The sequence below is a fragment of the Camellia sinensis genome, chromosome 2, assembly GCF_055761805.1.
Source record: "Camellia sinensis isolate YWXY chromosome 2, ASM5576180v1, whole genome shotgun sequence".
Lineage (NCBI taxonomy): Eukaryota > Viridiplantae > Streptophyta > Magnoliopsida > Ericales > Theaceae > Camellia > Camellia sinensis.
The window spans coordinates 129,294,891-129,366,226 of record NC_138962.1 but is presented as its reverse complement, the minus strand read 5'-3'; the positions used below and the strand labels follow the sequence as shown (position 1 = coordinate 129,366,226).

The following is a 71,336-nucleotide window of genomic DNA, read 5'->3' as shown; positions in this document are numbered from 1 at the left end:
TGTTTTTATTGTTTCTTTTTGTGGCTATATTGATTAGGGTAATGATGTACATACAGGATTTAACACAAAAAAATTTATGCAAAATGATGTGTCGCATTTATATCCTTCCATTGATAGTCAAATGCCCATCACTATGGTTCACAATTGCGAGAGTGTCATTGCCACATTATTTTTGTCTTAAATTCTGTACGAAAATTGTGTGAGAATATCATTTTCCTATTAATACAACCTCTTCCGAGTTACTGTCTAATTTGAACTACTCTCTAAAATGGCAGGGAGTGGGTGGAATTATTGAAGTGGCCCCAGGTTACTTCCTTGCCGTATACAGCAGTATTAAGAAAGCAGGAGGGCTTCGTATTGCCGATGAGGTTCAATCTGGGTTTGCTCACACTGGGAGCCATTTTTGGGGATTTGAGACCAAGGCATTGTGCCTGACATAGTGACAATGGCAAAGGTAAATCTATATAATATGGCAGGATGATTTTTAAAAATGTCCAAAATGATTTTTAATGGTCTAAATTAATTCTAAGTGTATATCAATGGTTAAGATCAATCCTTTCAAATGTACCAAACACTTGATTCCCGCCCAAATACTCTTTGCTCTCTCTCACGTCTCAAACACTTAATATGGCAGGATTATTTTTTTGGCCTTTATAGATTTGGCCTCTTCTTCTTGGGGTAGCAAAGTGTGTTTTGAGGGGAGAGAGAGAGAGTGAGTGTGTTTTAAAATTTGAAATTTGAAAGAGTGAGATGAGCGAGAAAGGATGGATGGGTGGGTGAGGGTGAAGAGTTTTTTTTGTTTTTTGTTTTTTTGGGCTGTTGTGGCTCTTGGACACAAAGTGTGTTTTGTTGTCCGTCGCGGCCACCGCCACCGTTGCCTCACTCTCTTGGGAACAAATTATGTTTTTGTTTTTGTTAGTATTTATTTTATACAAAATATAAAAAAATAATTAAAATGCATTATTTACTATAATTTGAGTTCAAATACTTAAAATACATAAATCATGCAAAATTATAAAATTTTATTTTAAATTGTAAAATTTATTTTAAAAATTTTTCAGTGTAAATTTTATAACATTACTCTAAATTTTATAATTTTTAAGTGTATTTAGATTGAATGGATCTGAAAAAGTAAAAAATGTTGATTAAAATATTTAAAAAGTTTACTAAAAGTAACAAAATACAGATTGAAAATTTTAAAAATTATTTTTGAAAGCTGTGAACCAAATAAGTTTTGAATTTCAAATTTGTAAAAATTATTTTCAAAATATACAACCAAACTCTAATTATAAAATTATTTGAAAATCCAAACCAAACAGACCATCTATTTATATTTTGACCTCAAAAATTTTTTTTGCGCAACAAATTAGATAAATTATATTTTAATCCATAAGATGAATATTTCTTTATATTTTTTTAGTATTTTTATCAAAAGAAGTTATAGATTTTACAAATTTTAGCATGATACGTATAAATTATAACTACGTTTTGATCTCAACAATATTTATACCATGCCTTTAGGCACGTGCATACACTAGTATATATATATATAAATTATTAATTTCAGTTCCATATCAACATTTTAAAGTAGCTTGGTTGGTTGAAGCTTGCTTCCACTTACCCCCAAGGTAACGTGTTAAAAATTAGGGTTTCACAACTTTCACTCTCTTTTCCCTCCTTTGTTTCTAGACCCCTCTTTCTCGCTAATCTTCCACCGCTTCAAAATTAGGGTTTTATAACGGTCTCCTCTCTTTTCACTCCTTTGTTTATTGACGCCTCTCTCTCTCTATTATCTTCCATCGCTGCTCTCTCTCCATAAACCTAAACCCTTTCGATCTCTCTAGCTTCTATCCATTTGAGAAACCCAAAACCTTTGAAACTGACCCATTCAAATCGTCTTTCTGATGGAGAACATGAAGACGAAGCACAAAAAAACCCTTCGACGAAGCAGCAGAAACCCCCTAAACCACACTCAAACCCTAAGACGAAGTAGACGAAGAAGAAGAAGTGTGAGATCGTCTGAAATCCATCACGCATCTTGAAATCTAGTTATTTATTTTTCTGAAATCGTCTTTCTGATGATGGAGAATTGCTTAAATTTTGCTTTAAATTGCTTGAGATTAATTGAAATCTGTATAAAATTGCTTGATTATTCTTGTGATTATTTTTGTTTATGTAATTTCAATATGATCAGGTGAACAAGCTTCATGAAGTGTGTTGAAGATTTCAGAGCTAGGGTTTATCTGCAACTTAACAAGATTTTTCAATGCTTAATGGCTTCGATTTCTCAATCTCAAACCTCTAGTGGTCTTCTTTTACTGGTATTGATTTCTCTATCCATTGATTGCTTTATGACCACACACCCTCATCAAACTCTTAATCACCACTGTCACTATCTCTCCTCTCTCTCTCTTGATGTGTATTTTGCTATAGCATTGCATGATGTCAATATTCACTTTGACTCTATTCTTGATGCATGTCACAATATTTTCACTCTGTATAGTAATTTTGAAATTCATGTTCTGTTTTAGCTTTAATATGTGCATTGGTTCCCCTACTTACAGTGAAAACTTCTACTCTATTTATAGACCAAATTTTCTCTTATGAGGTAAAAAAGTTACTTTAGTAGAATTGTGACAAGTTTTGTTTTGGTATTACTCTGAGGCTTCTATTGGAAAAGCTTGAAAATCAAAGCATTCAATGTATATTGTGTCATGGTAGGGTGCAACTTGCCTACATCTTTGCTTGTGGATGTACAAATAATTTTCCATCACTACCGTCATAGATTTTAGTTATAAAAATGCAGTTCCCATTAAATAATGTTGTTGCTTTTTTTTTTTTTGGGCGACTCCTATATGCATGTCCCCACTTTTCCATTGTTAAAAAATGTGTATTGTTTTTGTCTCATCTATTTAATTTTGCTTTTACTTCATGTTCAGAGTTTTACATACATTGCAATTCCTGTTAGTGTAGTCCATGTAATTTGGAGATGATGGAGATTGAGGGCGAGGCAACCACCGAGATTTTCAGTTATTTAGAAGTTTAATTTTATAAAAAATAGCCCTTCAACCAAACAAGAAACAAATAAAACTTGGAAAAAAATGACCATGAATTGATTACAGGTGTTATTAACTTGTAGTTACTATTTATTTGGAATGTTGAAGTATTTTTGGTGTTTGATATTTGCCTCTCTCCTAGTTCTTCCCCTCATCATTATGCTTACATATGTGATGATGTAACCATTGTTCTTCTATTCTATAGTTTTACTCAGGAAATTCGTCTATTTTTTCTTTATTTTGGAGAGGTGGTTCTACATGATGTTGATCCTAGTATGAGGACCTTCATTCATTCATGTTTGAGTCGGTAAAGATGATTCTATTTTTATTTTTTTTGTTAAGTAGGAAAGCCAATTTGTAGACATAAGTCGTAACTCAAAAATAAAATACTACTCATGCTAATTAGTTTCTCAATTTTCTCTTGACACCAGGCTCTTAAGGATTCTTTTAGATTCTCCTTTTTGAAATTAAACATGTGTTCAGTTGTCAAAATCTCCATTAAGCTCAATTAGTTTCAGTACGAAATTACTATACCATATTTTGTTCCAACAAGGTCGGGAAGGTGCATAATAACTTTAAACATACAAAATAAGATGTGGCATCACATAAGGAACAAAATTTATTTCTGAAGTAGCATTGACAGGACGAAAATAAAATAAAACTACAATTTTGAATACCAATATATGAAGGGTCTTGTTAACAAGTGCCTCGAGGACACGAAAAGTAGACCAAAAAATAAATTTGAAAACACAAGACACTTTTTATTAAATTCAATGCAGTTTTTATTGAAATTAATGCACTTCTTTTAACTGTTTGACCTATTTTCAAGACACTTCTTTATTTCAATCCCAATATCCAGCACTTTTAACATTTGTCATATACAAATATCTTGAGGACACAACAATTACACGAATTATAACTAAGACCATTCCAATAAAATAAATTACATATATCTATTAAGAACAAAACAAAAAGATGACATGAGGAACTTGCTTCTCTACGTTTCAGGAGTTTTAGCAATAATGGAGAAAACTACAAATGCAAGACTGATGTTACAGGAGGACAAGTTACCAAAAAATTTGATATCCATGTTTCATATTTCTTCTTTTCTACTTCTAAATCTCAAAATTCAGTCAAATAAAGAAACTAAATCCTAAGCAAAGAATCATGCCAATCTCAAATCATACCTGAGGGAGTAATGTAGGGAAATTTGTTAGCAGTTTTCTCTTGTTAAGATTTCGAAATTTCAGTGTAGCTTCTACAACAACATGGTCTAAAAATTCACTTAGTAGTTTATTGGTGGTAGTTGCTACATAATTAATGTATGTTGGGTTATATATAATAAATCCATGTGTTTTTTGGGTGATTAATGTAGACCTTTTTTTATTCAATGGCAACTGAGCAGCGAGTAGTAACACAAGTGATGAAGACTAAAGAATTCCTCAACTGAGCAGTGAGTCAACAACCAGGTAATCTCAGTTATCACTCAAGAATTCCTTCACTTATGTTGCTGCCATTGCTTGGAAATGGAGACTAAATTGGGCCCTAGTTTTTTTTAGTTTTTATTTTTTTCATTTATCCTTTTTGATGTTGTGATGTAGAGCGTGATTCTTGGGAAGCTAACATGGGCATGGAGATAGAAGGTGATGGGGGTGCCTGCATATCTTCAACTTGATCTGGAAGCAGATCTCGTCTTGCCTCCGGCACCAGCTACCAGAGTCGACAACCATGTAATTTCTAGTCTCAGTTATCACTGAAGAATAAATTCACTTACATTGCTAGAATTCCTTGGAAATGGATATTGTATTTCATGAATAACTGATCAAAATAATTCTATTGACACGGCTTTTACAGGTTCCAACTAGTATGGTGTTAGAATTGTATGATGCACGATTCGATTCATACAATTTAATATGAGTTTCAACCAAAATTATTTGAATTGTGTTGTTTGAAAGTTGGGTGTGCTGTTGAATTGAGAATTGAGTAGTTCATAGGTTTTTGTTTACATAATGTATTGAAACTACTCTATGATGAAACAAAAATAGGGCAATTGGTTATACTGATATACGTGGTGTTATATATATATGTAATATATAATTTATTTATATTGATCCTGTGAAGTATTTGATTGCGATTGCTATAGTGTTCCAACATATGTGTGAGGTTTGGAAATTCCTTTCCAATAATTTGGGCTATATTTCATGATAAGCGTCCGGTGGATCTTGTATGAGAAGGGAAAAAGAAATGGAAGGAAAAGTGGGAAAAAAAAACTTTGTTAATAGTTTCATGTGGAAAAAAACATGCAAAGAGTGAACTGCTAATACATGTATTATCTTATGCAATTTTATCTCTTCTTTTGTGGAGATTTTGTTGGAATTTTGTGTTTCATTTGTTGTGGCGCGTTATAGAAACCAAAAACACCCTTTTCATAGTTTTTAGATAATTAGAGATCGACGAGTCCAACTTCCTTTACTCCATTCAAAAAGTTGTTCAAAATAATTGATCAAAATTTCCAATGATCCGGTTTGTGCATGTTATTCAAAATAATGTTACTTTTAGGAGTTGTTAGTTTTTCGTTTGTATTTTTTTTCCTTTGTGTTTTTTGGCGCTAACCCCTTGCAGGCAATGGCACATATAGATATGGTTAATCATTTAAGGTAATCTCCTTAACTTTTTGATTTTATTTTTTACATTCAGGACAATGCATTGTTTAGTTTGGGGGGAGAAAATACTTATTTTGAGAAGAATTTATATATTTGCTTGCAGCTATGAGTTAGTTATTTTGTTAAAAAAAAATAAAAATTTAGTGCTCATGGTTTTCTTTTGTTCTATACATTGACTGATTGGGCATACTTGTGGTATTTAATTGCTTTAACTCGAGAATTGTTTTGAAGTTTGATATGCTAGCTACTTTGTTAAAGTATTCCGTGTGTTCATATTTGGAAATCATTGCACTGCACTTCAGCCACATGAATATGATTTTTAGTTGATAAGTGGGTATGACTTGAAAATCTTGTGGAATGATAGTGGAGACTTTTAACCCTGTGAGTTTTGTGCCAATCATTTATTGGAGGGTCATTATACATCTACTCTTAATTTTTCTTTGGAAGCGCATTAATTTGTTGTTTAGTCTCATTATTTTTTCATTTTTGGTTGAATGCTGAGAACAAATCAATTTGTTGTCACACTTTTTACTCCCTCGAGGATGATGCATCGTTTAGGTTGGGGGGAGAAAATTCTTATTTTGGGAAGAATTTATATGTTTGCTTGCTACAATGAGTTAGTTGTTTTGTTTAAAAAAAGAAAAAAAGGTGTGCATGGTAATGTATTTTTTTGGGTGGATAGCATGGTAATGTATTGTTCTATGCATTGAGTGATTCGGCATACTTGTAGTATTTTATTGCTTTAACTTGAGAAATTGTGTTGAAGTTTGATATGCTAGCTACTTTGTTAAAGTATTTCATGCGTTCGTATTTGGAAATAATTGCACTGCACTTTAGCCACATGAATATGATTTTTAGTTGATAAGTGGATATGACTTGAAAATCTTGAAGAATGATAGTGGAGACTTTTAACCCTGTGAGTTTTGTGCCAATCACTTATTGGAGGGTTACTATACATCTACTCTTAATTTTCTTTGGAAGGACATTAATTTGTTGTTTAGTCTCATTATTTCTTCATTTTGGTTGAATGCTGAGAATAAATCAATTTGTTATGACACTTTTATTCCCTTGAGATCATGAAAGTTGAAGGACCATACTAATTCTTGAGAGATGATTTTAGGCCATCTTTGTTTCTTTGAGCCTTTTATTTATTTTTCTTTCTTTTATTATTACTTCATGAACCATTAGAAACCAATTTGAGCCTTTATGTTAGCCTTTCTTTGTTTAACCCCACAACCCATACTTTCTTTTTACTTTTGTAGATATGTTGGGATTATTTGAGTTTGACAATGGCAAATTTGTTTGAAAAAAAAAAAAAGAAAAAAAAAAGGAGAAAAGCTGAAAAAAAGAAGAAATAAATTGTGTTCAACGAAGGGGAAAAAAAAACAAAAAGAAAAAAAAAAAAGTAGGTGGAAGTTGAAAAAGACAAAAAGAAAAGTAATAGAAAGAGCAAGGCATTTGGAATAATGCTCTAATTGTGTTTATTTTTATGCCAATTGTCTCTCAGACGTCCTTTTTTTTATTCACTTTTGGCTTTTTATTATTTTTTCGTAATTCCTCAACCCAAGCATTACAACCAAATAAAAGTCCTATTTGATCTTGAGTGTGGTATAGTTTACAAGTGGACATGATGGATTGGGGTGATGGTGTGGTAATTTTAATTCTCAGTATTTGATATTCCATTCATGAGACTATTTATTTATTCTTTCATTATAGCGTTTTTCCAAAAAATTAGTATGCGGGATATTTTGCCTTTGATTTACATTATTCTACTCGCATATATTGAGAGCAATTTTTGCACCATATTCTGAGTGATTTATTTGTTGTGTGCAATAACTGGTGAGATTTGAGTCGAAGCATGTTTCAGAAAGAGATTTGGGTTATATTTCACTTTAAGGCTAAGGTTGTGTATGTGTTGGCTAAACTTTTTCACGCATGCCAAATTCTGAATGTCATGAGATAGCTTTACTTGCTGCTAGTGTCTTGAACTTTGATTGGTTATCTTGTTAAGGTTGTGAAATTCATGACTTGTTCTTGAACTTTAGCATGAAAACGAAGAAATCCTTCGAGTAAAGAAAATTTTTGACGTTTGTGGGTAACATTTCTGGAAATTTTATTTCTCAGTATTTGATATTCCATTCATGAGACTATTTCTTTATTCTTTCATATTAGCGTTTTTCAAAAAAATTAGTATGCGGGATATTTTAGCTTTGATTTACATTGTTCTACTCGCATATATTGAGAGCAAATTTTGCACCATATTCCGAGTGATTTATTTGTTGAGTGCAATAACTGGTGAGATTTGAGTCGAAGCATGTTTCAGAAAGAGATTTGGGTTATATTTCACTTTAAGGCTAAGGTTGTGTCTGTGTTGGTTGAACTTTTTTCACACACTCCAAATTTTGAATGTCATGCAATATCTTTACTTGCTGCTAGTCTTTTAAACTTTGATTGATTATCTTGTTAAGGTTGTGAAATTCATGATTGGTTCTTTAACCTTGGCATGAGAATGAAAGAAGTCGTTTTACTAAAGAAATTTTTGGATGTTTGTGGGTAACGTCTTTGGAAACACGAGACTTTAACTCGTCCGTGAGGGGTAATCTATTGGATTAAGGGCTTGTTGCATGTGCTAAATTCAATCATGATTTCTTGCGGAAGTAGTTTAGAGTAGTTGCTTTTATTTTTCTTTTTGATTTTATTTTAGTCGCCTTAATTGCTAGGTTCTAAAATTAAAGCTGGTTGGGAGGTGTGATGAATGCTTAAAATTACGTAGTTATTCTAGGAATTTTGGATATTATATCCATTCTCTCAATTTATATTTAATTGTGATATAATGTATTTAATTTAAATTTTTAGAAAAACTACATTTGAGCCATCAACAATATAAATTGCTCAACCAGGGCCATAAGACTCGGTTTGCTTTGAAATCATCTCATAGCATTCACAAAACCTCTCTCAAAGGTTAGACAAGATTTCATTGTACCTTCAGTCCTTTTTTATTTTGATTTTGCTCTTCAAATATTTTTTTATTTTTCCTTTTAATTACTACTCATCTTTTGTTCCTTATTTGTTCCTTTTATGTAATATATATTGGGTGACTTAGATAATAGCAAGAACACTAGATCTGAGCGCAATGTTGTCAAGTGTGCTTGGGCTGCTCGAATTCAGCGCAACAAGATGGTAATTTTTATCTTAATTTTCTAACCCTCTACATAATATATATACCTTTTTACTCACAACGGTCTTGTGTTTGTAGCTTTTCATCGAATAAAAGATAATATTGCTATTGCCTAAAGGCAAGATTTCATATTTTTGTAAATAAGGGAGCAGAAAAGGGGTGCTGTTTTGAAAGAAAAAAGGGCCCCCAGTTGATTGACTTGTCCTCCCCATGTCATTGTATATGATATGTTTTTAATGTTAATATTGTTTGTACTCAAATGAATTGTTGAGCCTTCACAAAAAGGTTCTTTTGTATAAAACTAGACTACATTTGTTTCCTGGTAAATTGAGATCTAGATGGACCGGCCCTTTCATAGTTAAAACTGTTTTTTCTCATGGGGCCGTTGAGATTGAAAATCCCAGGAATGGTGATGTTTTTAAAGTGACTGGCCAACGTCTTAAACCCGTTTTGGAGAATTTCCCACCTGAAGAGGAGAGGAGTCCATTGAATTAAAAGGCCCTATTTATCGAGACCCATAAACATAATAATAAAAGCAGTGTTACATTTCGGAGTTGTTAGTTTTTCGTTTGTAATTTTTTTCCCTTGTGTTTTTGGCAATAATCCCTTGCAGGTTCATGGTTCATCTTTTCTTTTTTAATAAATTTTTTGTTGACGCTCAAAAAAAATATATATATATATATAGACATGGTTCATTATTTAAGGTAATCTCCTAACCTTTGTGATTTTGTTTTTTACATTGAGGACAATGCATCGTTTAGGTTGGGGGGAGAAAATACTTTCTTTGAGAAGAATTTATATGTTTGCTTGCTGCAATGAGTTAGTTGTTTTGTTATAAAAAAAGAAGAAGAGACCTTGTGTAGCTTAAGAAGCTGTCAAAGCTCGAGCCACGACGGTTCTCATTCAAAACAGAACCAAACAAAACATGGAAAAAAATGATCATAAATTTATTGCAGGTGTTATTAACTTGTAGTTACTATTTATTTGGAATGTTGAAGTATTTTTGGTGCTTGATATTTGCCTCTCTCCTAGTTCTTCCCCTCATCATTATGCTTACATATGTGCTAATGTAAGCATTGTTCTTTTATTCTACAGTTTTACTCAGGAAATTCGTCTATTTTTTCTTTATTTTGGAGAGGTGGTTCTACATGATGTTGATCCCAGTAAGAGGACCTCCATTCATTCATGTTTGAGCCGGTAAAGATGGTTTAGTTTGTAGTCCTTTCACAATAGTTTATTTGTGGGGAAAAAATAAAATTATGATTTCATCTAACAATTATTCTCTATTTATGCATATCATATGATAAATCATATTTGAAAATCACTCTTCCAATGTTTGATTGCAGTGAATTTTTAGACCATGTTGTTGCTGCTACATTGCCTTTCGAAATCTTAACAAGAGAAAACTTCTAACTAATTTCCCTACATTACTCCCTTAGGTATGATTTGAGATTGGCATGATTCTTTGCATAGGATTTAGTTTCTTTATTTGACTGAATTTTCAGATTTAGAAGTAGAAAAGAAGAATTATGAAACATGTATATCAAATATTTTGGTAACTTATCCTCCTCTAACATTAGTCTTGCATTTGTAGTTTTTCCCATTAATGCTAAAGCTTATGAAATGTAGAGAAGTAAGTTCCTCGTGTCATCTTTTTGGTTCCGTTCTTAAAAGATATATATCATTTATTTTATTGAAATGATCTTAGTTATAATTCGTGCAATTGTTGTGTCCTAATAATTTGATATTTGTATATGACAAATGTTAAAAGTGCTGAATATTGGGATTGAAATAAGGAAGTGTCTTGAAAATAGGTCAAACGGTTAAAAGAAGTGCATTAATTTCAATAAAAACTGCATTGAATTTAATAAGAAGTGTCTTCTGTTTTTAAATTTATTTTTTGGTCTACTTTTCGTGTCCTAGGGCACTTTTTAGCAAGACCCTTCATATATATTGGTATTCATAATTGTAGTTTTATTTTATTTTTGTCTTGTCAATGCTACTTCAGAAATAAATTTCGTTGCTTATGTGATGCCACACCTTATTTTGTATGTTTAAAGTTATTATGCACCTTCCCAACCTTGTTGGAACAAAATATGGTATAGTAATTTCGTATTGAAGCTAATTGAGCTTAATAGAAATTTTGACAACTAAACACATATTTAATTTAAAAAAGGAGAATCTAAAAGAATGCTTTCAGAGATACTGTGGACTTAATCTGCAGTGAAGGGCATTACTGACTTTCATACATATATTTTTTTTCTGTTTTCTTTTTTGATGCAAATCAGAAAAATCGTTTCTAAGTGTGCTTCCAGCATTGATGTCTCTTGGATCATTTGTTGAGCTTATTTCCATCTCTCGTTGACTTACCAAGTGAGTTTGTTTTCCAGGATTCCCTAGTAGTTACATGATGCTCCTTTTCGTGTCTTTCTTTTGTGGTTTTCGTCTCTTGCCATATTTCATCAATGAGCAAAATGCCTAGGGATACGAAAAAATTTACCAAAAAATCTACCACTCACATCGGTGTGGAACCAACACCCATGTGAGTGTTTGCTAGAACATTTGGGGTCTTGCATTATTGTTCGCCAATTGAAGTTCTACTTACTCTATTACAGCTGCACCGTGTTATTTTCCTTCCATTAATTTATTGATCAGTCAAATAGGCCATTTTGAAATGCCTTAATTAAATTTGTTCAGAAATTCAAAATCTACATGCTTGGTACTAGTTGGAAAATTGGATTTTATTATTTTGAATGAAAGCTAGAAAGAATAATATTTCTTATTCTCATATTAAACAATGTACACACAGCACCTCTATTAATAGGAGATACATGGCATAAAATAAGGGATTGATTAGCTACTGATTTTGAGGACTGATTAGCTACTATTTAGTTACTAATTCTAATTCTAAATATAAACTTTCCTATTTTATAGTATTGACTAAATCTAGATATTTACAGCTATGATATCCTAAAGAATTCAGCCATATCCTGGCAGAATTATTTTCTTCCCATTTCCAACGCTCTCCCTCAAGTTGGCTTGAATATGTCTTCCATGGCCAACTTGTAGATTAGGTGGTCGAACTGCCTCTTGTGTAGTCCCTTTGTAAGAACATCTGCAATCTGCTCCGCAGTGGGTATATAAGACATGTAGATCAATTCCTTCTCAATCTTTTCGTTGATAAAGGGCTTGTCGACTTCCACATGCTTAGTTCTGTTGTGAAGAACAAGATTATGAGCAATTGCACTTGCTGCCTTCTTGTTACAGTAAACTTCCATTGGTGATGTTCTTGGAATTTTTAAGTCTTCCAATAATCTCTCGATCCACAAAGCTTTACAAATTCCATGAGCCACTGATCTAAATTCAGCTTCAGCACTACTTTTAGCCACTACGTTCTGTTTTTTTGGAGGGCCAGAAATTAAACCCCAAATTAAGTATGGGCCTAAGTACTGAGGTCGTCCCAAAGAGGCGACCAGGAATGAAAAATGAGCATGGGCTAAAGTCCAAGGGAAGTGGGCCAACAGTGGGCCGGAGTAGGTCCGACCCGCCAAGGGTCCAAACAGACTCCACGAAGGAAAATGACCAAGTCAAGTTGCAGCGGGAACACATGCGACGGTCAAGTTGCAGAGGGAATACATGCAGCGAGGAAGTTGCCGAGGTACTTTGCCTCAGCGCTGCCATTCCTAATATCTTCGGCTCCGCCGCCATCCAAAGTTGATGAGGGAAAGAGAAAGCCGAAGCAATTAAGTTGCAAAGGCGCCAGTTGCGACGACCAAGTTGTGGAGACATTTTGTCTTAGCGCCGCCATTCCAAGTATTCTCGGTTCCGTCGCCACTTGGAGTTGCTGAAGGAAGAAGAGAACCGAAGCAACTAAGTTGCAGAGGCGCCAAGTTGCAGACGCACTTTGTCGGCGCCGCTACCTTGAATATTGTCGGTTATGCCATTTGAATTTGCCACAGGAAATGACTACCGCAGCAACTACTGCCGCCGCAACCAACTTGCGGAGGGAACATCCTGCCAAGGTTATAGTAGCCTTTGGAAAAAGCTTCCCCTCTGCAAGGAAAGGGTAATGCCTGGTGCTGATAGCAGGCCTCAAGACATTACTAGCCCAGGGCTGATAGCAGGCCCCAAGACTTACTGGTTGGAGTTGATAGCAGGCCCAGGGTACCAGTTTACCGCGACGATCCCGCGAAGATGGGAGCAGGGTAGCCCTAGTATAAGGGACTCCCTTTCCATTACTCAGGTCATAGACCTGCCTTAGTCGCATAGGCAGGACTAAGGAAGCCCCTTGGGCTTGGTACTAAGGAATAACAAGGCTAATAGCAGGCTTAGCTGTGGCCTTCGCCTGGAGAAGCTGGGGAGTTTGTGGTTAGGTGGCTAAGGGTGAAGGCTTCGCTGCGGTGAGCACGAACATTGTCGATAGCAGACTAATGGAGTCTTGAGAATGCATGCAGTGGCCAAGTAGAACTGAGAAGGCAAGTGTAGTAGCAAAGTTTATTGCTGCAACTGCACTTGCTGAGGTTCGAGCTGAGAAGGCAAGTGTTGCGGCAAACGCTCCCGTCGCAACTGCACTTGCTGAGGCTCAGGAGGGAGTTGCAGCGCCAAACACTCCCGTCGGAACTACACTTGCTGAGGCTCAAAAAGGTAGTTGTGGAGGCAAACAGATAGTACACAGTGCATGCTGAAGGACACGTGGCACCTTTAGCCTGGTGGCTCAAGGCGGAATATTCCATGTGATCCTCTAGGACACATGTCCTCTCTCCATTTGGCCACTAGGTGTCCTCTTGGTGCCAAGGAAAAGCCTATATAAATAGAACCCATTTCCCATGGTTCAACAAGAGGAATTTTGGGGATTTGGGGTAGATGTTGCCCATTTTGGCACTGCTATACATTTCTTCTTGAGCTACTTGCTTCACCCTCACCCAACTGCACACTCTCCAACTTCTGGACAGTTGCTGCTGCTCATTCTCAAGCCACTTCCACCATTCTTGGGCCATTAGCATAGTTTTACCTCTCTAATTACCTTCTCTAACTTCAAACCCCTTTACATTTCTGGCGACTCCGCTAGGGAGGCTGCTTTGATGATGGTTTACACACCTCACTGGAAAAAAATGGTAGAGGATGAAGTTCAGCAAGGCTCTTCAAATGGCGTAGCAGCACATGCGGAGGACCGTGACCACAGTGTTGTGATTGAGGCAGTTCAGTCACTCCAGGATATGCAGAGGGAGATCCTGGCAGCTTTGCAAACTCTCACTGAGGCTGTTATGGCCATGGCTTCTCGACCAGCTCCAGCGCAAGCACCTCTGCCCGTATCAGTCCCAAACCCAGTGCCTAACTTGTTCCCTGAGGTTTGGGCTCCGATCCAGGTGCCTCCGGCGGTACTTCAGGCGAACGGTGCGGCCGCTGGTTCAGCTACCCAGGAGCAGACTGGACCATTCTAGCCCACTCACTTTTTTACTCTAGCCGATGTACAAGCTATGCTCGAGCAACAGCGTAGCAAGAAGCCACTCCCATCTCTCCCCGACTCAGATGTGAACGCCCCATACTCTCAGGAGATATTGACCATGCCATACCCAACTGGGTATACAGTGCCCAAGTTTATTAAGTTTGATAGGAAACAAGGCAATGCCAGAGAACAGGTGGTGAGGTTCATTGAAACTCTTGGTGTCTATGGCAGTGACCACTCTCTGCGCCTTCGGGAGTTCTCCAAGTCCACTTACTGAAAGGGCTTGCAGCTGGTATGTGAACTTGGCTCCCAACTCGATCAAGAGTTGGGAGGAGATGGTGAACAAGTTCCACACGAAGTTCTTCCAAGTCCAAGAGAAAGTTACAACCCTCACCCTTGGGCGAAATGTCCAAAAGGAGGGTGAAGATATACTGGGCTATGTTAAGTGGTTCCAAGATAAGGCTATTGACTATCATAAACTAGTGGATGAGGCCCATTTAGTCAGCATATGTGTGGAGGGGTGCCATACGCGACTACAAAATTTTCTTGGTGAATCATAATCTGCCTACCATTTCAGTCTTGATTGAGGCGGCTAGGAACCTTAGTACCACTGGTCCCTTGCACAGATCTCATGACAGCCACCGCTACCCTCGCCGTAGCTGAGTTGGTGCGATAACATCTATAGGAGGGAGCCGCTCGCAAGGGGAGGCGACGTCCTCTCGGAAGAGAAAGAGTTATGAGAACAGAAATCCATGTCCTTGCAGCCTTGAGAATGTTAAGGCTCTGGTTAAAAAATGAGTAGCTGATGGTGAACTTACCTTGCCTCCAGTTAATGTCCCTCCAACTAAGAAGGACAAAGAAAGCTTGGATTATTGTGTCTATCACAGAATCACCAGACACCCTACTACGGACTGTTGGACTTTGAAAAGTATCTTCAAGAAGAAAGTTGACACAAATCAGCTGAAGTTCATAGATGTCGGTAACCGTGATGTGCGGAAGAACCCTTATCCTAACCACAAGGAGAAGGGGAAGAATGTACATATATGATTGGCTATCTCAGGCCTGTGCGTGATCAAGTGCATATGGCGTCTTACTATGATGAGTTAGAAGAAATTGCAACCGGCCAGCTACCTGAGACAGTACCTGCAGAGGCAAAATTCGCCGAGGATGCTAATGCCCAGGCCTTGCAAAACTCAGTTAAGTTTCGCGCCTTCTTTGACCATTTGGGGCTGAGCCAAGCCGCCAGGTTGGAAGCAACAAAAACCCTCATTAATATCTTTGAAGTGCACCATGATGAAGTTGTTGAGGCTAAGGAGTATGTGCCTCGGCGCATCCAGGAAGCTTATGAGGCCATTACTTTTTCAGAGGTAGGCAGAGCATACCCATTTCCCCATAATTGTCCTCTTTTTGTCACAGCATACATCAGTGATGTAGAGTTCAAGCGTGCTTTCTTTGATGGCGGGGGCGTCCATAAACATCATCACTACAGACACCTTTGAAAGGCTGGCGTCCCAAAGTCCAGGATGGTTCACCAACCCATCACTGTGACGGGTTTTGGCGGCGAGAAAAAAGATACCAAGGGCCATGTGGTCGTGGACTTAGTAGTTTGAGATCTGTTCCGCAACCAAGTTTCTTGTGATTGAAGCGGACACAAATTGCCACATGATACTTGGCAGAGCTTGGATGCACCGATATGGAGCTATCCAGTCGAGTTATCACCAATGCGTGAAGGCAAAGTTGGGAAAGCGCACAGTAACCATATAAATGCGTCTGAACAACCATTTGGGGTTGAGGAGGCACACTATTCGGATGCAGTTTTTTTTATTGAGTTGTCAATGGGTGAAACTCCAAGGCCCGGTAAAGTTGCAGGAGTAAAATTGCCAAAATGGGAAGGCATTCAGGATGCAGGGGCTGGTCTAGAAAGTAGTGGGCAGAAGAGGAGCAGCAAGTCCACAAGTCCTCCGCCCAAGATTCTTAAGGTGCGGGAGGGCGGTAAGGCAGTTTACTACCTAAGACGTTTCTTGGAGGGCAGGCTTCATACCTTGGGAGGAAGGTCCCGAGACAAATAAATGTGACAATGACGAGTCCCAAGAAGAGTTGGTGGAGACGCCTGAGCCCGCCCCTGAATGTGTGCAAGGTAGGCCCAAACCGCAGCAGGAGGTGCTTGCTGAGGTCAACCTCAGCGACTTACCAGGGCAGAGCAAGCCCCGTGTTCATCAGCGACACAATGGCTCCAACAGCTAAGGCAGAATTGATAACACTACTGAAGCGGTACAGTGACGTCTTTGCTTGGACATACGATGAGATGCCTGGTCTTGACCCGTCTCTTGTCACCCATCACCTGGATACTTTTCCCAACTCTAAGCCAATAAAGCAGCATGCTCGAAAGTATCACCCTGACCTTGAGGCAAAGATTAAGGAAGAGGTAGAAAAGTTACCGGGGGCCAAGTTCATTGAGCCTATACAGTACCAAACTTGACTAGCAAATATTGTGCCTGTGGAGAAGAAAAACGGCCAGATCAAGGTCTACATAGACTTTCCCGACCTGAATGAATGAGGCCTGCCCGAAAGATGAGTTTTCATTGCCCCATGTTGACACACTTGTCGATTCTACTGCAGGCCATAAGATGTTCTCCTTTATGGATGGGTTCAGTGGTTATAACCAGATCAAAATGGCATCAGAAGATGCAGAAAAAACGGCATTTAGAACACCTTTGGGAAATTTTTTCTATACGGTGATGCCCTTTGGTTTGAAAAACGCGGGGGGCAGCCTACCAACGGGCTATGACTGCAGTGTTCCATGACATGTTGCATCATGAAGTTGAAGTATATGTGGATGATCTGGTGGTCAAGTCTATCGAGGCAAACTGACTCCTCTGCGACTTGGAAAAAGTTTTTCAACGGTACCGCAAATTCTGCCTAAAGATGAACCCTTTCAAGTGTGCCTTCGGAGTTACCGCCGACAAGTTCCTTGGCTTTTTTGTACACCGGCGGGGGATTGAAGTAGATGGGGATAAGATTAAATCAATCATGGAGATGCCACCACCACTCTCTCAAAAGGCTTTGAAGAAATTCCTAGGCAAAGTGTCATATCTTAGGAGGTTAATTCCAGTCCTTGCTGAGATAACATTTTCCTTTGGGACACTGCTGAAAGGGAATCATAAGTTTGAATGGTTGCAAGAATACCAGCAGACATTTGATATGGTGAAGAAAGCACTTACAATGATTGCCCTACGACCCAACAAGCCTCTGCTACTGTACCTGACGTCTACACCTCGGTCTATTGGGGCTCTACTTGTCCAAGACATAGATGGCATTGAGAAGCCAGTCTATTACATCAGTCGCAAAGTCAATGGTGTCGAGTGGCGATATACCCCAATCGAGAGGCATTATGTAGTCTTAATCTTCACAGCGCGGAAGTTGTGCCACTATTTTTTGGCACACCCGATCCATGTTGTGACCCCGGAGTGATCTGGTCCGCTACTTGCTAAGTAAACCCGCTCTGACTGGAAGAATGGCAAGATGGCTTTTGGCTCTAGCAGAATATGACATCACTTATGTTAATCCCAAGGCTATTAAGAGCCAAGCATTTGCAGACTTATTGGCCCAATTCCCATCTGGTGAACATGAACCTGCAGAGGTATCTCTACCAGAGGTGAGATCGATGTCTCAGCAGCTGCAGTTGAGGCTTATTGGGACTTAAAATTTGATGGAGCTTCGGGAGCTGGGAAAGGCGGAGCTGGCATAACACTAACCAGTGAAGAAGGAGAGAAGTTTCATCTATCATATAAGCTTGATTTTGAATGTTCAAACAACGAGGCTGAATATGAGGCGTTGATACTGGATCTAATCACTGCCCAAAAGAAGGGACTCTGCAAGTTGAAAATTTTGGGCGACTCCGAGTTAGTTGTCAGGCAAACAATGGGTGATTTCGCCTTAAAGGAGTCTCTGTTGGGCACGTATCGCACCGTGGTTCAAGGGTTGCTCACTCAATTTGATGATGTCCCAATCCAACATACCCCTCGAACACACAACCGTTTCCCCGATGCCTTGGCTACACTGGGGGCAAAGGTAGATATACCAGATGATAGTATAGCCATCGTCATCGAGAAAAGAACAACACCAGCAGTGTTAGCCGAAGAACATACAGAGCAAGATGCTGAGGGATGGAAAGCCGATATAATCCAACAAAACAGTTGAAAACAGGCCAGGGAACAATCAGACTAGCAGAACTAGCATAATTTCTGCTCCCCAGAGGAGAGTTGTATTTTTGCGGTGCCAACAACTTGCTGGCAAGGTGCGTAGGTAGACAAGAAGTAACTTACAGACTTAAGCAAATCCATGCTAAGTCTCGTGGAGATAGAGATATCAGTCTATATCGACGGATACAGAGGCATGGGTATTACTGGCCAGAGATGGAAAAAGAAAGTACTGAGTTGTAGAGACAATGTGCAAAATGCCAATCCCGTCCTAAGGAAGAGGAAACCCATTTCTTAAGCAGTGAAGAATGGAGGCAGCCATATGTCGACTACCTTGGAAATGGTGCACTGCCTGAGAACAAAGCCGATGCAATCAGAGTTAAGAGGCGGGCCCTGCGCTTCTTCCTTAACCAAAGGATGAGGCAAATGAGGTGCCGAGGGAAGCCCACAAGACAGAACATCAAGGAGGGCAGCGATTATATGGACATCTCATTCACCTCGGCTACTACTGGCCGACAATGGAAGAAAATGCTAAAAACTTTGTAAGGAGATGCCAATCCTGCCAGAAGTTTGGGAACTTGATACATGCACCAGCGGTTGAGCTGCACAACATCAAGACCCCTTACCTGTTCCATAGTTGGGCATTTGACAGTGCAACAATTGAAAGGCCACAGATTGCAGCGACTAAAGTTAGTACCAAGTGGGGGTGGAGGCTATACCGATGAGGAAGGCAGACGGGGCAGGAGTAGCTAACTTCATCAGAGAAAGAATAATGTGTAGGTTTGGCATACCAAAAGTAATGCTGTCCGACAATGGAACTCCCTTTGTAAATCGTCATGTGGGAAGACTGCTGAACGCCTACCAGATCAAGCAGCACAAGTCTAGTCCATACTACCCCCAAGGGAGTGGACAAGCTGAGGCGACCAACAAAACCATCATCCGAATATTGAGTAAAATAATGGATGAAGCAGGGGGCACTTGGTCTGAACGACTCCCCATAGCACTCTGGGCGTATAGAACGTCAAAGAGAAAGCCAACTCAGGCAACCCCATTTACCCTAGTGTACGGGTCCGAAGTTGTGTTACCAGTTGTGTTGGCAGTACCCTCAGCAAGAATGGCTATGTCAGCACACTTAGTTCCAGATAGCAGAAAGAATGACATAGAGGCAGCTGAAGAAAGAAGAGATCGGGCCTCGCGGCCAATAGAAAAGTATCATCAATCCGTAGCTCGTGCCTACAATCAATCTGTTCAGCACAAGAAGTTCAATAAATTGAACTTGGTATGAAAGACAGTGGACGCAATCATGCGTGGGCAACCTATTCCTAAGTTCTCACCAAGATGGGAAGGCCCCTTCAAAGTTGTTGAGGCAAGCAGCAACGGGTACTAGAAGTTGACAAGAGTAGATAATGGGTTCAAAACTGGCCCTATCATCGCCACGTTGTCTGCATGCTCGAGGAAACCATCGACTGCCTGAAGCCTGTCCCTCATCCACGATAGGTCCAAACCGTTCCTCTCAAAGTCGCTCTGGTTTGCATCGGCACTTTCCACGAACTTGCTAGGGGTGGTCAGAATCTTCTTAGTAGCACTGTCGCAAATGAAGTTGGCGAGTGACTCCAGCAGTGCTATCTGTACCATAGATCCAGGAACGTTAAAAGCAGTAAAGGTGCCGGGGTGCAGTGCCTGGATGCGCGGCGAGAGTGGAAGCAACTACAGAGGAGACCCAGTAACTTAGAAAAGAAACTTTCTCTGAGGGCTGAGGGGACTCCTTCACACCCCTGCCAGCTTCAATCACTGGAGGGAGACTGGTGGAGCGACCAAAGGTCTGAGGACGATGCACTTCCCCTGAAAATGATTGCCCAGCAGCATTGGAATGGGTAGATGCTGCGTTGGCGACGAGGTGAACTAGCCTCGCGAGAAAGACTGAAGCCGCCTGCACCGTCATGTCGCTCCGAAAAGAGGTTATCCATCTGGTAGTCTCCAACGTTCAGATCTAGAACAGTAGTGGTATCCATCTCAGTATAAAAATCTTGGGATATACCCCAAGGTCAGTTGGCACTTTCGGAAAGTGGGTGGGATACAAATCTGCCAGCTGTTGAGAGGTTGCCGAAGCAACTGTGTTAGAGGTCCTAGTGACAGCAATAACAGTGTGGGTGGCTAAAGTGACAGTTACCTTTGCAAGTCTGTCCAAATTTAGAGGGGTCACAGCAGGAATAGTGGAAGCAGCCGCTACACTTGCACTCTCCTTCGCTACTTGGGCGTTCAGTAGTGGGGTCTGCTGAACCAATGGAGACTCAGTGGACTGGGAGGAACCACCAGATTCAGCTCTAAAGGGAGGTGGTGCAACTTTCAGCGGCTCTCTCATGCCGGTATCTTCCCTTGGGGTGTCGGGGAAAAAATAATCTCCGCCGACAGAGGAACGGTCGAAGTGCACAGAATTAGCGGGGTTTGGAGGCTCTGCACCCTCAGTAACTAGGCCGCCCGCAACAACTTCCACAACAGGGGGAACTTCATTTTCTACAGCCTCCACAACTGGCTCAGCCTTAGTAGTTGGTGCGGCCCCAGCACTTGGTTCTTCTTCAACATCTGGAAGTACTGCCCTGCTGGTCGTGAACCTTGTGACCCTTGTAGCAGTGGGAAGGTCGTCGTCGTTGTCGTTGTCTGAATCTGAGGAAAGTCCGATGGCAGCAGAAGAACCTTCGGGGCCGATGGCATGGCCGGTGGGCAGTGAAAAGAAAAAAGGTTATGTGATTACCAAAGTAAACGTAAGAAGTCCAAGGAAGCAATGCAAAATATTTTCTAAGTATGGGTACGTTTCGGAGTGTCTTCTTACTTGGTGAGGTACGTGCCTCGACAACTGATGTCGTTGCCTCTTGGGCTGTCCTTAGTCTGGAGTGGGTCGTTCGTAACTGTCGTGCCGACTTGAGGGGGAGCAATTTGCTCCAGACGGGTGAGGCTTCTTAATGGTAGTCAAGGATAGAAGCTTGAAGCGACAGAATATGTTGTCTGTTTCCCTAGGCCAGAGGGCAGACGAAGAGATAAGTCAGGCTGCGGGATGGGTTCCATCACAGGGACTATGGGAGCACTGTTGCAAAAGTTGAAGAAAGAATTGAGGTTGCGGTGCCAGAACAGCCTTTTACTGGGAATAAAGCCAGCCTTTTTTCCAAGTGAGGGAAGTTCCATGAAGCCTAAGCCCTCCACAAGTAGAGCGGTATAATCACGGGCAAACCACTGAAATCTCTGGTGGTAATCAGTCTGAAGCGGAGGGGCATGTGGGACGCCCTGATACATGCCGAACTGCTGAGGGACCCTGTCCAGTCGATAGATGATGCTGGACATGGCCTCGTCGTTCCACACGGGTAGAAATTCGGGGCGTATCATGACAGCAATAAGAAGGTTGTTGGCCTGGCCACTGTCGAGGGAGAAATCAACGTGGCGAGCCTCGGAAAAATAGAATGGAACCACATAAATGCCTGGAAGAAGCTAAGTGAAAGGGCGGAACACACATTCCTCCATGCGGTCTACATAATCTGCAAGGGGTCTGTTAGTGCCAAGACCAGACCACCGAGAGATGCGAGGAAAGAAGGGAGTGGCGCACTTGCCTCGTGACAAGTCGACCCTTTGCATCTAGAACAGGATGACCCTTTGCATCAAGGACTTCGTCTGTGGAGAAAGGCTCGTGTTCCAGGGCCCGTGGCAGGGAATCTCTCATAGAAGAAAGCGGACAGGAAGTGAGTGTGTACAAAGCTCTACACATCATAGCGGGCCCATGGATCGCTCAATGTTCGAATGGATGAGATCAAGGCGGAAGTATAAGTTTCCCAAGAAGAGGGGGGCTAGAGGGATCTGGCTGCCGCTGTAAAGTTTGACAGCCAAAGGGAACACCAGAGGGTTAATACACTCAGCAGGGTTGCTGGGGAGAACAAAAAAAAAAAAAAAATGAAGTAACTGACGAAGGCGGCCAAGTACAAGTTGCTGCGGTAGCCCGGCCCAACTACAGAGTTGCGACTCTCCTCTGTGATGTCGCCCACAACTGGTTGCAGGTCCTTGAAAAAATGCTTCAGCCAGAAAGATAAGTGGTTTTGTCCCTCTTAGCCCTCTCCTGGAGTAGTTCCCCAGTCCTAAGATCAGACCAAGAGCCATACTTTCGCGCCTCTCGAAAGGCTCCTTGGAGGGAAGTGACAGAAACTTGTTCTGCAGTAGTCAAGGACGCTAGATCGAAGGGGTGATCTCCACGAGTGCTCAAGAGTAGAAGGACGGCAACATCTTCGAGGGTTGGAGTTATCTGCCCCCATGCCAAAGAAAAAGTGTACGTGCTGCGGTTCTAGCGGGAGACAACCATATCAGTGTTGGTCTGTACTTTGCGCACTGATAACACCCTTGAAATCGAAACAGCCTTGTAGAGACGAACATCCCGCAATTGCTGCTCGAACCCATCATCTGCAATGATGTCATCAACCCAGAGGGACCAGCCTGTTGATGGGCCCGAGTGAGTGCGATAGTAGATGTATGAATGGTGAAAGTCACCACGCTCCACACGAAACCGCTGCATAGAGACTGGGTTCACCATGTCAGCATCATCCAAAGCATCCTCACTAAAAGGAAGCAGAGGCTCCTCCAAAGGAAGGGCATCAGGAACGAAGGAGTCAACGGCCTTCCAGAAAGGGTAAGTTAGCCCTCCAAAATATGAGGCCCTCCTCCACTGGGTAGGGGGTGGGTCAGCCCTGTCATGTAGAAACCTTATGCTGGCCATAAGGAAGTATAAAGAAAAGTTAAGAAGACTCTGGAAAGTGGGGACAAGGAAGAGAAAAAGATAAGGAGACAAAAAGTATGTTTGGGGGGAAGTGGGAGACCAGTGGACCCATGGGCGCTATTTATAAAGAAAGTAGCAAAAGGGTGTCGACACGCTTCCTTAGGCCCATTATGACCCGTCAGTCAAGAGGGTAATCCTTTTCAGAGTCAACACAACTTCTGACCTGACCGACGCAATCCTTGGTTTACTTGCTGGCATCATGCACGCACGGGAAACCAGGAACGTGTCCCCCACTAGGGCAGGGAGCAAATGTAGAGGGTCAGAAATTAAAACCCCAATTAAGTATGGGCCTAAGTACTGAGGTCGCCCCAAAGAGGCGACCAGGAATGAAAAAAGAGCATGGGCTAAAGTCTAAAGGAAGTAGGCCAACAGTGGGCCGGAGTAGGTCCGACCAGCCAAGGGTCCAAACAGTCTCCACGAAGGAAAATGACCGAATCAAGTTGCAGCGGGAACACATGCGACGGTCAAGTTGCAGAGGGAATACATGCAGCGGGGAAGTTGCCGAGGTACTTTGCCTTAGCGCCACCATTCCTAATATCTTCGGCTCTGCCGCCATCCAAAGTTGATGAGGGAAAGAGAAAGCCGAAGCAACAAAGTTGCAGAGGCGAAAGTTGCGACGACCAAGTTGCGGAGGCACTTTGTCTTAGCGTCGCCATTCCAAGTATTCTCGGTTCCGTCGCCACCTGGAGTTGCTGAGGGAAGGGGAGAACCGAAGCTACCAAGTTGCAGAGGCGCCCAAGTTGCATAGGCACTTTGTCGGCGCCGCCATCTCCAATATTGTCGGTTATGCCATTTGAACTTGCCACGGGAAATGACTACCGCAGCAACTACTGCCGCCGCAACCAACTTGCGGAGGGAACATCCCGCCAAGGTGATAGCAGCCTCTGGGAAAAGCTTCCCCTCTGCAAGTAAAAGGTAATGCCTGGCGCTGATAGTAGGCCCCAAGGCATTACTAGCCCAGGGCTGATAGCAGGTCCCAAAATTCATTTAACTTGGCACTGATAGCAGGCCCCAAGACTTACTGGTTGGAGTTGATGGCAGGCCCAGGGTACTAGTTTACCGCGGCGATCCCGCGACGATGGGAGCAGGGTAGCCCGAGCATAAGTGACTTTCTTTCCATTACGCAGGTCATAGACCTGCCTTAGTCGCAAAGGCCGAACTAAGGATGCCCCTTGGGGTTGGTACTAAGGAACAACACGGCTGATAGCAGGCTTGGCTGTGGCCTTCGCCTTGGGAAGCTGGGGAGTTTGTGGTTAGGTGGCTAAGGGTGAAGGCTTCGCTGCAGTGAGCACGAACATAGTCGATAGCAGACTAATGGAGTCCTGAGAATGCATGCAGTGGCCAAGTAGAACTGAGAAGGCAAGTGCAGCAGCAAGGTTTACCGCTGCAAGTGCACTTGCTGAGGTTCGAGCTGAGAAGGCAAGTGCAGCAGCAAACGCTCCGGTCGCAACTGCACTTGCTGAGGCTCAAGAGGGAGTTGCAACGCCAAACACTCCCGTCGCAACTACACTTGCTGAGGCTCAAAAAGGTAGTTGCGGAGGCAAACAGATAATACACAACACATGTAGGAAGACACGTTGCACGTTCTGCCTAGTGGCTCAAGGCAAAATATTCCATGTGATCCTCTAGGACACATGTCCTCTCTCTATTTGGCCACTTGGTGTGAAAACCCTATAAATAGGACCCATTTCCCAAGGTTCAACAAGAGGAATTTGGGGGAGATGCTGCCTATTTTGGCACTGCCATACATTTCTTCTTGAGCTACTTGCTTCACCCTCACCCAGCTGCACACTCTCCAACTTCCAGACAGTTGCTGCTGCTCATTATCAGGCCACTTCTTACCATTCTTTGGACCATTAGCATAGTTTTGCCTCTCTAATCACCTTCTCTAGCCTCGAACCCTTTTACATTTTTGGCGTCTCCGCTGGGAATGCTGCTTTGTTGATGGTTCATACCCGCAGTGGTTTACACACCTCACTGGAAAGAAATGGCAGAGGATGAAGTTCAGCAAGGCTCTTCAAATGGCGGAGTAGCACATGCGGAGCACGGTGACCACAGTGTTGTGATTGAGGCAGTTCAGTCACCCCAGGATACGCAGAGGGAGATCCTGGCAGCTTTGCAAACTCTCACTGAGGCTGTTATGGCCATGGCTTCTCGACCAGCTCCCGCGCAAGCACCTCTGCCGGTAGCAGTCCCAAACCCAGTGCCTAACCTGTTCTCTGAGGTTCGGGCTCCGATCCAGGTGCCTCCGGTGGTACTTCAGACAAACGGTGCGGCCGTTGGTTCAGCTACCCAGGAGCAGACTGGACCATTCTGGCCCACTCACTTTTTTACTCTAGCCGATGTACAAGTTATGCTAGAGCAAGAGCGTAGCAAGAAGCAACTCCCATCTCTCCCCGACTCAGATGTGAGGGCCACATACTTTCAAGAGATATTGACCATGCCATACCCAATTGGGTATACAGTGCCCAAGTTTATTAAGTTTAATGGGAAACAAGGCAATGCCAAAGAACAGGTGGTAAGGTTCATTGAAACTCTTGGTGTCCAAGGCAGTGACCACTCTCTGTGCCTTCGGGAGATCTCTAAGTCCACTTACTGAAAGGGCTTGCAGCTCGTATGTGAACTTGGCTATTGAGTTGGGAGAAGATGGTGAACAAGTTCTACACGAAGTTCTTCCAAGTCCAAGAGAAAGTTACAACCCTCACCCTTGGGCGAGATGTCCAAAAGGAGGGCGAAGATATACTAGACTATGTTAAGCGGTTCCAAGATAAGGCTATTGACGGTCATGAACACTAGATGAGGAGCATTAAGTCAGCATATGTGTGGAGGGGTGCCATACGCGACTACAAAATTTTCTTGGTGAATCATAATCTGCCTGTCATTTCAGCCTTGATTGAGGCTGCTAGGAACCTCAGTACCACTGGTCCTTTGCACAGATCTCGTGACAGCCACCGCTACCCTTGTAGTAGCATTGTTGCTGCGGTAACCTCTGCTGGAGGGAGCCGCTCACAAGGATAGGCGACGTCCTCTCGGAAGAGAAAGAGTTATGAGGATAAAAATCCATGTCCATGTAGCGTTGAGAATGTTAAGGCTCTGGTTAAAGAATGGGTAGCTGATGGTCAACCTCAGCGACTTACCAGGGCAGAGCAAGCCCCGTGTTCATCAGCGACACATTGGCTCCAACAGCTAAGGCAGAATTGATAACACTACTGAAGCGGTACAGTGACGTCTTTGCTTGGACATACGACGAGATGCCTGGTCTTGACCCGTCTCTTGTCATCCATCACCTGGATACTTTTCCCAACTCTAAGCCAATAAAGCAGCATGCTCGAAAGTATCACCCTGACCTTGAGGCAAAGATTAAGGAAGAGGTAGAAAAGTTGCCGAGGGCCAAGTTCATTGAGCCTATACAGTACCTAACTTGGCTAGCATATATTGTGCTTGTGGAGAAGAAGAATGGCCAGATCAGGGTCTGCGTAGACTTTCCCGACCTGAATGAATGAGGCCTGCCCGAAAGATGAGTTTCCATTGCCCCATGTTGACACACTTGTCGATTCTATTGCGGGTCATAAGATGTTCTCCTTTATGGATGGGTTCAGTGGTTATAACCAGATCAAAATGGCATCAGAAGATGCAGAAAAAACGGCATTTAGAACACCCTTGGGAAATTTTTTGTATACGGTGATGCCCTTCGGTTTGAAAAACGTGGGGGCAGCCTACCAACGGGCTATGACTGCAGTGTTCCATGACATGTTGCATCATGAAGTTGAAGTATATGTGGATGATGTGGTGGTCAAGTCTACCGAGGCAAACCGACACCTCTGCGACTTGGAAAAAGTTTTTCAGCGGTGCCGCAAATTGTGCCTAAAGATGAACCATGTTAAGTGTGCCTTCGGAGTTACCGCCAGCAAGTTCCTTGGCTTTTTTGTACATCGGCGGGGGATTGAAGTAGATGGGGATAAGATTAAATCAATCATGGAGATGCCACCACCACTCTCTCAAAAGGCTTTGAAGAAATTCCTAGGCAAAGTGTCATATCTCAGGAGGTTCATTCCAACCCTTGCTGAGATAACATTTTCCTTTGGGACACTGCTGAAAGGGAATCACAAGTTTGAATGGTTGCAAGAACACCAGCAGGCATTTGATGTGGTGAAGAAAGCACTTACAATGATTGCCCTATAACCCAACAAGCCTCTGCTACTGTACCTGACGTCTACACCTCGGTCTATTGGGGCTCTACTTGTCCAAGACATAGATGGCAATGAGAAGCCAGTCTATTACATCAGTCGCAAAGTCAATGGTGTCGAGTCGCGATATACCCCAATTGAGAGGCATTGTTTAGCCTTAATCTTCACAACGCGAAAGTTGCGCCACTATTTTTTGGCACACCCGATCCATGTTGTGACCCCGAAGTGATCCGGTCCGCTACTTGCTAAGTAAACCCGCTCTGACTGGAAGAATGGCAAGATGGCTTTTGGCTCTAGCAGAATATGACATCACTTGTGTTACTCCCAGGCTATTAAGAGCCAAGCACTTGCAGACTTACTGGCTCAATTCCTATCTGGTGAACATGAACCTGCCGAGGTATCTCTACCAGGTGCGGTCCATGTCTCAGCAGCTACAGTTGAGGCTTATTGGGACTTGAAATTTGATGGTGCTTCGGGAGCTGGGAAAGGCGGAGCTAGCATAACACTAACTAGTGAAGTAGGAGAGAAGTTTCATCTATCATATAGGCTTGATTTTGAATGTTCAAACGAGGCTGAATATGAGGCGTTGATACTGGGTCTAATCGCTGCCCAAAAAAAGGGACTCCGCAAGTTGAAAATTTTAGGCGACTCCGAGTTAATTGTCAGGCAAACAATGGGTGATTTCGCCTTAAAGGAGCCTCTGTTGGGCTCGTATCGCACCGTGGTTCAAGGGTTGCTCACTCAATTTGATGATGTCGAAATCCAGCATACCCCTCGAACACACAACCGTTTCCCCGATGCCTTGGCTACACTGGGGGCAAAGGTGGATATACCATATGATAGTATAGCCATCGTCATCGAGAAAAGAACAACACTAGCAGTGTTAGCCGAAGAGCATACCGAGCAAGATGCTGAGGGATGGAAAGCCGATATAATCCAACAGAACAGTTGAAAACAGGCCAGGGAACAATCAGACTAGTAGAACTTGCATAATTTCTGCTCCTCAGAGGAGAGTTGTATTTTCGCGGTGCCAACAACTTGCTGGCACGGTGCGTCGGTAGACAAGTTCTATAAAGGGGACTTGGTATGGGAGACAGTGGACGCAATCATGCGGGGGAAACTAATTCCCAAGTTCTCAGCAAGATGGGAAGGCCCGTACAAAGTTGCTGAGGCAAGCAGCAGCGGGTACTACAAGTTGACAAGAGTAGCAGATGGGTTCAAAACTGGACCTATCATCGCCACGGTGTCTACATGCTCGAGGAAACCATCGACTACCTAAAGCCTATACCTCATCCACGATAGGTCCAAACCTTTCCTGTCAAAGCCGCTCTGGTTTGCCTCAGCACTTTCCACGAACTTGCTACGGGTTGTCAGAATCTTCTTAGTAGCAAGGTCGCGAATGAAGCTGGCGAGTGACTCCAGCAGTGCGGTTTGCACCATAGATCCAGGAATGTTAAAAGCAGTAAAGGTGCTGGGGTGCTGCGCCTAGATGCGGCGAGAGTGGAAGCAGCTACGGAGGAGACCTAATAACTTGGAAATGAAACTTTCTCTGAGGGTTGAGGGGACTCCCTCACACCCCCGCCCGCTTCAATCACAGGAGGGAGATTGGTGGAGCGACCAAAGGTCTGAGGACGACGCACTTCCCCTGAAGATGATTGCCCAGCAGCATTGGAATGGGTAGATGCAGCGTTGGCGACCGGGTGAACTAGCCTCGCGAGAAAGATTGAAGCTGCCTGCACCGTCAAGTCGCTCCGAAAAGTGGTTATCCATCTGGTAGTCTCCAACGTTCAGATCTGGAACAGTAGTGGTATCTGTCCCAGTATAAAAATCTTGAGATACCCCATGGTCAGTTGGCACTTCCGGAAAGTGAGTGGGGTACAAGTCTGCCAGCTATTGAGAGGTTGCCGAAGCAACTGCGTTAGAGGTCCCAGCGACAGCAGTAACAGTGTGGGTGGCTAATGTGACAGTTACCTCTGCAAGTCGGTCCAAATTTAGAGGGGTCATAGCAGGAACAGTGGAAGCATCCGCTACACTTGCACTATCCTCCGCCACTTGGGCGTTCGGAAATGGGGTTTGCTGAACCAATAGAGACTCAGTGGACTGGAAGGAACCACCAGATACAGCTCCAAAGGGAGGTGGTGCAACTTCCAGCGGCTCTTTCATGCCGCTATCTTCCCTTGGGGTCTCGGGTTAAAAATCATCTCCGCCGACAGAGGAACGGTCGGAGTGCACAGAATCAGCGGGGTTTGGAGGCTCTGCACCCTTAGCAACTAGGCCGCCTGCAACAACTTCCACAGCAGGGGGAACTTCATTTTCTGCAGCCTCCACAACTGGCTCAGCCTCAGTAGTTGGTGCGGCCCCAGCACTTGGTTCTTCTTTAACATCTGGAAGTACTGCCCTGCGGGTCCTGAACCTTGTGACCCTTGTAGCAATGGGAAGGTCGTCGTCGCTGTCGTCGTTTGAATCTGAGGAAAGTCCGATGGCAGTGGAAGAACCTCCGGGGCCGATGGCATGGCTGGTGGGCCCTGAAAAGAAAAAAGGTTACGTGATTACCAAAGTAAACGTAAGAAGTCCAAGGAAACAATGCAAAATATTTTCTAAGTATGGGTACGTTTCAGAGTCTCTTCCTACTTGGTGAGGCACGTGCCTCGGCAACTGATGCCGCTGCCTCTTGGGCTGTACTTAGTCTAGAGCGGGTCGTCCGTAACTGTCGTGCCGACTTGAGGGGGAGCAATTTGCCCCAGACGGGTGAGGCTTCTCAACGGTAGGCAGGGAGAGATGCTTGAAGCGACAGAATATACTGGTCTGTTTCCCTCGGCCAAAGGGCAGACGAAGAGATAAGTCAGGCTGCGGGATGGGTTCCATCGCAGGGACTACGGGAGCATTGTTGCAAAAGTTGAAGAAAGAATTGAGGTTGCAGTGCCAGAACAGCCTTTTATTGGGAGTAAAGGCGCCCTCTCTTCCATGTGAGGGAGGCTCCATGATGCCTAAGCCCTCCACAAGTAGAGCGGTATAATCACGGGCAAACCACTGAAAGCTCTGGTGGTAATCAGTCTGATGCGGAGGGGCATGTGGGACGCCCTGATCCATTTCGAACTGCTCAGGGACCCTGTCCGGTCGATAGATGACGCTGGACATGGCCTCGTCGTTCCACACGGGTAGAAATCCGGGGCGTATCCTGGCAGCAATAAGAAGGTTATTGGCCTGGACACTGTCGAGGGAGAAATCAACATGGTGAGCCTCGGAAAAATAGAATGGAACCACATAAATGCCTGGAAGAAGCTGAGTGAAAGGGCGAACACACATTCCTCCATGCGGTCTACATAATCTGCAAAGGGTTTGTTGGTGCCAAGACCAGACCACCGAGAGATGTGAGGGAGAAAGGGAGTGGCGCACTTGCCTCGTGACAGGTCGACCCTTTGCATCTAGAACAGGACGACCCTCTGCATCAAGGACTTCGTCTGTGGAGAAAGGCTCATGTTCTTTAGGGATGGGGCCCGTGGCAGGGAATCTCTCATAGAAGAAAGCAGTCAGGAATTGAGTGTGTACAAAGCTCTACATATCATAGTGGGCCCATGGATCGCTCCATGTCCGAATGGATGAGGTCAAGGCGGAAGTATAAGTTCCCCAAGAAGAGGGGGGCCAGAGGGATCTGGCTGTCGCTGCAAAGTTTGATAGCCAAAGGGAACACCAGAGGGTTAATACTCTCAGCAGGGTTGTTGGGGAGAACAAAAAAAAAAAATGAAGTAACTGACGAAGGCGGCCAAGTACAAGTCGCTGCGGTAGCCCGGCCCAACTACGGAGTTGCGACTCTCCTCTGTGATGTCGCCCACAACTGGTTGCAGGTTCTTGAAGAAATGCTTCAGCCAGAAAGATAAGTGGTTTTGTCCCTCTTGGGCCTCTCTTGGAGTAGTTCCCCAATCTTACCAAGAGCCATACTTCCGCACCTCTCGAAAGGCTCCTTGGAGGGCAGTGACAGCAACTTGTTTTGCAGGAGTCAGGGACACTGGATCGAAGGGGTGATCTCCACGAGTGTTCAAGAGCAGAAGGACGGCAACATCTTCGAGGGTTGTAGTTATCTGCATCCATGCCAAAGAAAAAGTGTGAGTGTCGCGGCTCCAGCGGGAGACAACTATATCAGTGTTGGTCTGTACTTTGCGCACTGATAACTCCCTCGAAATTGAAACGGCATTGTAGAGAGCGAACATCCCTCAATCGCTGCTCGAACCCACCATCTGCAATGATGTCATCAACCCAGAGGGACCAGCCTGTTGGAGGGCCCGAGTGAGTGCGATAGTAGATGTATGAATGGGGAAAGTCACCACACCCCACGCGAAACCGCAGCGCAGAGACTGGGTTCACCATGTTAGCATCATCCAAAGCTTCCTCACCAAAAGGAAGCAGAGGCTTCTCCAAAGGAAGGGCATTAGGAACAAAGGAGTCAACGGCCTTCCAGAAAGGGTCAGCTAGCCCTCCGAAATATGAGGCCCTCCTCCACTCAGTAGGGGGTGGGTCAGCCCTGTTGGGTAGAAACCTTGTGTTGGCCATAAGGAAGTATAAAGAAAGTAAAGAAGACTTTGGAAAGTGGGGACAAGGAAGAGAAGAAGACAAGGAGACAGAAAGTGTGTTTGGGCGGAAGTGGGGGACCAGTGGACCCAAGGGCACTACTTATAAAGAAAGTAGCAACAGGGTGTTGACACGCTTCCCTAGGCCCATATGACCCGTCAGTCAAGAGGGTAATGCTTTTAAGAGCCAACACAACTTCTGACCCAATCGACGCAACCCTTGGGTTACTTGCTGGCGTGATGCACGCGCGGGAAACCAGGAACGTGTCCTCCACTGGGGCAGGGGGCAAATGTAGAGGGTCAGAAATTAAACCCCAAATTAAGTATGGGCCTAAGTACTGAGGTCGCCCCAAAGAGGCGACCAGGAATGAAAAAGGAGCATGGGCTAAAGTCCAAGGGAAGTGGGCCAACAGTGGGCCGGAGTAGGTCCGACCAGCCAAGGGTCCAAACAGTCTCCACGAAGGAAAATGACCGAGTCAAGTTGCAGCGGGAACACATGCGACGGTCAAGTTGCAGAGGGAATACATGCAGCGGGGAAGTTGCCGAGGTACTTTGCCTTAGCGCCACCATTCCTAATATCTTCGGCTCTGCCGCCATCTAAAGTTGATGAGGGAAAGAGAAAGCCGAAGCAACAAAGTTGCAAAGGCGAAAGTTGCGACGACCAAGTTGCGGAGGCACTGTCTTAGTGCCGCCATTCCAAGTATTCTCGGTTCCGTCGCCACCTGGAGTTGCTGAGGGAAGGGGAGAACCGAAGCTACCAAGTTGCAGAGGCGCCCAAGTTGCATAGGCACTTTGTCGGCGCCGCCATCTCCAATATTGTCGGTTATGCCATTTGAACTTGCCACGGGAAATGACTACCGCAGCAACTACTGCCGCCGCAACCAACTTGCGGAGGGAACATCCCGCCAAGGTGATAGCAGCCTCTGGGAAAAGCTTCCCCTCTGCAAGTAGAGGGTAATGCCTGGCGCTGATAGTAGGCCCCAAGGCATTACTAGCCCAGGGCTGATAGCAGGCCCCAAAATTCATTTAACTTGGCACTGATAGCAGGCCCAAAGACTTACTGGTTGGGGCTGATGGCAGGCCCAGGGTACTAGTTTACCGCGGCGATCCCGCGAAGATGGGAGCAGGGTAGCCCGAGCATAAGTGACTTTCTTTCCATTACCCAGGTCATAGATATGCCTTAGTCGCACGGGCAGAACTAAGGAAGCCCCTTGGGCTTGGTACTAAGGAATAGCACGGCTGATAGCAGGCTTGGTTGTGGCCTTCACCCTGGGAAGCTGGGGAGTTTGTGGTTAGGTGGCTAAGGGTGAAGGCTTTGCTGCAGTGAGCACGAACATAGTCAATAGCAGACTAATGGAGTCCTGAGAATGCATGCAGTGGCCAAGTAGAACTGAGAAGGCAAGTGCAGCAGCAAGGTTTATCGCTGCAAGTGCACTTGCTGAGGTTTGAGCTGAGAAGGCAAGTGCAGCGGCAAACGCTCCCGTCGCAACTGCCCTTGTTGAGGCTCAAGAGGGAGTTGCAACGCCAAACACTCCCGTCGCAACTACACTTGCTGAGGCTCAAAAAGGTAGTTGTGGAGGCAAACAGATAGTACACAACACATGTAGAAAGGCACATGGCACCTTCAGCCTGGTGGCTCAAGGCAGAATATTCCATGTGATCCTCTAGGACACATGTCCTCTCTCTATTTGGCCACTTGGTGTGCTCTTGGTGCCAAGGAAAAGCCTATATAAATAGGACCCATTTCTCAAGGTTTAACAAGAGGAATTTTGGGGATTTGGGGGAGATGTTGCCCATTTTGGCACTGCCATACATTTCTTCTTGAGTTACTTGCTTCACCCTCACCGAGTTGCATACTCTCCAACTTCCAGACAGTTGCTGCGGCTTATTCTCAAGCCACTTCCACCTTTCTTGGACCATTAGCATAGTTTTGCCTCTCTAATCACCTACACTAACCTCGAACCCCCCTACATTTCTAGCGATTCCGTTGGGGATGCTGCTTTGTTGAGGGTTCATACCCATAGTGGTTTACACACCTCACTGGAAAAAATGGCAGAGGATGAAGTTCAACAAGGCTCTTCAAATGGCGGAGCGCACATGTGGAGGACGGTGACCATAATGTTGTGATTGAGGCAGTTCAGTCACTCCAGGATACGCAGAGGGAGATCCTGGCAGCTTTGCAAACTCTCACTGAGGCTATTATGGCCATGGCTTCTCGACCAGCTCCAGCGCAATCACCTCCGCCCGTAGCAGTCCCAAACCCAGTGCCTAACCTGTTCCCTGAGGTTCGAGCTCTGATCCAAATGGTGCGGCCGCTGGTTCAGCTACCCAGGAGCAGACTGGACCATTCTAGCCCACTCACTTTTTTACTCTAGCCGATGTACAAGCTATGCTCGAGCAACAGCGTAGCAAGAAGCCACTCCCATCTCTCCCCGACTCAGATGTGAACGCCCCATACTCTCAGGAGATATTGACCATGCCATACCCAACTGGGTATACAGTGCCCAAGTTTATTAAGTTTGATAGGAAACAAGGCAATGCCAGAGAACAGGTGGTGAGGTTCATTGAAACTCTTGGTGTCTATGGCAGTGACCACTCTCTGCGCCTTCGGGAGTTCTCCAAGTCCACTTACTGAAAGGGCTTGCAGCTGGTATGTGAACTTGGCTCCCAACTCGATCAAGAGTTGGGAGGAGATGGTGAACAAGTTCCACACGAAGTTCTTCCAAGTCCAAGAGAAAGTTACAACCCTCACCCTTGGGCGAAATGTCCAAAAGGAGGGTGAAGATATACTGGGCTATGTTAAGTGGTTCCAAGATAAGGCTATTGACTATCATAAACTAGTGGATGAGGCCCATTTAGTCAGCATATGTGTGGAGGGGTGCCATACGCGACTACAAAATTTTCTTGGTGAATCATAATCTGCCTACCATTTCAGTCTTGATTGAGGCGGCTAGGAACCTTAGTACCACTGGTCCCTTGCACAGATCTCGTGACAGCCACCGCTACCCTCGCCGTAGCTGAGTTGGTGCGATAACATCTGTAGGAGGGAGCCGCTCGCAAGGGGAGGCGACGTCCTCTCGGAAGAGAAAGAGTTATGAGGACAGAAATCTATGTCCTTGCAGCTTTGAGAATGTTAAGGCTCTGGTTAAAAAATGAGTAGCTAATGGTGAACTTACCTTGCCTCCAGTTAATGTCCCTCCAACTAAGAAGGACAAAGAAAGCTTGGATTATTGTGTCTATCACAGAATCACCAGACACCCTACTACGGACTGTTGGACTTTGAAAAGTATCTTCAAGAAGAAAGTTGACGCAAATGAGCTGAAGTTCAAAGATGCCGGTAACCGTGATGTGCGAAAGGACCCTTATCCTAACCACAAGGGGAAGGGAAAGAATGTACATATATGATTGGCTATCTCGGGCCTGTGCGTGATCAAGTGCATATGGCGTCTTACTATGATGAGTTAGAAGAAATTGCAACCGGCCAGCTCCCTAAGACAGTGTACCTACAGAGGCAAAATTCGCAGAGGATGCTAATGCCCAGGCCTTGCAAAACTCTGTTAAGTTTCGCGCCTTCTTTGACCAATTGGGGGCTTAGCCAAGCCGCTAGGTTGGAAGCAACAAAAGCCCTCATTAATATCTTTGAAGTGCACCATGATGAAGTTGCTGAGGCCAAGTAGTATGCGTCACGGCGCATTCAGGAAGCTTATGGGGCCATTACTTTTTCAGAGGCAGACAGAGTATACCCATTTCCCCATAATCGTCCGCTTTTTGTCACAGCATACATCAGTGATGTAGAGTTCAAGCGTGCTTTCCTTGATGGCAGGGGCGTCCATAAACATCATCACTACTGACACCTTTGCAAAGGCTGGTGTCCCAGAGTCCAGGATGGTTCGCCAACCTATCACTGTGACGGGTTTTAGCGGCGAGAATAAAGATACCAGGGGCCATGTGGTCGTGGACTTAGCAGTTGGTGAGATCCGTTCCGCAACCAAGGTTCATGTGATTGAAGCGGACACAAATTGCCACATGATACTTGGCAGAGCTTGGATGCACCGATATGGAGCTATCCCGTTGAGTTATCACCAATGCGTGAAGGCAAAGTTGGGAAAGCGCACAGTAACCATATAAATGCGTCTGAACAGCCATTTGGGGTTGATGAGGCACACTATTCGGATGCAGTTTTTTTTACTGAGTTGTCAACGGGTGAAACTCCAAGGACCGGTAAAGCTGCAAGAGTAAAATTGCCAAAATAGGAAGGCATTTGGGATGCTGGGGCTGCTCCAGAAAGTAGTGGGCAGAAGGAGCAGCAAGTCCACAAGTCCTCCGCCCAAGATTGTTAAGGTGTGGGATGGCAGTAAGACAATTTACTACCTATGACGGGTCTTGGAGTGTAGGCTTCATACCTTGGGAGGATGGCCCCGAGACAAATAAATGTGACAATGACGAGTCCCAAGAAGAGTTGGTGGAGACCCCTGAGCCCGCCCCTGAATGCGTGCAAGATAGACCCAAACCGCAGCAGGAGGTACTTGCTGAGGTCAACCTCAGCGACTTACCAGGGCAGAGCAAGCCCCGTGTTCATCAGCGACACAATGGCTCCAACAGCTAAGGCATAATTGATAACACTACTGAAGCGGTACAGTGACGTTTTTGCTTGGACATACGATGAGATGCCTGGTCTTGACCCGTCTCTTGTCACCCATCACCTGGATACTTTTCCCAACTCTAAGCCAATAAAGCAGCATGCTCAAAAGTATCACCCTGACCTTGAGGCAAAAATTAAGGAAGAGGTAGAAAAGTTGCCGAGGGCCAAGTTCATTGAGCCTATACAGTACCCAACTTGGCTAGCAAATATTATGCCTGTGGAGAAGAAGAACAGCCAGATCAGGGTCTACGTAGACTTTCCCGACCTGAATGAATGAGGCCTGCCCGAAAGATGAGTTTCTATTGCCCCATGTTGACACACTTGTCGATTCTACTGCGGGCCATAAGATGTTCTCCTTTATAGATGGGTTCAGTGGTTATAACCAGATCAAAATGGCATCAGAAGATGTAGAAAAAACGACATTTAGAACACCCTTGGGAATTTTTTTGTATACGGTGATGCCCTTCGGTTTGAAAAACGTGGGGGCAACCTACCAACGGGCTATAACTGCAGTGTTCCATGACATGTTACATCATGAAGTGGAAGTATATGTGGATGATGTGATGGTCAAGTCTACCGAGGCAAACTGACACCTCTGCGACTTGGAAAAAGTTTTTCAGCGGTGTTGTAAATTCTGCCTAAAGATGAACCCTCTCAATTGTGCCTTCGGAGTTACCGCCGGCAAGTTCCTTGGCTTTTTTGTACACCGGCGGGGGATTGAAGTAGATGGGGATAAGATTAAATCAATCATGGAGATGCCACCACCACTCTCAAAAGGCTTTGAAGAAATTCCTAGGCAAAGTGTCATATCTTAGGAGGTTAATTCCAGCCCTTGCTGAGATAACATTTTCTTTTGGGACACTGCTGAAAGGGAATCATAAGTTTGAATGGTTGCAAGAACACCAGCAGGCATTTGATGTGGTGAAGAAAGCACTTACAATGATTGCCCTACAACCCAACAAGTCTCTGCTACTGTACATGACGTCTACACCTCGGTCTATTGGGGCTCTACTTGTCCAAGACGTAGATGGCATTAAGAAGCCAGTCTGTTACATCAGTATTTTTTGGCACACCCGATCCATGTTGTGATCCCAGAGTGATCCGGTCCGCTACTTGCTAAGCAAACCCGCTCTGACTGGAAGAATGGCAAGATGGCTTTTGGCTCTAGTAGAATATGACATCACTTGTGTTATATTCTGGTGAACATGAACCTGCATCTACCAGGTGCGGTCCATGTCTCAGCAACTGCAGTTGAGGCTTATTGGGACTTCAAATTTGATGGATCTTCGGGAGCTGAGAAAGGTGGAGCTGGCATAACACTAACCAGTGAAGAAGGAGAGAAGTTTCATCTATCATATAAGCTTGATTTTGAATGTTCAAACAACGAGGCTGAATATGAGGCGTTGATACTGGGTCTAATCGCTTCCCAAAAGAAGGGACTCCGCAGGTTAAAAATTTTGGGCGACTCTGAGTTAGTTGTCAAGCAAACAATTGGTGATTTCGCCTTAAAGGAGCCTCTATTGGGCTCGTATTGCATCGTGGTTTAAGGGTTGCTCACTCAATTTGATGATGTCGAAATCCAGCATACCCCCGAACACATAACCGTTTCCTCGATGCCTTGGCTACACTGGGGGCAAAGGTGGATATACCAGATCATAGTGTAGCCATCGTCATCGAGAAAAGAACAACACCAGCAGTGTTAGCCGAAGGGCATACAGAGCAAGATGCTGAGGGATGGAAAGCAAATATAATCCAACAGAACAGTTGAAAACAGGCCAGGGAACAATCAGACCAGCAGAACTTGCATAATTTCTGCTCCTCAGAGGAGAGTTGTATTTTTGCGGTGCCAACAACTTGCTGGCAAGGTGCGTCGGTAGACAAGAAGTAACTTACAGACTTAAGCAGATACATGTTAAGTCTCGTGGAGATGGAGATATCAGTCTATACCGACGGATACAGAGGCATGGGTATTACTGGCCAGAGATGGAAAAGGAAAGTACTGAGTTGTAGAGGCAATGTGCAAAATGCCAATCCCATCCTAAGGAAGAGGAAGCCCATTTCTTAAGCAGTGAAGAATGGAGGCAGCCATATGTCGACTACCTTGGAAATGGCATACTGCCTGAGAACAAAGCCGATGCAATCAGAGTTAAGAGGCGGGCCCTCCGCTTCTTCCTTGACCAAAGGATGAGGCAAATGAGGTGCTGAGGGAAGCCCACAAGATAGAACATCAAGGAGGGCAACGATTATATGGACTTCTCATTCACCTCGGTTACTACTGGCCGACAATTGAAGAAGATGCTAAAAACTTTGTAAGGAGATGTCAATCCTGCCAGAAGTTTGGGAACTTGATACATGCACCGGCGGTTGAGCTGCACAACATCAAGACCCCTTACCTGTTCCATACTTGGGCATTTGACAGCGCAGCAATCGAAAGGCCATAGATTGCAGCGACTGAAGTTAGTACCAAGTGGGTGGAGGCCATACCGATGAGGAAGGCAGACAGGGCAGGAGCAGCCAACTTCATCAGAGAAAGCATAATCTGTAGGTTTGGCATACCAGAAGTAATGTTGTCCAACAATGGAACTCCCTTTGTAAATCGTCATGTGGGAAGACTGCTGAACGCTAGGAATGGCAACGGGGCGGGACGGGGCCGGGACTGCCCTCCCCGTCCCCGATCCCCAAAGATTAAAAAATCCCGCCTCCGCCCCCGATCCCCGCCAGGGGAGCCTATCACCCTCTTGTTCCCGTCCCCTAACGGGGATCGGGTTTCCCCGACCCCGAAATATCCCCGAGCTTTTTTTTTTTTTTGAATTTTGTTCAACAACTCACTGACTAATCAATATATATCACAAATCAAAAAAAAAATTAACAGATCAATATATAACAGATCAATTTTGTTTAATGTATAACAGATCAATATATAACTAGCACAGATTAAAAAAAATTATTCTGAACAATACAGATCAAGAACATCAGATCAGAGGGAGAGAGAGAGAGATAACAGATCTGAGTACACCTCCATCGTCTGGCACAGATCTTAGCGATGCCAATGACCAGGCTCTATGGCGAGATCGACGGTGGTTGTGGTGGTGGGTTCGGTGGTGGTGAGAGAGAGATGGACTTTCTGCTCAAGAATAGAGAGACGAAGTGGAGAGAGAGAGAGAAACTGAGGCGAGGAGAAGAGAGAGAGAGGGGGGTTGGGGCCAGCGGCGGTGGTGGCGATGTCGCCGTGTCGTGACTGTGAGAGAGTTGAGTTGAGAGAGAGAGAAGAACGAGAGAGTTGAGAGAGGGAGAGAGTTGAAAACGAGAGAGTGAAGAGAGTGAGAGAGTTGAGAGAGAGAAGATAAGAGTGAGAGAGTGAGATAGTTGAGAGTCAGTGAGAGAGAAGATAAGATCAAAAGTGAAATTGATATTTATATAATACAAGAGGAACAGAGGCGGGGATGAATCGGAGAAATTTCGGGGTGGGGCCGGGGCCGGGGCCGGGGCCGACAAGCCTATCCCCGTCCCCGGCCCGAAAATTATCGTGGATGTATTTTTCAATACCAGCCCCGGCCCTATGGTGAATAATTTTCGAGGAAAACTCGATTTATCGGGACAAGGCGGTCCGGTCCCCGTTGGGCCGGGTTGATATTGCCATCCCTACTGAACGCCTACCAGATCAAGCAGCACAAGTCTAGTCCATACTACCCCCAAGGGAATGGACAAGCTGAGGCGACCAACAAAACCATCATTCGTATATTGAGTAAAATAATGGATGAAGCAGGGGGCACATGGTCTGAATGGCTTCTCGTAGCACTCTAAGCGTATAGAACGTCAAAGAGAAAGCCAACTCAGGCAACCCCATTTTCCCTAGTGTACGGGTCCGAAGCTGTGTTACCAGTTGAGTTGGCAGTACCCTCAGCAAGAATGGCTATGTCAGCACACTTAGTTCCAAACAGCAGAATGAATGACATAGAGGCAGCTGAAGAAAAAAATGATCGAGCCTCGCGGGCAATGGAAAAGTATCATCAATCCATAGCTCGTGCCTACAATCAATCTGTTCAACACAAGAAGTTCAATAAAGGGGACTTGGTATGGAAGACAATGGACGAAATCATGCGGGGGCAACTAATTCCCAAGTTCTCACCAAGATGGAAAGGCCCGTACAAAGTTGTTGAGGCAAGCAGCAGCGGGTACTACAAGTTGACGAGTAGATGATGGGTTCAAAACTGGCCTTATCATCGCTACGTTGTCTGCATGCTCGAGGAAACCGTCGACTGCCTGAAGCCTATCCCTCATCCACGATAGGTCCAAACTATTCCTCTCAAAGCCGCTCTGGTTTGCCTCGGCACTTTCCACGAACTTGCTAGGGGTGGTCAGAATCTTCTTAGTAGCAAGGTCGCAAATGAAGTTGGCGAGTGACTCCAGCAGTGCTATCTGTACCATAGATCCAGGAGCGTTAAAAGTAGCAGCTCCTGGATGCGGGGCGAGAGTGGGAGCAGCTGCAGAGGAGACCCAGTAACTCAGAAAAGAAACTTTCTCTGAGAGCTGAGAGGACTCCCTCACACCCTTGCCAACTTCAATCACTAGGGGGAGATTGGTGGAGCGACCAAAGGTCTAAGGACGACGCACTTCCCCTGAAGATGATTGCCCAGCAGCATTGGAATGGATAGATACTGCGTTGGCGACCGGGTGAACTAGCCTCGCGAGAAAGACTAAAGCTGCCTGCGCTGTCATGTCGCTCCGAAAAGAGGTCATCCATCTGGTAGTCTCCAACGTTCAGATCTAGAACAGCAATGGTATCCATTCCAGTATAAAAATCTTGGGATATCCCAAGGTCAGCTGGCATTTTCGGAAAGTGAGTGGGGTACAAGTTTGCCAGCTGTTCAAAGGTTGCCAAAGCAACTGGGTCAGAGGTCCCAGCGACAGCAATAACAGTGTGGGCGGCTAAAATGACAGCTACCTCTGCAAGTCGGTCCAAATTTAGAGGGGCCACAGCAGGAACAGTGGAAGCAGTCGCTACACTTGCACTCTCCTCAGCCACTTAGGCGTTTGGAAGTGGGGTCTGCTGAACCAATGGAGACTCAGTGGACTGGGAGGAACCACCAGATGCAATTCCAAAGGGAGGTGGTGCAACTTCCAGCGGTTCTCTCATGCCGCTATCTTCCCTTGGGGTCTCAGGGAAAAAATCCTCTCCACCGACAGAGGAACAGTCAGAGTGCACAGAATCAGCAAGGTTTGGAGGCTCTGCACCCTCCAACTAGGCCGCTTGCAACAACTTCCACAGCTGGGGGAACTTCATTTTCTGCAGCCTCCACAACTGGCTCAGCCTCAGTTGTTGGTGCAGCCCCAGCACTTGGTTTTTCTTCAACATCTGGAAGTACTGCCGACAGAGGAACGGTCGGAGTGCACAGAATCAGCGGGGTTTGAAGGCTCTGCACCCTCCGACTAGGCCGTCCGCAACAACTTCCACAGCAAAGGGAACTTCATTTTCTGCAGCCTCCACAACTGGCTCAGCCTCAGTAGTTGGTGCGGCCCTAGCACTTGGTTCTTCTTCAACATCTGGAAGTACTGCCTTGCCGGTCCTGAACCTTGTGACCCTTGTAGCAATGGGAAGGTCGTCGTCGTCTGAATCTAAGGAAATTTCGATGGCAGTAGAAGAACCTCCGGGGCCGATGGTATGGCCGGTGGGCCCTGAAAAGAAAAAAGGTTATGTGATTACCATAGTAAATGTAAGAAGTCCAAGGAATGTGATTTCCGGATAGTGATGCTTCCAGCCCAGCCCAATTTGCATCTGTATGTACTTCCACTTGAAGATGTCCTTGTTTTTTAAAATATCAAGCCTTTATCAGGAGTTCCCTTTAGATACCTTAGGATCCTGTATGCTTCTTCAAAGTGCTCCTTTCCTGGTGAATGCATGAATTGGCTTACTCTGCTTACTGCGAATGCTATGTCGGGACGTGTGTGAGATTAGTATATCAGTCTTCCAACAGGTCTCTGAAACTGGTCTATATTCACCACATCTTTAATTCTAGCATGTTGTAGCTTCAAGTTGAGCTCGGTTGGTATATCAGCAGCTTTACATCCGAGCAAGCCTGTTTTTTTGAGCAAGTCAATTGTGTACTTGCGCTGAGTGACAAAAATGCCCTCCGTAGATCTAGCGAACTCCATTCCAAGAAAGTATCTTAGTGCTCCAGGACCTTTATCTCGAAATCTTTAGCAAGTTCCTTCTTTAACTTTTTCGATTCGGCACTATCATTACCTGTTAGAATTATGTCATCTACATAAACAACCAAGATAGCTACTTTACCTTCTCTTGAGTGTTTATAGAACATAGTATGGTCTGCTTGGCTTTAACTGTATTCAAGGATTTTTACAACCTTCCCAAATCGTTCAAACCACGCCCTTGGGGATTGTTTGAGGCCGTATAGAGACTTGTTTAATTTGCAGACTTTATCTATACCAAACTTCTTTTCAAAACCTGGATGTAGGTTCATATAGACTTCTTCTAGATTTCCATTCAAGAAGACATTTTTTACATTTAATTGATGTAGAGGCTAGCTGGAATTAACTGCTAGTCACAGTAAAACCCGAATTGAGTTCATCTTGGCAACTGGAGCAAAGGTTTCTTGGTAGTTAATCCTGAGGGTTTGTGTAAACCTTTTTGCCACGAGTCTCACCTTATATCTTTCCACGCTACCATCAGCTTTGCACTTCACTGTAAATACCCATTGGCACCCTACTGTCTTTTTGTCCTTAGGCCGATTCACTAACATCCAAGTACCGTTCTTTTCTAGAGCATTCATCTCTTCCATAACTGTTGATTTCCAATTAGGATCATCCAAGGCTTCCTTAATAATTCTAGGAACAAACAGGTTAGATATTTTTGAAGTAAATGCTCTATGACTTTTGGAAAGTTTATCATAAGATAAATATTTCGCAATGGAATGTTGGGTACATTTTCGAATTCCTTTCCTAATGGCTAAAGGAAGATCACAATCTGTGGGTATAACTTTAGGTAAAATCGCTGAAGGAAATGGAAATGAAGTAGAGACAGATGATGGAGGAACCAGATTAGGAATACCTGAACTACTTGAGGGACCTTTTTTAAGAGATTCTGATTGGCTTTGTGGTAGAGTGGTTGGCTAGTCTTTACTTTTTCTTTGAGTATTTTTCCGAGCATAAACCAAAAACTCAGGTTCGGGAACAGTTTGTTCCAATTGTAGTATTTCTCCCCCTGCTTGTGAGCCTTCTATGTTTGGAGAAGTTGGACTGCGATTTCCTTCGTTCTCCATATCTTGAATACCCTGTTTCTGTTCTTGTTTTTCAGAAAACAAGGGATGGAGATCGAATAGGATTTGGTAAGGGATCTGAAGTTGTCTGCCAAAAATTTTCTTGCTTTTTCTTTTTCTCCCCTTGAAGAGAATTTTTGGTAAAATAGGATTGAGTTTCAAGAAAGGAGACATCCATAATCACCCAAATGTTTTTGTTTGAGGATTATAACACTTGTAGCCTCTTTTGTTTGGAGCATACCCGATGAAAACACATTTTTCTGCTCTAAGATCAAGTGTGGATCGAATTTGGCTGGGTATGTGAACGAAAATAGTATAACAAAAAAATTTTAAAGGCAAATCTGAATTAATTCTGCAATCAAGAAAGGTTTTTTTGAAATATTCTAGGGGTGTGACATATTGCAAAACCCGGGTAGGCATTCTGTTAATTAAATAAGAGGTTGTCAAAATGGCATCTCCCCATAGATATTTGGGAACATTCATAGAGAACATTATGGCTCAGGCTACTTCCAGTAAATGGTTATTTTTTCTTTCGGCAATACCATTTTGTTGAGGAGTGTCACGACATATAGATTGATGAAAAATACCTTTTTCCCTAAAAACATTCCCTAGAAATTGATTGTCAATCATTTTGTAAATATCTTGAAACACGTTTTTTACTTCAAATTTGTCTTTCATCAAATAAACTTAGCAAAGCCGAGTGTGATCATCTATAAAAGTTACAAACCACTTTACACCAGTCATGGTGGTAACCTTGGAGAAACCCCACGTCACTATGAATTAAGTAGAATGGTTTAGAGGCACGGTAGGGTTTTGTAAGATAAGTAGTTCGATGACTTTTAGATAAATAACAACTTTCACATTGAAAAGACGAACAATCCAAATTTTTAAACAAGTTACGAAACAAATGTTTAAGATATGAAAAACTAGGATGTCCTAGTCTGAAATGCCAAAGCATTATTTGCTCGCGAGCCGAAAGTGAACTAATACTACAACCATAGCCTTGAGTTGTTTTGTTGCTGGATATGTCATCATCAAAGTAGTAAAGACCATTGACCATTCTAGCACTGCCAATCAACCTAGGAGGATGCATGAATTGGTCTGTCACTTGATTTGCAGCTCTTCCAAGTTGCAGGCTTCCCATGGATCTTCTAGCAGTTTTCTTGAGTATGGCGTGGTTTATTGCAATAATCACACCATACTCGAGATTTTTCATTCTTCCATGGTTTAAAAACCTTGTTTGCACTTGCATCTGATGCAATCATGGATAAGTTTTCCACAGGTGTAGTAGCTCCCTTTTTCCCATTCATCACATTCCTACGGCTTTCTTCTCTCCTAACTTCAGCAAAGACATCACCAACAGGAGGCAGAGGTTGGTGGCCAATTGTTCTCCCTCCGACTTCATCAAATTCGATGTTTAAGCCGGCAAGGAATTTGTAGATACGGTGATCCTCCACCATCTTTCTGTTGTGATTGCAGTCCTCAGTTGACTTCCACTCATAATCATTGAACATGTCCAAATCTCGCCACAACCTTTTCAGAGAATTGAAGTACTTGGTGATACTGTCCTCTCCTTTACAAATGTCACCAAGTTTAATTGTCAACTCATATATTTGGGACTGATTTCCCAAATCCGAATACATCTGGGTGATATTATCTCAGAGTTCTTTGTCTGTTGGATAACACATATAGTTGGAGCTGATGTCTTCCTCCATGGAATTCACTAACCATGTCATGACCATGGAGTTTTCAGCATCCCTGGTAGCATTTGCCGAGTCCTCTTTTGCTGGTGCCGCCTTCTCTCCTGTTAAGTATCCGATCTTTCCTCGGCCCCGAATGTACATCTGGATGGACTGAAACCAACGCAAGAAATTATCACCATTGAGTTTGATGCTGGTGATTTGCACCGAGTGAGAATTAGTGTTGGAGACATGTTTCTCAATGTTTTTCGGTGAAACGGTAACAGTGGATTCAGATGTGGTTTCTGATATGGTGAAGGACGACTTGCTGGTTCTAGGATTACCTCAGAAGGGTCAGAGAATAAGTCCTCAGCTTTGATACCATGAAAGCTAGAAAGAACAATATTTCTTATTCTCATATTCAAACAATGTACATAGCACCTCTATTTATAGGAGATACAAGGCATAAAATTAGGAATTGATTAGCTACTAATTAGCTACTCTTTAGCTACTAATTTTGATCCTAATAAACTTTCCTATTCTATAGTATTGACTAAATCTAAATGTTTACAGTTGTGATATCCAAAAGAATTCAGCCATATCATGGAAGAATTATTTTCTTTCCATTTCCAATATTGAATATAGTTGATATTTGTTAGTTTTCCTTTTCTCGGCTTCTGTGGCGCATAGGCATTGTTCGTCATGCTATGCTTTTTAAGGGGTAAGTGTTTTATTGCCATAAAAGGGGATTTACAATGAAGCTCATGACATGCCAAAGGCAATACCCCCTCTAAAAGAGAGCTTACGCCTAGCCTGCAGAACAATTAAACCTCAGCAATTGGCATTGTAGGATAGTTTTTTGTGTGCTTTGCAAATCCTTAGAGCCTGGGGTCAAGAGAAAATTGATAAACTAATTGGCATGAGTAGTATTTTATTTTTGAGTTACTGCTTATGTCTACAAATTGGCTTTCATACTTAACCAAAAAAAAAAGAAAAAGAAAAAGAAAAAACAATAATAGGGTTAAGTTAGTAGTTTATTGGTGGTAGTCGCTACATAATTGATGTCTGTTGGGCTATATATAATAAATTCACTAAATTCAATCGTGATTTCTTGCAGAAGTGAGAGTTGTTGCTTTTATTTTACTTTTTGATTTTATTTTAGTCACCCTAATTCCTAGGTTCTAGCAATAAAGCTGGTTGGGAGGTGTGATGAATGCTTAAAATTACATAGTTGTTCTATGAATTTTGGATATTATATTCATTCTCTCAATTTGTATTTAATTGTGATTTAATGAATTTAATTTAAATTTGTTGAAAAACTACGTTTGAGCCTTCAACAATATCAATTGCTCAACAAGGCCCATAAGACTCGGTATGCTTCTAAATCATCTCATAACATCCACAAAACCTCTCTCAAAGGTTAGACAAGATTTCATTGTACCTCCAGTCCTTTAATATTTTGATTTTGGTCTTCAAATACTTATTTGTTTTTCCTTTTAATTACTACTCGTCTTCTGTTCTTTATTTGTTCCTTTTATGAAATATATATTTGGTGACTTAGATAATAGCAAAAACGCTAGATCTGACCGCAATGTTGTCAAGGGTGCTCGGGCTGCTCGAATTCAGCAAAACAAATGGTAGTTTTTATCTTAATTTTCTACCCCTCTACATAAGATGTATACCTTTTTACTCACAAGGGTCTTGTGTTTGTAGCTTTTCATCAAATAAAGGATAATATTTCTATTGCCTAATGGCAGGATTGCATATTTTTGTCGATAAGGGAGCAGAAAAGGTGTGCTGTTTTGGAAGAAAAAAGGGCATCTAGTTGATTGACTAGTCCTCCCCGTGTCATTGTATATGATATGTTTTTAATGTTAATATTGTTTGTACTCAAAGGAATTGTTAATCCTTCACAAAAGGTTCTTTTGTATAAAACTAGACTACATTTGTTTCTTGGTAAATTGAGATCTAGATGGACTGGGCCGTTTCATAGTTAAAACTGTTTTTTCTCATGGGGCCCAGATTGAAAATCCCAAGAATGGTAATGTTTTTAAAGTGACTGGCCAACGTCTTAAACCAGTTTTGGAGAATTTCCCACCTGAAGAGGAGAGGAGTCCATCGAATTAAAAGACCCTATTCATTTATTCATGTTTGAGCTGGTAAAGATGTTTGTAGTCCTTCTTTCACAATAAGTTATTTATGGGGAAAAAAGAAATTATGATTTCATCTGACAATTATTCTCTATTTATGATGGCATATCATATGATAAATCGTATTTGAAAATCACTCTTCCAATGTTTGATTGTAGTGAACTTTTAGACCCTGTTGTTGCTGAAGCTACACTGGACTTTCGGAATCTTAACAAGAGAAAACTTTTAACTAATTTCCCTACATTTCTCCCTCAGGTATGATTTGAGATTGGCATGATTCTTTACTTGGGGTTTAGTTTCTTCATTTGACTGAATTTTCAGATTTAGAAGTAGAAAAGAAGTATGAAACATGTATATCAAATATTTTGGTAACTTATCCTCCTCTAACATCAGTCTTGCATTTGTAGTTTTTCCCATTAATGCTAAGTTCCTCATGTCATCTTTTTGGTTCTGTTCTTAAAAGATATATTTAATTTATTTTATTGGAATGATCTTAGTTATAATTCGTGCAATTGTTGTGTCCTCGAGATATTTGTATATGACAAATGCCAAAAGTGCTGGATATTGGGATTGAAATAAAGGAGTGTCTTGAAAATAGGTCAAACAGTTAAAAGAAGTGCATTAATTTCCATAAAAACTGCATTGAATTTAATAAAAAGTGTCTTGTGTTTTCAAAAAAAAATTTGGGTCTACTTTTCGTGTCCCCGGGACACTTGTTAACAAGACCCTTTATATATTGGTATTCATAATTGTAGTTTTATTTTATTTTTGTCCTGTCAATGCTACTTTAGAAATAAATTTTGTTGCTTATGTGATACTACATCTTATTTTGTATATTTAAAGTTATTATGCACCTTCCCGACCTTGTTGGAACAAAATATGGTATAGTGATTTCGTACTGAAACTAATTGAGCCTAACGGAAATTTTGACAATTAAACACATATGTTTAATTTCAAAAAGGAGGATCTAAAAGAATGGTTTCGGAGATACTGTGGACTCAATCTGCAGTGAAGGGCATTATTGACTTTCATACATATATTTTTTTTCTGTTGTCTTTTTTGATGCAGATTTGAAAAATCGTTTCTAAGTGTGTTTCCAGCATTGATGCCTCTTGGGTCATTTGTTCAGCTATTTCCTTCTCTCGTTGACTTACCAAGTAAGTTTGTTTTTCAGGCATGGTTGTTAATTCTCTACACAGGTTTGGCTTTGCGAGAGAACATACTTAGAGTGAATGGAAGTGATATTCGCCCATGGTAATTTGATATGATCTTATATGCATTTGGTTGAATTTTGTGCTAAGATTGCCTTGCCTTTATTCTTCATCATTTAAACTATGTGTATTTGTGATTGAGATTTTTTTAAAACATATTTTCATAGTCAGACATTAGTAATTTCATCTCCCATGCCTTTCAGGAGGGAAAATGAATATGCAATTTTACTGGCAATGAATTTATGCTATAAAATAGAGTTGCCAGAAGAATCTTTTGACTTCGATGCTTAAAATTATAGCATGATATTCAGTAAATGAATTTATACAGTGTGTTGTCAAATTGCATATTGCAATGAATTAGAAAATGAACAGAGGGTAGAGTATATGAAAAAAATAATGGTTGTCAATAATGAAAGGAGGATATTACTCTAGATGGAGCTGCATGTTGCAAAAGAATTCATTGAGTTGACTCCAAATAGACATGTTTAATTTTGTTAAATTGAGTTTTTCTAGCAGTATCTTGTTCTCTTATATGCAGCAGCAGCAACTACATTCTAATTCCAGCGAATTTCTGCCATGTTCAATATTGCTGGACTCATATCATGCTTTTTATTCAACTGGCAGGCTCATTCTCTTTATTTTCTGAATTGTGTCAGAACTTGGATGAAAGTGTGAAAATGCATTGGATTTTTTTTTTGTGATTCTTATCTGCCTCCTAGATTAATATGCATACAACCACAGAATATGTTAATGCTTGCACTTGTGCTGATGTAGGTGGATAAAACATCACTACTTCGCTATGGCCATGGCACTTATCAGTCTCACTTGGGAGACCCAGAAGCAGGTTATTCTCCTTCTTAAGTGCATATTGAAATTTTGTTTTTTTTTTTTTTTTTTTAGTGAGACTGTACATGTACTGTGCAGAGAGGGGTGCAACTGTTCCTTCAATGGGCTATCATGCAAGGAGTTGCAATGCTTCTACAAAATAGATTTCAACGGCAAAGGCTTTGTACACATATTGCACTCGGCAAGGTGTAATTGAAAAGAAAAAACAAAAAAAACTCCTTTCACCAACGAATTTTTGTGCATGCTTCATTTTTGCCTTTATTATCTTCAGTTCTTTCTGCAGTCTACTTTGCGTGTGTGTCTGCACTTGGTTGGGTGCTCTTTGTGAAACCTTGTCGTCCTGCATGGTTTGCAGAACTTCAATGAGTTCTTTTGCTTCTGTTGGTTGCAATAACCATGTTTTTGTCTTCTAGCCGATCTGTGTTAGTTTTTTATGGCCCATCAAAATACAGATATAACTTTTTTTTGGTGGGCATATAATGTTTATTGCAGTTGTTCTCCTCTACAGGTCTGGGATGACTCTTACCATTTGAACCCGTTGTTAATTGCAGGCTAGGAGAATGGACGTTGTTTGGGGAGAAACTGCTGGAGTCGACGGTCAACTATGGTTGTTGGCACCCATTCTATTCATATTACAGGTGATTTAAGTTGTACAAATGCCTGTTTTGGGGACCATCCCCACAAAAGATCATATTAATGTATGCTTTGCCATCCAAGTCATGTTGAATCAAACAAACACAAAAGCGATTTAAATTAAGGTTGTTAAATATTCATTTTTTTTCCTACATAACTTGCCAAAAGTTATGTACATGTATAAATAATTAAATATATATAACAGCTAGGGAAGGGAAGTTTTTGTTACTATCAAACATCATCACATTCCTTGAGTGTTTTCTTTCATTACTTGAAGTTGAAGTCATATTATCATTCTCTTCTAGTTTGCCATCCAACAATCCTAGTTTATACATTTAATGCAACTTGCTCTTTCATCACAGCTCTCTCTCTGTTTTGAACTTCTTTGGCTCACATGTCATGATGTCACCATGAAGTTATTTGATTTTTTTTTTCGTTTTTTTCTTTGAAGATATTAGAAAGAGGCATGCTCACCAAAAAAAGGAAAGAATCTGTACATCATTGCATGATGATCATTAATTGCCCAATCCTTCAGTGAAAAAAATAATGAAATTAAGATCCAGTACTTCAAAAGAAATTTACTTAGAGCATGCCTACAGTATTTGTGATGGACTTTTTGGCTTCTCAAGGCCTTTCATTTGCTTAATAGTTCTACTACATATTTTCTTCAGTAATAGGTCTCGCAAATTAATTGTTCACTTTCATTTGTTAGTTGCTACTAATCCAATAGATGAAGCAACAATATGTCACCATGGAGATCTGAGCTAAATTTAAGTGACCTTTATTTGTATGTTCTTGATTTCAGGGTTTTGAAGCATATGTCGGAATTTTGCTACTTAAAGCTGCATTGGCTGGTGTTGTTTTTGAGTGGCAGGTAAGAAGTATGTTTTGAGTATTGTTATGTGGATGCTTGGAGAAGTATTGCCATGGGTTTTATATTTGTGATTTACTTTGCTTTTAAGATTAAATTCTTAATTCTATTTCAGTATTTGCTTGAGTAATTTAACATCTTAGTTGGACTCATACTCAAGGTTGTTAAAATCGGGATCCTAGGTAGGATCGTAAAGTGAAAAATCAAAAAATCAACGATCCTACTTATGATCCTACCTATGATCTTATACGATTCTACACGATCCCATATTGCGATCCTATTGTAGCACCCATCCTACAACGATATGGATCTTTTTAGCAATATAGGATCGTATCCTACGATCCGGATCGCGATTTTAATAACCATTCTCATACTGGGATAAAACTTAATAGATTATCTAATTTACTTTTGGTCAGGTTGTTACCTGTGGGGTGCTACTGATTGTTATGGCAGTTGGGAATTTTGTAAACACAGTGCAGACACTAGTGGCAAAATCTCGATTTAAAGCGAAAATGAAGAAAACTAAAAGTAAGCTAGAACTAAATTTGGGATCCCATCCCATTCCTTATAATTTGTGACCGGGAAGACTGTTGTGCTAGTTGAGTTTGAGGATATGAGAATTTCTTTCGCAACCCGTTATTCCTTGTAACAACCTTTTCACCTTTATACGCTTAGACTAGTGATGTTGTTTGTGAGAGTGACCTTTAATTGCATCAAATAGAGCTATATTTTGGTTGTTACAGTTGTGCTAATAGTCTATTATACCTATTATTTTGTGTAATTTGTCTTTTTGTGAATTAAGTAGACACATTATACCGTTACCCTTCCAGTGCTTTTTTGTGTCTTCTGTCATTTTGAATCTGGTTGTTTTGTTTTATTTATGGGCTAATTACACAGACTTCCCTGTGGTTTCTAAAATGAAATTACACTGTTCTTTCTTAGCAACGGAAATGTCTTATTTATATCACTATATTTTGGCAACTAGACACCAAAATTACCTTTTATTTCTTAAATACTGAACACCCAACTAAATCCATCCGGCTGAGGCCCTTGTGGCCAACCGGCATGTAGCCTCGCCTTAGGGTTACTGCGGTGAGTGGAAAGTTTGAGGTTCGAGTTGATAGATCAACGGCGGTTCTTTAAATTTATAATCTAATTTTACTAACATACTAACATTCTATCTTTGACCCAAAAAAAAAAAAAAACTGAATCTATCCTTGCAACCAAACAAGCCACATTAATATTAGCATAACAAGCAAACACCCCCTTATCTTCGACTATTTTCTTCCATCTTCCTCCCGTTCCTTCTCCATTGGCAACACCACCACATTTCACAATGGGAGCAAAACCTTGAGTAGGGAGGAGATGGCGACAACTGTCTCTTATAGTCTCTTTTGAAAATCTCTCTTTCCTTCCCTCCAACAACACACTAAATCCATCACAACCATTGTAAACTTGGGCTACTACAGTTGGTTTTCTAGTGCACTTGTGTTGTTGGTCGGTTGCTGGTTGGTTGTTGGTTTTCTGTTGGAATGCTTGTTGCTGATGATGGTTTAAATGCGAGCAAACTAATTTTTATAAAATAAAATTGTATTAAAAAGTCCTCCAATATAACGTTCCAACATACATAAAAATATATAACAATGTTTCACTTATTACAAATACTTTAATAATTAAAATATTATGTACTCTAATATTACGCATTGAAGCATGAGGAAGGAGCATAGTTCGCTTTCGGAGAGCTGAGATACAGGTTTGTAAAATTAATTTAAATTGAATAGATTATAATTGTCCTTTTTTTTCGTTATGACAAATGTAATAAATTAAATAGGTTATGATTATTAAATCGATATAATTTTTCTGTGTTCACAAAATAAAAAATGAAATGTCCAACATCTTTAATAGTACGAATTATCAAAACGAGATCTATGACAGTGTTTAATTTAAATTATGGACCGGAGAGAATTTCCTCATATAAAATAACTACATTAGTGGCTGTGTTTTTTTTTCTTTCTGTAATTTAAGAGTGGATCGGAGAGAATTCCCTCATATAAAATAACTAAATTAGTGATTCTTTTTTTCTCTCTCTAATTTGGATTAGAGAGCATTATTTTGGCCCATGAGGCCTACGACATGTCGCATTTCGATAATCTGAATCGTTCATTTTATCAAGCACATTGCGTATTTCATCTACACAAAAAAATTTAAATCCAAACAAAATATATTTAAATTAAGTGCATCTAAAAAATACATTTAAGTGCATCTGAAATGTAAACAAATCATGATCATGAACTAGCAATTCTCTCACCATCGCTTCACATTCTTCATTATTTTTCGTTGCTTCAGACAATTGAACAACAATATCCAACATCCAAATCATCTGACATGAGCTCCTCAAAAGTGAATTCAACTTCCTCATCATCTCCTTTCCATGAATTCTCTCTTACTCTTCATCTCTTCAAGAGACATCAATAAATAGGACTGCTATTTCTCCAAATTACTCGCATATTCTTTCAGATCCAACAAGTTAAACTTCGAAACATCCACCGAATGCCAATTCAATTTGCAGAGTGCCGTCGCCAAATCAGAAGGAGTGCCGACGGGAGAAAAAGCGACGCCGGCGATGTGGAGACGAGAGAGTTCCACAGCTTTCTTAAAAAGGCTTTGATGGCCAGTGACGAAGCCAGAAAATTAAATTAGAGGCACTTATTAATTACAATATCGAAAAATTTTACAAAAATATTTTATGCAAGTTTTTACGATTGATTTCGAGAAACATCAAAAAAATAATCACCATGCTTGGTTACCAGTTTTCAAAAACACTTTTCAGAAAATTCTACTTTCTTATTTTTCATTTTTTTTGTTTTTATTGAATTTTTTTAATATTTTGAGCAATTTTTTTAATTTTTAGATTTACCTAACATAAATATACCTAAAAAGTAAAAAAAATTGGAAAAAACCTTTTAAAAATTCACTAAATACCAAAAATACAAAAAAAAAAAATACGAGAATTCAGTACATTTTTTATATTTTTATGTATTTATTAATTTTTAAAAATATTTTTTCACAAATTTTTTACTTTTTAGATACGTCTAAGTAAGGTGTAAAAAAAAAATGTTCAAAATTTTAAAAATATTCACTAAAAACAAAAAAACACGAAAACTAAAAAACTCAGTTTTCAAAAAACTTAATTCAAAAAATTCAAACCAAACACACTGAATGCTATTTATAACAAGTGTATCATGGACAATATAAAAAAATATAGATATAAGTCTTAAAATAAATTATATAATGATAAATAACTTTTTTATACAAAATTTGATTAAAAATTCAATATAATGGTAATACCACGTCATTATTAGTATGTGATATTATCAACTAATAGTAAATAAACACATAGAGAGAATTTCACATGTCAAGTGTAACTAACAATCTAATAAATTCATATCTTTATAGTGAGATTACTTACACTTGCATGTCAACAATAATGGACTCACCGTTACATTCAAAAAATTTCATAAACTTTTCATAGATAATATGATTTATAATAGTCTCTTCATTTTCAATCAAAATAATCATTATTATTCTCATAATTTTTAAAATGTCATTAACATTTTACTCTAATAATATTTTTATAATTTTTTTTATTTAAAATATTTTCTTTATATTTGCAACAAAAAAAAAAAAAAGAAGAAGCCCAAGATCCCGGGGGGGGGCACATGACCCCCCTGGTCCTCACTTCCCTCTGCCACTGTTGGCAGGGCTTTGCGAAGCAAATGTTGCAAGATTTTGGACAATCAATTCTCGCAATTCGTCTTTGTTTCTTCTCCATCATTGTCATTGTTAGGGTTTTAAGGTTAGATCGATATAATCTAAAATATGTAGATTGAGAGGCACGAAGAGCTCACAACAACGGTGGGAAAAAGAAGGTAGTGTTTTAGGGTTAGATTGATATAAGCTTAAAGAAATTTCCTATAAATCAAGCTAAAATATATGGCCCCACCATTTTACACTTGGCCGCAAACTTGTGGCGATGGATTTAAGTAGGTAAATCATAAAAGCATACCTACCCTAGAAACTTGTAAGCAATTGCAATTCTGTTGAGTTCAAGCTTCAGTAATTGAATACTTACACATACATACAGTACGCACAAAGCAATTATACATACATACTTGTACATCTAGTTTTTCAAAGAATTTCCAAAACATTCCAACCTTGGTTGTTGTTCCAATAAAGAACAATAAGAGCTGCAATAGATCCATCATTTAGTTTGAAGGTCAACCAAAAAAGATAATATGGCAATCATCTGCCTGATTTTCAATTATTAACAGAAAAGAAAAAACAAAATGTATCTTGTGTCTCATACAAGCTATGGAAAGCAATGTGCTTCTTAAGCAAACCAAGTACAAAAGCAAAAAGAAAGAAATTCAACATAAAGAAACAATACAGAATGTAAACTAATGCTATTGAATATTCAAACATTTCAACCAAAAAGGGAGAGCAAGATAAAAGGACGAAGCAAGGCCTTTTGGGTTCACTTGAAAGGCCACCTTACCAAAAAAACATAAACAAATAAACACATATAAGCTTTGCTCCATCAACATCAGGTGAACAACAATACCCATACAAAATAAACCAATCTTTACTAGAAGTATAAATTTTTCAAGGGAATCAAACAGACCCATAGTAAAATAAAAATAAAATAAAATAACAATGAATAATCGAGCTCAGCGGAACAAGCATGGTCAATATCTAATGATTGATTATGTTGTTAATGCCCTAAAAACCAATTATGCTTTGGAATGTGAGAAAATTGGAGGAGTGGTATAGATTGTCAGTTTCCATTTTATACAATTCTTCCAACAATGTTAACTTCAATGGTTCTTCTTAAAGTTTAAATCTTGGATTCACATGCTAGGCTGCAAAAGCAGGAAAAAAATTTGTTGTTATTGACCCATAAAAGGGTTTGAAAATTTTCAAAATTAACCCTAACAATTGCAGAAATTATTACAGATATTTTACTAAAGTGATGAACTGAGCAAACTCATTATTAGCCAATCCAGTTCTTGAAAGAAGGTGGTTTGGAACGATTTCGCTAAGTCGGCCCAGTAGGGATAACACCTAATTCTACACTATAGACCTTTCTACACAGACAAATATCTCAAACATACATAGGCACATTCATAAGAATTATAATTATTAACAGTTGATATAACCAGAGGATTGCTTATTAACTAACTCTGTGAACACAATAACACCAAATAATTAAAAAGCAATTATTCAGGGAACAACAACAAGAAGAAAACGAGAGCGAGAGAGAGAGAGAGAGAGAGAGAGAGAGTGCATCACAAGCTCTAAAAGCGATATGTTGATTCTACTTGAAGAATAAAATCTTAGAGAAGCCTATAGCTGATGTTGTTTGTTCCTTCTCTCAAACAAGGAGAGAGGGAGAGAGGTTTGGGGGATTCATAAAGAAAGAACAGGGATGAGGTTAAAAATCTGAAGTGACCATGAATTGGTGGTCTACTGCTGCAATTGGAAGACTATGTTACTCTTGTAACAGCTCTGGTAGATTGCGAATCAAGCAAACCACAGACCATGAAAGCTTGTTAATATAAAAAAATAAAATAAAATCATGATTGGCCTCCAAGTTTACATTTGATTATAAACCATAGTAGTTAATTAAGTTCAAACCATGGCCAAGCCAACACAAAACAATTTACCAAACTAAAATTCATGCCTATATATACACATGCATAACACATCTCCAATTACCATCTCTGTCAACTTGACAGCCTTTCTTTTATGGTCATGTTTGAATTTGAGTTGTGACAATTGCTTTCTTTTAATGATTTTTTTTATTAAAAAAAAAATGGATTCTATCAAACTAAAAAACTCTAAAAACTAGAAGCATAAAATTAGTAACGATTCTACCAAAATGATTGGAATTGAGGTCTTTAAATTGAGAACAAAGGCATGAATCCAGAAAGGATTCACAGGTCTTATTCACAGGTCTTCCAAGAAACTATAAGTAGAAGTACTCACCCATACTACCAATAGAGAAAGTAAAAAAAAAAAAAAGTCTTTTGGTTGATCAACCTTAAATATATCATCCTCCAAATGCATAGACCAATTTGATAGCATTTTGCTAATAAACAAAGTAAAAGAAAATCTGAATGCAAAGTATAACAAGAAAATTTTAAGCGATAACCTTCTTGGCATCAGGATCTAGAACCTCCTTTGGGATATCATCATAACCCTGTGAAAACAAGAAAATGTTACAGTCCAACTGCAAAACCAATATTCTAAGTAGTCAAATGAATTCAGGAAAAAACAAAGATGGGTAATGCAATATTCATTACCTCTAGCTTCTCATCCCAATCTTTTGGCTATCATCAATAAACAGTGGAGTCATTAAAAAAAACCTTAAATATATCATCCTCCAATTGCATAGACCAATTTTATGTTAGAATAAAATCTTTGTGATTGTGATTCTACTTAGCTGTCATTAGTTATAGTTTCCTTTTGAAACCTTTTCTATCAAAGGCACCTCCTCCCTGTCAAGCCGTTAATCTCTGCCCATGTCTTCCTCTATTTGAAACGAAGTATCACCCTGAAACTCATCTTTAGCAACCATTGCCAAAGGCTTCACCAGCAAAGACAATCTCGCCCCTCATACCTAGCTCTCTCTATCGATATTATCGGCCCAAGACAAATTTCTCCACTTTCTCCTGCTAAAACACCTCCTCCTCCGCCTTCTGTCGAAACACCTCAACCCCTTGTCGAAACTCAGCACCCTCCAAACGATCATGATCACATACACCATCGTCATCCAATCCTTGGTTAGCCACATTGACCACTGAATCGACAAGGTCTGCCTTCTTCGATGAAAATGGCCCATCAAATCGATTGGCCCTAGACTCAACTGGATTGATGACCTGATTGCCCACATGTCCACCTATCTTGATGACCCGAACCACCAAACTTGAGTCCAAGCCTTGGCGTAAAGAGTAAAAGATATATGACACTGGTGGGTTTGACCTAGTCTGCTTTCTTAGGCCTTGAGGCATTGAGCCCACATTTCGCATAGCCATTTCAGCTTCATTTACTTGGCCTAAACGACTTCTATTTGGCACAAGACCCAAAGAAAAGTCTTTGAGCCTATTAATAGCAAGCCCAAAAACCTTATTAACCCTCACCCTTTGTTTGCCCAAATGCAATCTCCTCTGCTCAAAAACTTTTGGTTTCCATACTTGAGGAGGCCCATGTAAAATCATGCCTGAAATCACGTTAAGCATATATTGCTAAAGACCATTCTCACCCCACGAAGCTTGTCTACCTCCGACGACCTCCATTCTTCCACCACCGAGCCTTCCTCCGACCAAACAGGTAAGGTATACCTCCATCGGCCCCAACGAACACTGATTCCCACTAGAACACCAGCTGCAGAAGCACGGACTCTAATTCGAACACATCCTATAGATTCCATATTCAATGTCGCACCATCTACCTTTAAAAAGCCACCGTATCGATCTCCAATCCCGAAATACCTATTCCCCTCGAAGATGAACTGACAGCCCCAAGACCTGAACCCAATTACTCTACTTTAGTAGAGAATTACGACCCCTCACATACAACACTGCTGGCAATCACCAATCTAACAACAATGGTCGGCCTTCAACTACCCAACGACAAGTTAAAATCCTTGTAACATCATCTCTAGTCGGAAAGGCGAAAAGCACAAATTGACCACCACTCGCCACCACCTGCACCTCTCTTGGGAACTTCCCACAATCAATTTGCCCACTCCGACATTCGTAACACCTCCATTCTTTTTTCCCCATCCAGCCCACTAGTCCCAAAAAGCACGAGTCCAAAAACGAAACCTAGGTTGCCTTAGACCCCTCCTGAACCTCCACATCACAACCACCAGCCCCATGAATCACCATAGCCCCCCCAATTGGCCATGCTCTCCTTTTGCTCTCACGAACTCCACCCCCTCGCTTTACCCATCCATTCCCAATAGCAAATCTTTCCAACAACAAAGCCCCCTTCCCATCTATCCCCAAAAGAAGATTGTGGGAAGAAAATATAATTTCGGTGATCATCTATCTGCACCACCATCTAGATCACAACCCTATCCTCCTCCAACCGAAGCCAAACAATCACACTCCGCCGCCCACCAAAGACACAACCCAAGAAACGTCCAACGGCGGTAGTCCTCTTAGAAGTCTTGCGTAACTAGCCCACCACCCATTTTATCTCCCCACCAAACAACTCAATTGCCCTACAAATCCCTTGGCCACACTCAACAATGTCAGCCCTACGTTAGCCAATCGCATCTGTTGTCCCTTAATTGAATTCAAAAAAATGATCGCCAAGGAAAATCAGTCTCCAACCAAGCCCATCCGACTCCGTTCTATATCATTTTAGAAGGGCTCTGTATTCATCGCACCCTACTAGACTGTATCGTCGATTTATATTTGACATAGCTGGATCTAGATCTAGGGTTCTTATTCTATTAGGTATGGGGATGGTAGTTGGTAATATTGTTAGATTGCATGTTTGAATAGATTATAGCTTTCTATTATATTATTGAAAATAACATGCTATTCCTACATACAATGGAATGAATCACTTAATAATATTGTTGGTACTATTGTTTGATCTGTCCGAGTTGACGTCCCCCTAAATGCTTACCTACAAAATCCTTACCGACAATGTGGACAACCAAACTGGTAGTTTGTACTCTGATAGGGGCCTTTTTCCACCAAAGAAAATCTAGGACCCTGAGCCAACAAGATAATTTCTTATTCTGCCTATATACTAATTAGGTCTTCAATGTTTTTTAATTTATTTTATTAATGACTCTACTATATGTTGATGACAGCCAAAAGATTGGGATGAGAAGCTAGAGGTAATGAATATTGCATTACCAAACCATCTTTGTTTTTTCCTGAATTAATTTGACTACTCAGAATATTGGTTTTTCAATTGGACTGAACATTTTCTTGTTTTCACAGGGTTATTATGATATCCTAAAGGAGGTTCTAGATCTTGATGCCAAAAAGGTTATCATTTGAAACTTTCTTATTATACTTTGCATTTAGATTTTCTTATCCTCTGTTTATTAGCAAAATGCTAGGAGAAATAGAACTTAGGGAATGATGAGACCATCACTCTTTTATATATTAATAATAATAATATGAAACGTACAATAAAAGCCTCAAGGCACAACTAATGACAACTAAGCAGAATCACAGTCACAAAGATATTATTCTAACACTCCTCCTTAAGCTGGTGCAAAAAAATATCTCTCATGCCTAACTTGCTAATAATATCATGGAACGGTTTATTTGCAACTCCCTTGGTGAGAATATTTGCCAATTGTTCTCCAAACTTCGCAAAAGGAGTACATATAATGCCACTAGTGAGTTTCTCCTTGATGAAGTGACGATCCACAAAAGTTCATACACACCTTGTGTCATGGCTCTAAACTCCACTTCTGCATTAGATCTAGCTACCACATTCTGTTTTTACTTCTCCAAGTAACCAAATTTCCCCCAACAAGGGTACAATACCCCTATGTGGACCTTCTATCAGTTACCTATCCTACCCAACCAGCATCTTTATAAGCTTCCACACTAAGATAATCATGTTTGGAGAAATAAAGGCCCATTCCAGGCGAAGAGTTTAAGTATCTAAGAATTCGCAAAACTGTAGCCAGGTGTGCCTCATGAGGAGCATGCATGAACTAATTGACCACACTAACCGCAATAGCAATGTCCGGACGTGAATGGGATAGGTAAATGAGCTTATCCACTAGTCTCTGATAGTTCTCCCTGTCAACAGGAACTCCTCTACTATCATCACCAAGTTTTCAGTTTGGCTCTAGTAGTGTGTCACAAGCTTGACTACCTAGCATCCTGGTTTCTTCTAACAGATCAAGCACATATTTCCTTTGACAAATGAAGATTCCATCCTTGGACTGGGCAACCTCAATACCATATGAAATACTTCAAGTTCCCCAAGTTTTTTATTTCAAACTCGCTTGCCAAATATTCCTCTAAACGAGGAATTTCTTTAACATCATCTCTTGTAAGTACTATGTTATCCATATATATAATGAGAGATGTAGTCTTACCATGTAAAGAATGTTTAACAAACAGAGTGTGATCAGCTTGACTTTGTTTGAATTCATATCTAAGCATTGCTTGAGTAAGGCACTATTTGGCATAAACTAAATAAGTGCACTTATTTGGATAACATCACCTCTCTATTTTTTTGCACATCTTTTCGTAAAAAATCAAAAAGTATACTTATTTAGATAATCCCAAACAATCCCTAAATCTCTCAAACCAAGCCCTTGGGAACTATTTGAGATCATATAATAATTTTCGAAGCCTACACACCTTACCTTTTGTTTTAAGATATTCAAAGTTAGGAGGAATGTCCATGTAAGAAAGTGTAAGAAAATGTTGAATTCATCTAGATTACCATGTAAGAAAGTGTTCTTCACATCAAATTGGTGAATTAGCCTATCCAGATTAGCTTCTAGAGAGAGGAGTACCCTGACTGAATTCATCTTAGCAACTGGTGCAAATGTCTCTTGATAGTTTACTCCATAAGTTTGAGTAAAGCTCGTTGCCACAAGCCGAACCTTGTAGCGCTCAATCAAACCATCTGTCTTGTGCTTCACAGTATACGCCCACTTGTGTTTCACATTTCGTTTGCCCTTAGGTAACTCTGTCAATTCCCAAGTGCCATTCTTATAAAGTATTTTCATCTCTTCAATCATAGCACGTTTCTACTCAGTGGTGGCAAAAGCATCCTGAGGGAGACAAATTAGAATAGGATACTTAGAGATAAGATTCCAGTGGGTAATAGGAATATCAAGATCTATGTATTCGAGGTTATCAGAGTTACCTGGACTCTCATTAGTTGAAGGAGAGGGCAGTGGAAGATTAGGAGAAGTGGTCTCTTGGATTCCAATAACCTTGTATCTTTCTCTGTCCCCAACATAAATTTGTCCTTGCTCATTGAGTGTATCAACTTCTATATTCCCAATAGCTGGTTCACATTGTGGTTTACATGATATATCCTCAACAACTAGTAATGGTTCAGAAACAGGTACTATACCAGGAATATCTTCACACCAAGGCTCCCCCTGAAGGGATAACTGGGAAACTGGAGAGGACAAGAAGTAGGACTGGGACTCAAAAAATGTGACATCCATGGATACAAACCACTTACGTGAAGGAGAATAATAACACTTATACCCCCTTTTGAGTTGGTGAGTACCCAAGAAAGACACATTTAAGAGAACGAGGATCCAGTTTACCACGAGCAAGGGAATGATTGTGAACAAAGCAGACACACCCAAAAACTTTGAGGAGAATAGAGTGCGGATTTTTACAACAATCCCAAATTAAGTGCAAATCATCTGATGAAAGGTTTGAAACACGGAAAAAAAACTCAATCTTTTCTTTTAGTAAATACACCCAAGTAGTGCGAGAAAAATCATCAATGAAAGTGACAAACCATCTGTAGCCTTTTCATGAAACAACACGAGAAGGACCGAAACATCAGAATGAATCAATGAAAAAGGAACGAAACTTTTGTTAATACTTGGAGCAAAAGAAGCTCGGTGTTGTTTGCCAAGTTGACACGACTCAATTAAAAGAAGGAAACAAATGCTTAAGTAATAAAAAAAAATGGATGTCCCAGACGCCAGTGCCAAAGCCAAATGTTGTCCTTGGTAGTTGGAGACTGGATGGTATGATGAGCCATGCAATCTACTTGATCCAAGATGTAGAGGCTATATTCTTTACTTTACCACTGCCAATCGTCCTCCTCGTGATAAGGTCCTGAAAAAGACAATGATCAGGATAAAATGTTACACTATAATTCAAATCCTGAATAAGACGACTCAATGGTAGAAGATTAACCAAGAAACTGGAAACATATAAAACTGATGGCAAAGGTAAAGAATTATGTGGCATGAATTAGACCTTTCTCAGAAACAGAAGAAATGGTACCATCAGCAATCCTAACCTTGTCCTGACCTGAAGAGGGCTTATATTCTGAGAAAAGATTAAAAGATCCGGTCATATGATCAGAGGCACCAGAATCAACAATCTAAGGAAAAGTTCTATGACATAGGAAAGCATTTGTAGAAGATGTTAAGTTACCTGAATAGGCAAACAAAAAAGAAGATGCACCAGTAAGAGTTGTGGAAGGCCGACGGTCTAGCAAGTAACGTAGAGCATCCTCAAACTCAGAAGATGACTCGGAGCAGAGTTATATGTATCAACTGCACTAGCATGATGGGCACGTGGATTAGACCCAAGTCCTCTAGACTGACCAAATCGACCCCCTCGACTACCAGAGCGGTCACCACGACAGTAGTCACAGAACAAAGTAAAGTTTTTGGCAATGGTAAAGTTTATTTGATCAAAACTGGATACCGGTCAATAAGAACTTTTAGAAAGTTGTTGCAGAGACCTAAGTGCTACGAAGTATTGACACTTCAAAATAAGTGTTGCAATCATGTCGGATACGAACACAATTGTCGTCAATTTGGTTGGTGAAAAAGCAATAAATTAAATAAGTTATAGTTATCAAATGGACTTAATTTTTTGTGTAGATGAAATACACAAAGTGCTGGATAAAATGAACAATTCAGATTATCAAAACGGGGCATGTGATAGGCCTCATGGGCCAAAACAATGCTCTCTTTATGTTGCATTTCTTTCTTTTTGCTTTTGTACTTGGTTTGCTTAAGAAGCACATTGCTTCTCATAGCTTGTATGAGACACAAGATGCATTTTGTTTTTCCTTTTCTGTTAATAATTGAAAATCAGGCAGATGACTACTATATTATCTTTTTTGGTTGACCTTCAAACTAAATGATGGATCTATTGCAGCTCTTATTGTCTACATTTCTCTATTGGAACAGCAACCAAGGTTGGACATGCTTTGGAAATTCTTTGTAAAACTAGATGTACAAGTATGTATGTATAATTGTTGTGTGCATACTGTATGTATGTATAAGTATTCAATTACTGAAGCTTGAACTCAACAGAATTACAAGGAATTGCTTACAAGTTTCTGGGGTAGGTATGCTTTTATGATTTACCTACTTAAATCCATCACCACAAGTTTGCAGCAAAGTATTTAAGTTGTTTATTATTACTTTTTAGTTTTCGAGTGTAAAATGGTGGGCCATGCTATTTTAGCTTTATTTATAAGAAATTTCTTTAAGCTTATATCAATCTAACCCTAAAACACTACCTTCTTTTTCCCATTGTTGTTGTGAGCTCTGCGTGCCTCTCAATCTCTATATTTTAGATTATATCGATCTAACCCTAAAACCCTAACAATGACAATGACAAAGAAGAAACAAAGACAAATTGCGAGGATTGATTGTCCAAAATCTCGCAACATTTGCTTCACAAAGTGCTGTCAAAGCCTCTTCAAGAAAGCTGTGGAACTTTTTTGCCTCCACATTGCCGGCGTCGCTTTCTTCCCGTCGGCACTCCTTCCGATTTGGCGGCGGCGCTCAGTAAATTGAATTGGCATCCTGTGAATGTTTCGAAGATTAACTTGTCGGATCTGAAAAAGTATGCGACTAATTTGGAGAAATTAAAGTCCTATTTATTGATGTCTCTTAAAGAGATGAAAAGTAAGAGAGACAATTCATGGAGAGGAGATGATGAGGAAGTTGAATTCACTTTTGAGGAGCTCATGTCAGATGATTTGGATGTAGTTGTTCAGTCGTCTGAAGCAGCGAAAAATAATGAAGAATATGAAGCAATGGTGAGAGAATTGCTAGTTCATGATCATGATTTGATTACATTTCAGCTGCACTTAAATGTATTTTTTAGATGCACTTAATTTAAATGTATTTTGTTTGTAATGAACATTTAAAATATTTTAATCAATATTTTTCATTTTTTAGATGAAAAATGTTTGGTGGCTAGAAATGAGCTACCCCGAATGGCTTGAATCACTATTCACCGATCGGCTGAACGACCACCCAGACGACCAGGTGAAACACTTGTCTACTGGGGCTATCAGCCTTTTCACCGAACGGCCGGCCGATTGACCGGGCGGACTGTAACGACCCTGCCATGTATAATATTTGGCATTTAATTAATTAAGGGGATTCAGATTTTAATTAGTCATTATTTTGATTAATTTGAGAGTTATGGGAATTATTCAGTCTGATTCGTGTATGATTTGATTGAGGATTTATTTTAGAATTAGAAATTGAAAGCCTAGATGGCTTAATGATGAGTTGAATCGATTCAATTTTGAGTATTTGACAATATAAGAGTTTAATTAAATATTTGATTCAGTTTGGTAAAATTAAAATTTGATCAATTGGGTCCAAATTGAAGTTAATTAAGTTATGAGGATTGAGAATTAAGATTATTATGAATTAAATTTATTTGTGAGGTGTTCAAGTTGAATATATAAGTTGTTGACGGAGATTTTGAGTTTGATTTGAAATTGAGGGCCTTAAAGATTTGGAAAACCATAATTGATGATAGTAATAAGTTTCATTTGAGATTTGGAGCCTTTTTGGGAGTTCGATTAAAAATCTGATTCAGATTGATAAATGTAAATATAATTAATTGGGTTTTCATGGAAGTCAATTCGACTAATTAAGTTATGTGGGATTTGTGATTAGTTATGATTAATTTAATTATGTGTTAATCAAAATTTATTAAGACAAGTGTTGCTTAATTAAATTAATCCAAAACACAAATTGAATTATGGAAGAATCTAGAATTGAATGTATGTGGTTGTGGGTGTGGGTGTATTGAGCAATTTTTGTGGGTGTTCTGAGAATTATATGTGTGTGTGTGTATGTTAAGAGTTAAAGAGTTGAAGTCGTTGTTGCTTTGGGAAACAACCGAGAGAGAGAGAGAGAGAGAGAGAGAGTTGCTGGAACAAAAAGAGAAGAAGAGAATTGAGCTCAAGGAAGAATCAAAGAAGGAAAGTGTAGAAAGGAAGGAAAATTGAGGAAATCATCAAGGAACTCATCAATTGCTGGAACAAAAACAGAAGAAGAGAATTGAGCTCAAGGAAAAATCAAAGAAAGAAAGTGTAGATAAGAAGGGAAAATTGAGGAAATCATCAAGGAACTCATCAATTGAATAACTTTAGGTAAGATTTCTCCTTATTTTTCATGTCTTGACCTTGTTTTGCATGGATTCACATACTAGAGCTTGTGTTTTGGGTTTTGTAGAGAAGTTCATGAAACTTTGCAATCTGGGGTTTGAGATTGATGAGTTCATGCATCTATCTTGTGTTTCATCCTTGTATTCATGCATTTTTCATGATTTCATGAGAGAAGTCATGTATTAATCTTGTTTGTAAGATCAATTGCATGTGTGTTTGAAGATTCAAGAAAGTTTCATCATATTTAAAATAGCAAATGAGAAATTTTGAAAATTTGTTTTTGTTTTTAATCTTGAATAAATCTTTCAATTGATGTTATCTAACATATTTTTAGAACCTTATGACTCATTTTATGAAAGGAATTTGAAGTTTGTTAATGATTTTTAAAGATGAGTTTTCATGTTAAATTTACGAATCAGAAAACTTAGAGGTTGTTTTCAATCTTGAATTATTCTCTCAATTGAAGTTATTGAGGTTGGTTAATTTGAGTTTGAGAAGATTATTTTGAAAATGAGTTTTATATTTAAATTTACGAAACAGAAATCATTAAATTAGGCTTTGATTCATGGATTAAGTTTTCAATTGGCCATGTTTTTCATGTTTTCTTGCATATGGTCCCCTCGGGACATCTAGAACTTGCATTTTAGCACTCTAAGAGCATGTTAGCATTGTTTTGAGCTCGGCATAAGGTTGAAGTTAGGTTTGAGCCGTTTGTTGCATCATTTATGTTCTAAGTCTTCAAGTACATGCTATGTGTGATATATAGGTCTTGCGCCGAGCATTGAGCCGTCTGTTTAGAGGTTTTTTCATATTTTCTTTTTTTGAGGTAGAGATTTCTAGTTCTCTTTCAATACTTTCATTTATGGATAGATTTGTGGTATTTTTCCTTCTGCAAAATTTTGTCTTTTATGCATTTTGTGATAAAACCATGAGATTAGCGATTTGGGTTTGATGTTCTGGGGTTTTCCTTTTTGGGTTGGGTTATGATTTTGGGCGAATAATGAATAGAAAAGTTGGAATCAAAAGTGTTTTTGTGAAAAGTTTCAATTTCTTCGAAAACCCTAGTTGGCTCATAAAGATGGTTGATGGTTTTTGCTTAAATTGAAAGTGGCATCATGAAGTTGAGGTGTTAAATTGCACATATCCATGTTTAATTGAATTTTGAAAATGTTTGGAAAAATCTATGTAACAAATTGCGATTGAACTCTTGTTGTTGATATTCTAAGTTGTGCTATGAGATGAGATTGAGTTTGGGGATTTTGAATTTATAAATTGTATTAATGATATGAGATTTGTGATAAAATGATAAAGTGGAGATTTAAGAAATGCATTCAGTTGTGTTGTGTTGAGTAGTGTTGGGTTGGGTTGTAATTGGTATCCGCACGGGGAGTCAAGGTGCCCAATTGCCCTATCTGCGCTTATCGTCAGACAAATGTGGAAAAATATTTTTGGGTGTCCATTAGTCCTACCATATAATAGTCGACAAAAGTGAAAAAATGGATGATTTTGATGCCCACGTCCTGCCGTATAATAGTCGGTAAATGTGCAGATTGTATTAAATGTTTCTGGGTGCCCACATCCTGTCGTATAATAGTCGATAAATGTAGGGATTGTATTAAATGCTTTTTAGGTGCCCATGTCCTGCCGTATAATAGTCGGTAAATGTGGAGATTGTATTAAATGTTTTTGGGTGCCTGCATCTTGTCGTGTAATAGTCAGTAAAGTGGGGATTGTATAAAATATTTTCAGGTGCTCACTATCCCACCGTATCAAGTCGGCAAAACGTGGAAGGTGTTGTGAGTTGGGTGCCCACTATTCCGCCATATCAAGTTAGCAAAAGATGGAATGTGTTGAGTCGGAGATAATGTGTATGACTCGTAATGAACTTATGAAATTTCAATGTGTTGTGTGATTTTGTACAGAGGAGAAATGCATATAGAAATCACTCGAAAAAAATGGTAATTGGGTAAGGGGTTGATGGTGATGAACTCACCGGGTTGTTTTGTGACCTGAAGATTATGAGTTTTATTTTGTGAGTAATAGTAATATCAATTTGAGTTAAGGACTATGGATTTATGGTAATTGTGGTATAATTGGGTTGGAAGTTTAAGTAAAAATGAAGAATCTTGTGTGAATTTGTGAAGAATGATCTTATGAGGGGTGAATCCTCTAATCTTATAAATGATAGTCTTCTTAAAAATCGTAGATTCGAAATTTTGGTCTAAGTGGGTTTTTAATTAGGTTAAGGATTTATTTAATAGATTGAAAACAAATGTTTGTTTGAAAGAGGGATTTGAAATCAATTGTAAAATTTGAGAAATTGAATTGAAAGGGGTTTATATTCTTGATTCAAGTTGAATTACTAGTGATGATAAATGTTGATATGATGTAACGGATAGATAAGTGGGAATAGAGTATACGGCGGTTGTCTTTGAATGTTCGGTGATAAATGTTTATAAAGTTCTCTTGAATGTTCAAATGAAATTTGAGAAAATGATACTCTGCTTATGATATTTTGGGCATACAAAACGTCACCTTACTATATAGTATCACCCTGCATGCATGATCATTTCTATCTATGTGTCAGTTATTGTTTTAGAACTATGAGATTCCTACTAGGCATTAGTGCTCATCCCACGTTAATGAACTTCATAAGTAATTGAAGATTTCAAATATTAGGACATGGTACAATCTTATGATTTTATTTTGAGGTTGTAAGATATACTCGTGGTTCAGAGATCAGTATTTTTTTTCTTTGTATGTAATATGGATGTAAGCCTCAGGGCATTTCTTTTATTTGTATATAAATGACATTGTTGTGTAGCGAGAGGGAACATGTATATTTATTTATTCATCAAAAGATGAATTGTCATTTGTAAATGGACTAAATTAATGAATATTGGTAATGTTATCCGACTAATAAAATACAAGGCGTTACACGGATGACCGGTAAGATGAAATTCGAGCCATTCGGGCCAGGCTCAATTTTGAGCTACGTAGCAGAGCTCTTTTTAGATTCACTCAATTTAAATACACTTAAAACGTATAAAATTTATGATCTTTTTTAAAAAAAAAAAAAAATCGCTAAATACAAATATACAAAAAAAAAATAATATATATTTTTTGTATTTATTAAATTTTTTAAAGATTTCTCCAGTCGTTTTTTTTAACTTTTTAAGTATATGTATCTGAAAAACAAGTGGCCATATATGAAAAAATTTCATTATAAATATAAAAAATATATATGAATTAAAAATTTAAAAATTAGTTACTCATTCCACATTGACCATCCAACTTTAAATTTAACACATTTTTTTTCACAATTTTCATAAACATTTTTTTTATTAATTCGATATACAAATTCATTGTATTTTAAATTTTTATATGAATTAGTAACAAATAACTTCTTTAAAAAGTTTCTTAAAAAATTTATAAAAAAAAAAAATCGATTAATTTGAAAATATGATGTACTGCATACTTCAACTTAGATATTGGTTCAGTTAATGCAGCTTTGGTGATAGAGCTAAAGTTGATTTGAAATAGTTTTGGAAATAGAGATAATTTGGAATTGGTTTGAAATATATTGAATATAATGACTTAAATGTTAATCCTTCATCAATTTTATTTGACATAAATAGACAAATAATTTAAATTAAAAAAATAAAGTTTAAATTGACACAATTAAAAACTCATAATTTATTTTATTAGAATGGTTAAACCATATTTTTTTTTGAATTTTTTTCTATATTTTTAATTAAAAAAAAAGAAAAAAATTTAGTGAAACTAATTGGTCATTCCCATAATGAATAAATTGCAAATACATCCCTTACGATTTGCTTACAATATAGATTGTTCTCTGTACTTTAAAAAATTACAAATGCCCACTTATCAAAATATTTTATTCTATAGAATTAAATAAAAAATAAAATTCCTTATTGATTTACCATACAATAATAAAAAGGAAAATTAGTGAAACATATCTCTCCAATTTTTTAATTTTAAAATATAGTGTTGTCTCTTTAATTAAAATAAATGTCTCTTAATTTTGTATTGAATCTTGTTTCGTAATAATTATTTTTTAATCAATAATGAATATTTATAATGTATAAAATAAATTGATCATTCTATTTTATTTCATTCCAACAATATTAGTTAGGAGAAATTATCCAAAAGAAAAAAAAGTGATCCTTATAACAAAATGAATCTTGAATTTTTAATTTGATCAATTTAAACCTTAATATTTTGATTAGTTTTCAATCTAAATCATTTATCTATTTTTCTTAAGTAAAATTAACAACAAAAAAAAAAAGCATTTTAATTACTAAACTTAATGAAAAATGACATTAAATTTAGCAGAATTGGGTAGTTGGGATCAGTGGTTGTGGGGGACAATACAAAGGCAAATTATTGGGTTGGAACAGTTTGAAATACAAGTCTTAGTCTAGTTTGATAAAAAAAAAAAAAAAAAAATTTAAACTATTATAATATCATATGTATGCATTGTATCGTTTGGACCGGAGAACTATCAAACAATAAAAGTATGTAAATCAAAATGAAAAATGTAAATAAAAAACACATAATAAGAAGAACATAAAACAAAAATCGATGTGGTTGGGATCAGTGGCTGTAGTGGCAGAGCCAAAAACTTAAATTAGAGGGAGCACTTATTAATTACAATAATTTTTACAAAAATATTTCACACAAATTTTTATAATTGATATCAAGAAACATAAAAAA

General features: G+C 40.4%; 4 protein-coding genes and 1 long non-coding RNA gene across 8 annotated transcripts in view; all 5 read left to right on the top strand.

The window, feature by feature from the left end:
- Positions 1–417, top strand: part of LOC114272618 (hyoscyamine 6-dioxygenase) — a 3,291-nt gene extending 2,874 nt beyond the window's left edge. For both annotated transcript variants that reach the window (XM_082913589.1, XM_082913588.1), the window contains exon 6: positions 276–417. The gene's annotated coding sequence lies outside the window, so the exon portion shown is untranslated. The remainder of the gene's footprint in view (positions 1–275) is intronic.
- A 1,775-nt stretch (positions 418–2,192) lies between these two features.
- LOC145820334 (uncharacterized) lies at positions 2,193–11,270 on the top strand. Of its 3 annotated transcripts, XR_014361621.1 has the most exons (8): positions 2,193–2,321; positions 4,462–4,525; positions 4,658–4,786; positions 8,620–8,680; positions 8,823–8,899; positions 9,993–10,094; positions 10,244–10,336; positions 11,186–11,270. It is a non-coding gene; the product is annotated as an uncharacterized LOC145820334 (long non-coding RNA). The 3 variants fall into 3 exon arrangements; XR_014361620.1 differs by having other exon boundaries at positions 10,244–11,270; XR_014361622.1 differs by having other exon boundaries at positions 8,576–8,680; positions 10,244–11,270.
- Positions 11,271–17,268: 5,998 nt separating this feature from the next.
- On the top strand, positions 17,269–18,543 carry LOC145819043 (uncharacterized). Its single transcript, XM_082913029.1, has 2 exons — positions 17,269–17,729; positions 17,982–18,543. Exons 1-2 carry the CDS (start codon positions 17,269–17,271, stop codon positions 18,541–18,543), a joined length of 1,023 nt encoding a protein of 340 aa, XP_082769155.1.
- A 17,377-nt stretch (positions 18,544–35,920) lies between these two features.
- On the top strand, positions 35,921–37,023 carry LOC145819042 (uncharacterized). Its single transcript, XM_082913028.1, has 4 exons — positions 35,921–36,097; positions 36,145–36,325; positions 36,499–36,626; positions 36,736–37,023. The coding sequence occupies exons 1-4, from the start codon at positions 35,921–35,923 to the stop codon at positions 37,021–37,023; spliced, it is 774 nt and encodes a 257-aa protein (XP_082769154.1).
- Positions 37,024–47,019: 9,996 nt separating this feature from the next.
- On the top strand, positions 47,020–52,231 carry LOC145789216 (uncharacterized). Its single transcript, XM_082915621.1, has 9 exons — positions 47,020–47,118; positions 47,261–47,336; positions 48,008–48,104; positions 49,024–49,103; positions 49,835–49,904; positions 49,985–50,092; positions 50,458–50,544; positions 51,345–51,413; positions 51,827–52,231. Exons 5-9 carry the CDS (start codon positions 49,860–49,862, stop codon positions 51,986–51,988), a joined length of 471 nt encoding a protein of 156 aa, XP_082771747.1. The 5' UTR covers positions 47,020–47,118; positions 47,261–47,336; positions 48,008–48,104; positions 49,024–49,103; positions 49,835–49,859; the 3' UTR covers positions 51,989–52,231.
- The last annotated feature ends 19,105 nt before the right edge of the window (positions 52,232–71,336 follow it).

Coding starts and splice junctions, on each gene's coding strand:
- LOC145819042 (XM_082913028.1), top strand. CDS start 35,921: ATGGCAGGGGCGTCCATAAACATCATCACTACTGACACCTTTGCAAAG. Junction 36,098..36,144: donor AGATCCGTTCCGCAACCAAG/GTTCATGTGATT, acceptor GATACTTGGCAG/AGCTTGGATGCACCGATATG. Junction 36,326..36,498: donor GGGTGAAACTCCAAGGACCG/GTAAAGCTGCAA, acceptor CTTGGAGTGTAG/GCTTCATACCTTGGGAGGAT.
- LOC145789216 (XM_082915621.1), top strand. CDS start 49,860: ATGGCCATGGCACTTATCAGTCTCACTTGGGAGACCCAGAAGCAG. Junction 50,545..51,344: donor CCATTCTATTCATATTACAG/GTGATTTAAGTT, acceptor TCTTGATTTCAG/GGTTTTGAAGCATATGTCGG. Junction 51,414..51,826: donor GTGTTGTTTTTGAGTGGCAG/GTAAGAAGTATG, acceptor ACTTTTGGTCAG/GTTGTTACCTGTGGGGTGCT.
- LOC145819043 (XM_082913029.1), top strand. CDS start 17,269: ATGAACCCTTTCAAGTGTGCCTTCGGAGTTACCGCCGACAAGTTCCTT. Junction 17,730..17,981: donor CGATATACCCCAATCGAGAG/GCATTATGTAGT, acceptor ATGAACCTGCAG/AGGTATCTCTACCAGAGGTG.